This window comes from Lytechinus variegatus, chromosome 17 (assembly GCF_018143015.1).
Source record: "Lytechinus variegatus isolate NC3 chromosome 17, Lvar_3.0, whole genome shotgun sequence".
NCBI lineage: Eukaryota > Metazoa > Echinodermata > Echinoidea > Temnopleuroida > Toxopneustidae > Lytechinus > Lytechinus variegatus.
Genome location: NC_054756.1, coordinates 19,106,168 through 19,178,256, shown reverse-complemented (window position 1 = coordinate 19,178,256; position 72,089 = coordinate 19,106,168). Strand labels below are relative to the sequence as shown.

Below are 72,089 nucleotides of genomic sequence, written 5' to 3'. Positions count from 1 at the left end.
AACTGTGATTTAGCGCTCATGATTCTATTCATTGGCTTGGTTTCACACGTGCTAAATATTCGTCATTAGCCTTATTTTTTTCACTGAAATCATCATTCAGATTACGATTTCTTTTAAAGGAATGAAAGGGCGGTTTGAACAGTATACTGACTTTTAGCAAAGGGCTATGTTTAAATCATGACTTCCATTCGACGTTGTCCGCAAATGACAATCATGACAATAGGATCATTGAAGGATTAAAGGAAAGCCTGCACGCACTTTCGAATATAGCGAGGAACGTTTCACTGACCCATTTGCTGTGTTACTTATATCCAGATGGGGAGTTTAAAACAGTCGGTGAATCTATCATGGCCGGTAACCTTTGTAAAATCGTAACTTCTCAGAGTTTTCCTATTGTGTTAATAACGTTTATCAGGGCATGTGGTCATGTAGGGATTATTAAGACAATGGGTATCTACTTGGAAGATATCAACCTGAGTCTCAGAACGACACCAACTGACATAGGAATCGCTCTTGGTCTTCTTAGTGCCTTCAGCAATTTTCCAGGTGAGAACAATCAATTGATCTTTAACGGGAAAGTTCAGCATGACAGAAAGTTTGTTGTTATAAAAATGATTCGCCTACAAATATTGGTAGGGTTTGAGGAAAAAACATCAAAGATTAACAGGCACTGGCGTAAATCCGTATTGATGGGTGGGGGGGGGATGACTGAAATATTTTGGCAATTTTTTTGCAATCATGTTTTTAGATATGCAAGGAATTGTCATTGATATGTCCACACTGGCGTTCCGTGGGTCACGGCATTGTGGTGGCACCAGCAAATTTTTTGAATCACTGAGTGAGCGCGCGAAGTGCGAGCTGAGTTATATTCACACCTAAAAAAGGACATTATAATCAAATTTATATGTAATCATGATAGGTACATGTCTTGCTAAACAATGCGAGCGCTAAGCGCGAGCTGAAATTTTCGTATATTTTTACCACAAACAGCGAGATTTTAAGGAATATATTTTAGGAATCCATTAAGAGTATGCATATCTCACCATAGTCATCTAATGCGAGTGCCAAGCGCTTGCTGATTTTATTATAATTACATCTGAACACATGTAACACTCTTTGTAGTCATTGCAACATAATGATTATCATACGCATCTCACCAATCAAATATGGCGAGCGCGAAGCGCGAGCTGAAAATTTAGATAATTCAGACCTGAAGTGGGCCATTCTAAGGTTTCTTTGTAGGAATTAACTAGGACCATATAGGTATTTCATTACCAATTGATGCGAGCGCGAAGCGTGAGCTGAAAATTTTTCATATTCAGATCAGAAGAAGGGACATTTTAAGGACTGATTTTAGGAATTCACGAAGAGCAGACATATCTCACCAATGCACTAATGCGAACGTAATCACGGACAGGAAATGTTTATATACGGAGACCTTAACATGGGGCAATCACTTTTTGAGTCATGTAAAGGTAAAAGAAGCATAATATTATGTCAATATATGATAACTCAAGTGCTAGAAAATATATTTGGTTTATATTGACTTGAAAACATGTTTTAGTACAACAGGATTATATATCTTGTTAAACAGACAATGCGAGCACTAGGAACAATGAAGACGTAGGCCCTGGGCAAATTATGTTTCATATAAAAGTTATGCTAGAAATGTTTCTTATGTAATGTACTAGTAACATAAATAATTATAACATTATGATGAATTATATTTTCTTCTTTCCCCACTGCGTTTCTCTTCCTTTCTCCCTCATTTCTCCTTTTCCCCGTTTTTTTTTTTTTTTTTTTTTTTTTTTGGGGGGGGGGGGGTGGTCAGCCGATGGGGGAATGTGCCCCCATGCCCCCCGGTAGTTACGCCACTGTATGTCCATATGGCAAATACCTCTCCGATATCTTTTTTACCCCATGATGGTTTAATGGTTTTATTGGAGATTACTTTCAAAATGTTTTGACATTCCATCTTAATCCCTCCCCCCAAAACCACAACATTGATGAATTGGAAGAAACGGGGGTTTCTCTTAAATGTTATAATAAGGACAAAAGTATTTCGTTTGCAAATGGTGAACTGGCTCTTTATTTGCCTTTTATGATCCAATGATATTGTTTTATTATTTTGTTAAGCGGTATTTTAAGAAGAATTTTCACCAACAAAACAATTATCTCTTGTGACTTTTTTTTCATTTCTTCCGTAAAAGTGGGGGGATGTTTGTACAGGCCATCCCCCTTCCTCGAAAAGTGTGGGGGATATATCCCCCCTCCCCGGGATTTACGCCAGTGTTAACAGGGGCGGGTGCAGCTTTAGCCAATGGGGCCGGAAGTCGAAAAAATAACCCATATTTTACCCGATCGGCCACTCAAAGTTGATTTTTGTTTCTTTGAAGGGGTAGTCCTATAATAATCACTTCCTAGCTTTATTCTTATAAAACAAAACAATATATATAACAATCTCATGAGCCCGTATTAAATAGAGCGAGCGCGAGATTTTTTTCAATTGTTAATCCTGAACAAGATGCACAAGTTAATTAAATAGCGAGTGCGAAGTGCATGCAGAAAATTCAAATAAATGTTCGGGCATGATAAAAGGACCTGTTAAGGACCGTCTCCAGTCAGCCAAGAATATTTGCAAATTGCCCCTAAGCGGTTAAAGAAGACTACTTCAACAATCACATAATACGAGCACGAAGCAAGCTGAAATTTTTAAAATAAACTATCATGAAAAATATAGGATTCACATTTACTATACGGCGGCCGTACGACTACCTTAGCTGGTACAAAAAATGTTAAAACAGCTGTTTTTGATTCGCCGCATGGCGCGCCGTAGAGCAAATGTGACCGAGGTATTACCAGAAATAGTTGCGAGTGCCAATCGCGAGCAGAAATGTGTATTTACTAATTCCGCTTCTAAGAGTTTTCATTTTTCGCTTCTTCTTTTGTTTTTCTTATTCTCTCCCTTTTTGTGCACGGCCATTTGAGGGGGGGGGGGCAGCTGCTTTGCCCTCTGGATCTGCCTAAGTACTGTATACTTACCTGAAATAATTAATAATTGACATTTTTAAGGATTTATTTACGTTGGATCTACAGTGCGTCTCAAAAAAACTATACACTTTTGAAAGGGCTGCCAAACAAAAAATATGTCACATTTATTGGGGGAAAATATATGTATATATGGAAAGCCAATTGAGTCAACTTTAAGATGACACAAAAAAGTTTGAAAACTATTCATGCTTAAGTGAGCACTACCCATTTTTGTGCACGGCCATTTGAGGGGGGGGGCAGCCGCTTTGCCCTCTGGATCTGCCTAAGTACTGTATACTTACCTGAAATAATTGACATTTCAAGGATTTATTTACGTTGGATCTACAGTGCGTCTCAAAAAAACTATACACTTTTGAAAGGGTTGCCAAACAAAAAATATGTCACATTTATTGGGGGAAAATATATGTATATATGGAAAGCCAATTGAGTCAACTTTAAGATGACACAAAAAAGTTTGAAAACTATTCATGCTTAAGTGAGCACTACCCATTTAAACAAAGGGTATGAAAATGGGTGCCAGGTAAAAATAGCAAAGGTAAAAATGGCAGAGGTAATAATGGCAAAGGTAAAAATGGCAGAGGTAATAATGGCAGAGGTAATAATGGCAGAGGTAAGAATGGCAAAGGTAAAAATGGCAGAGGTATATGGCAGAGGTAAAAATGGCAGAGGTATTATGGCAGCGGTAAAAATGGCAGAGCTAATTGCAGAGGTAAGAATGACAGAGGTATACATGGCCAGTCTTAAACCCCCATGCCATAAAATCCAAAAGCCCTTCCATGTACAGTAGATTAAATACGAAAGGTTTTGAGAAGAAAATAAGAATTGTAATGTTTGACTAAAGGGTAACATTTTCTTATTTGTATATCTGGCTTGAAAAAATAGAAATTGTTAAGGTCTTCGTTTGATAATCACATCTTTATGGAATACACGAAGTAAAAAGGAACTTGGCATCGATAAATTAATATTTTGTATACAAAATGAACCATTTATTTGAATTTGTTTGAAATTTATGCTATTTTTCAATTATGATGTATCTGTGCATGTGATACTTGTGTATGGAATGAGTTGAGAAATAAAAATAATCTTGAAAAAGAGAAAAAAATAGATTACTTCTTATTCAAAAAAGGTTAATAAGAACAGTTTGTAATGCACATTTCAATAGTCACACAAACAAGTTATTTCTTAATAGTAAAATATTGAAAATTTGTGACTTGGCTCTTATGTACAATTACCATTAAAATCTCTTGTCAAATATTTTTAATAATATCTTCAACACAAATCCTTTTACCACTCACACTTTACGCGTCATTCAGATCTTCACCAATATCTTCGAAAAATAAAATTACCCAAATTCTCTACGTTGTAGAGGAATCAAGCTGTGGAATGATTTAAATAATATTAAAAAAAGTAAAACCCTAAATAAAAAACTTTTGAACTTTTCTCTCAGTACAAAAACTCCTGCCAATGGCACACTTTAGTTCACTATGATTTATACTAGTTTGCTTGTTTGTTTATTTCCCCTCTATTATCCCATTGTTTCTTTTTCTCTCTCTTTGTTTTAATTGTATTTCAATGTTATTTGTTGCTCACATCTTTATGTATATATTGTATTTACTTGTATTAAATTGTATCACTGTGGTGCCCCACCCAAAAGTTTACAATTGAACACTTTCATGGGCTCCCAATCCCATGTTTTTATCTAATCTGTATATAGCTGTATTTTTATGATTGACTGATTGAAATTAATTTTGAATTGAATTGAATTAAATGAAAAAAAAAATAATGAAAGCTCGATGTCCGAGCTGAAATATGTTTTGTATAATAGACTTCAAAACTTGATATTTAAGCTCCATATCAGCCTATTGAACAGATATGAATCTCATCGAACAGGCGATTCTGCGCGAATCGCAAGCGGAATTTTTATAAAGTAACATGAAAGATTTTTTTCAAGTCTTCCCCTCACATTCACTCGTCTTCCTCCTCTTATTTTCCTCTTCTTTTTTCCTTCTGTCTTTCTCATTCTTTTCTTTTTTTTGCTTCTTTCTCCTTTTTTTTGGCTCCGCCATCTTCTTAGGGGGCACGGGGGGGGGGGGGGTCCCCCATAGCTATACGCCACTGATGTGCATCGAGCTGCATGCAGGGATCATTAGTTTGTTGAATGTTCGAGTTCAAGAATGATTTGTCAAGGTGTTAGGTATTTTCCTCAATAAGTTGCACGAAATGTTAAAGTTTGTTTATATAAATAAAAATAGAAAAAAACGGTTTTTCTTTATTCAGTACAGGGCAATCCTCGAGAGCGAAAAAGAAAAATGAGAGAGAGAGAGATCGATAGGATAGGAAGTAAAGCCTCGTGCGCGTACGCGCTAGAGGAGCTAGAAGAGCAAGAAAAGGCAACCCCACCTCGAAGAATTCCACAAAAAAGGAAAATGTGGTCGAGGGAATAAATGACCCGAAGGCACGAGTTTGGACAGTATGTCAGTCTATTAACCTGTTCCAAAAGATGGTTAAGCAGTTAACCCCTGAAAATAAATAACAGCAAGAAAAGGAAACTCAAAAAAGAAGAAGAAAAATAAGGCACGGAAAAGGAAAGGATATATGAAAACGAATAATAAAAAAACTCCCCTTCACCCAAAACAGTATGGAACGGACGAAGAAATGTAAGTGAACGAACATAGAAGTGAAAAGAAAGAGACATGGAAAAGAAATGAAAGAACAGATTGATTTCGTGTTTTTAGGGAGGGGGGTGAATGAGGCTACTTTATGGTGTTTCTTCATTTCTCCATTTTTTCTCTCTCTCTTTGGTTTTTTTTCGGGGGGAGGAGAGTTTCGTTGTTTTTGTTTGTTCGTTGTCTTTTAGGCCTATTTTTTCGTTTTTATAATTGCGAGCAGTGTCCAGGAAGCCTATATATATAATATACCGCTGGACCGACACGAGCGCCACTGTCGCTCAGTAGTCCAGAACTGCTTGTTAACTCGTCAGGTCGTGAACTGATCGCGCCATGCGCAAGCTATTCGTGAAGTTCTAAACTAGTCGTGAACTGCTCGAGCGTCAATTGCCACCTTTCGCAAACCTCAGGAACGGTAACGTTAGGGTCCCCTAACGTAAAAGTTAACGATTAATCATACACTTGATTTATAAGATTGATTGTACATTATTGTCAATAGAATCAAACGTAGAAACTGCTCTACAATCATTGCTAAGCTTTGTGTTAAAGGACCTTATAGATTTGCTTTTCGTGTGCAAAATTCTTTCACGCGACACCCTCACTATATATACGTGAATGTAATATTACGACTGATGGTCATCATCGCACGTGCCCCCTGAGCCGGCGGCGAGCCTCTACAATGACAGCTGGCTGGAGATAATCGAAATACAGGGCCCACAATAGATTATGACATTAATAAGAAAGTGGGGTTTTTTTCAAACAAATCGAGTACATATTGAGTGAGGAAAAACTTACTGAATTAAGGCTTAAATATAGATCATTTCAGTACATCGAATCGATGTTGCATCTAATGTGGATTATTGGTGGATCACTGGAAATTGATTCCATGGATTAGCTCACCTCTCCAGCCGATACCATTTTGCATGCGTCGATATGTACGCAGCATGCCGTAGGCCAAATTCGTCTAAACTTCAGTCGATTCTGCGGGTTTTTTTCTTTTGTTTACTCCTGCACAAACGATCTGCCTCTGTCACAAAAGGTAATGGGCATCAGGGCATTATGTTTTACTTCCACCAAAATGGGGGATTAGATTCAAATTCCAGGGGAGCACCATTTCCTTTATGAGTGGATACCAGGCACGACCATGGGGTTCCAAAAAGCACCCTAAAGAAAGGAAGCAAGTCTTTTCCAAATTATGAAAAATGCATCTCTTAACAAGTATTCGGCTTGTGAAACCCAACAAGTATTTGAATTATATCCCTTATTTCCGTATTTTAACATCGTTTTTGACACCCGTATAACGTTACATAGGCCTATACGTAACGTACTTACCCTGTCCCCTTTTACCCTTGGTCGCGCATGGTACGCGCATGGTATCCACTCATCAATGGAAGTGGACCCCCTGGGCGGCCTCTCGAGCTCTGGGAGATACCAAATGTGGCTTTGTTACCACAGTAGCAACCTCAATCTTGCACACGAAACGCATATTGAATGTTTTCGTTGCAGATGCGAAACGAAAAAAAATCTCATGTCACACAATTTGCCTTGTAGGACAGAGTTTTACGACCATGACGACGGGCCCCAAAAGTCTCTTCTAAAATCAACTAACGTCGTTAATAAGCGTTCGCGTTCTCCCACGAAAGGTCCGGAATACGCGTGCCCTCATATATAGGAAGGAACAGTCACGCTGCATCAATTCGTTAACATGCCGTGACCAACTCGTGATCTCGACGTGAGCTGTTCATGAACCATTCTTGGCAGTTCGTGACAGTCGTGGCATGGCGCAAGCTGGCACGCGTCCTCTCTCATCGTCCCGACGAGTTCAAGAATATTTCAAAATTCTTGTCTCGACATGGCAAGCAGTCACGGCGGGATTACGCACACTTCACGCCAGTTCATGACTAGTTTGCGAATTGGCACGGCTCGAGTCATGCCAATGCTTGCCAGTTGCCACGGAATTATCATTCACGTGCCAGCCTATCTTAAGGAATAACAATTGCATCGGTTCGTTGCTTCTCTTCAAAAGGGAGGTTCAACATTAAAAACAGACAAATATTTGCACTGTTGGTCGATAAACGTGTGAATGATAATCACAAATTTTGCATTGAGGTGAGCTAGATTATCGTCCCAACGATCCCATGATTTTTGTAATGTAATGTAATGTAAACACCAATGTGCGCTACCATTAACACACTGAAATAGACGAGTTCGGGATTTCTTTGAACCACTTGCATAACTTGGATAACAGAAAAAGGGGGGAATCACCCTGATAAATGGTTTACTGTTAAAATAGCAGAAAAAATATATTGATGAAGATTTGCGGAAAACCCATCAAAGATTAAGAAAGTTATTAGAAGGTTGAGTTTTTGATCTGTGATATATACTAGTAACTACCACGTATTTTATGCACCTAAATGTCTACTTTTATATTTTTAGTACACCATGTATGGAGAAAACTGCTCGCAAATGACATCCCCATTAACGTAAAATTTTAGTAGATTTTTAAATCTTGCCATTTTTACATCTGCCATATTTACCTCTGCCATTTTTACCTCTGCAATTTTAACCTCTGCCTTTTTTACCTTTGCCAATTTTTATCTTTGTAATTTTTACTTCTGCCATACATTTGCCATTTTATCTCTGCCATTTTCACCTCTGGTATTTTTACCTTTGCCATTTTTACCTCTGCCATTTTTACTTTTGCCATTTTTACCTCTGCCATTTTTACTTTTGCCATTTTTACCTCTGCCATTTTTACACCGAGCCGATAATAAGACATGAAAATTATACATTCCGAGCACTTTTTGCATTCATGAAAACGATGTCTCTAACTAGAGAATTACAACGTGAGCGCAAGCTGACTGCATTAAGTGACTCATGAATAGTATACATATCTCGCCAATTCATAAATAAGAGCGCAAGCTAAAAAAATTGTGATAATCCAAACTGAAAACAATAGAAATTCTAAGCATTTTTTTGTAACCAGGAACAGAATGAGTACCTTCCTAACCATTAGTTGATGCGAGCACGAAACGCGAGCCAATAACATTGTGGTATTCCCAGCTGAAAACTAGACATTCTAAACATGAACACTACATTCAAGTTACTAAACAACAATTGAGGCGAGCGCGAAGCGTGAGCCAAAAATTTGTGATTTTTTAACTTAAAATGTATCATGTCTTACATCGAACATGGTATTTCATTATGAAATTGGGCACATTTCATTTTGACAAAAAGGAATGTTTTTCCTACGAGGATTTTTCTTTTGTGGGGGGCAATTAAGTGCCCCCTGTCCCCCTCTCCTGTTCTGACGCCCCTAGTCAAATAATATTATCAATATCCATGAATACAACATCGTATTTAGTTATTTGTCAATAGCCAATCAATGGGTAGAGGTTGTTGTTTTTTTTTTGGGGGGGGGAAGCTGCACCCATGTGCCCCGGCCGGCCCTCAAAGTTACGAAATTATTATTTAAGACAAAAATAATGGCTTTTTCATAACTGAAAAAATTAGTAATGTCGCCCCTGATGAAGCACTTATGCTTAAAAGTTCAATTAGTGTGTTTAGTTTATCCACACTGTGCTGCACTCGACCCAGGTGAGGTGAATGGGTACCCGGCAGGATTAATTCCTTGAATGCATGAGCGCTGAGAGGCAGCTCAAGCTAAAGCCGGGGTAATAATAATAATAACAACGCGCCTCGGAATAGAATATTTCTAGATAGATGGCGCTATATAAATGCCTATTATTATTATTATTATTATTATTATTAGTTTATTTGCAAGTAGGATCCATGCGACCTCGAAACTAATCTTTTGGTAATTAAACCCTTTCACTTTATTTTTTTAATTTTTTTCTAGCGGTAGTATATTTTTAATTGTTCAAACAGTGCATTAAAGCAGGAGCAGCGATCCAGAGGCAGGGGCAAGGGGACATAGGAACAGGGGCAGTGGAACCGAGGGGGCGGGGGGCAAGTGCCCCCTCAAAAAAAATCTGCGTAAAAAATCCCTTTTTTTCAAAACGAAATGTGCCCTTCTTTTAAAAAAAATTAAGTAAAACGTTATACATATTAGGTGAGAAAATCACAAAATATTTGACTGGCGCTTATCGCTCGCATCATTTTTTGTTCAGTATAAGGTATTCATCCTGTTTATGATGACAAAAGTGTATAAAATGTCCAGTTTTCAGGTTGGAATATCGCACATTTTTGGCCAGTGTTTCGCGCTCGCATCAAAGATTGTTTATATGTACTCATTCTGTTAATATTTTCAAACAGTGCTACTTAGAACATCCAGATTTCATGTCATAAAATCCTATAATTCTCTGGCTCGTGCTTCCTCCTCGCATCAATATTTTTTATATAAGATACTCATCCTGCTCATACAAATATACTTAGAATGTCCAGTTTTCAGGTTGTAATATTACACATTTTTGCCTCGTGTTTCGCCCTCGCATTAATTATTGTTTGCTTAGGCAGTCATTATATGATCCTGGTTAAAGAAAATGCCTTGAATGTCCAGTTTTCTGGTTAGAACATCACACATTTTCAGCAGTAGCACTTCGCGTTCGCGTTATTCGAAAGGTGAGATATGTAGCCCGTATCCTATTCATGAGTCACTAAATGCAGTCTTTAAAAGGGTCCTTTCTGGTATATTAAAAATTTCAGCTCGCACGTACTTTGCGCTTGCGTTAATTCTTTAGTCAGATTCACATCCTTTTTCATGATTGCAAAAACTGCTCGGACGTTTACTTTTAATGCATGTCTTATTACATGAAATTTCTAAAAGTTTGAGCTCGTGATTCGCGCTCGCAACATCTCGCAAGGATGCCATTTTAAGGCAGTTTTTCCACTAGGGTGCGGACAAAATCAGGAAGGGTTGCAGAGGCAATTTCTGTCATTTTGGCATGTTGTGCGCGCCAAATCCTGAAATGATCTTGTCCGAGAACACGACTAGGACTATCTACATCTTGCCCTAGATATCTAAAGAAAGAAAAAAAAGGCGTTTGGCGCGGACAGCATGCAGATCGTAAAAGGAAAGAACAGGGGGGTGTATCACAAATATTTAAGTATGACTTAGAGTCGAGTCGCACTTAAATACTGAGTTGCGTACGATATGAAAGGATTGACTGCACTCTACGTTCGTTGGTCAGATCGTGTCATGGGGACGCGCACTACTGCATATCTATCAAGATCGCGCGTTGCATATCAAGTACGCGTCGACATTTAAGTGCGACTTAAGTCATACTTAAATCTTTGTGAAACACCCCCTGTTGTTTTTATTCTCCCTCCCCTTCCCCTTTTCATTAACCCTCACACTATTGGCCCTTTGCTGTTGTGCTGGTACTTTATAAAAATCTCTCTCTCACTCCTTGATTCTGACCCCACTTGTAATTTCTCCCTACACTCACACATATACCAGGTACTAGTCCATGCACGCACCCTTACACCCAAATTGACTCCTGTACAAAGTTTCGATCTGAATAGGTGGCTGAAGAAAAATGATAATGAATATTTTCACCCTTATCAGCAATATTTATGATACCATTTCTCATGATCAATTCACCTCTAACAAATTGCAAACCAGGGGCCCATTTCATAAAAATTCTTACATCATCTGATTTACAAAAACTGTTTCAAGCTACAATTTATTCGCTTTGCTTGATTGGCTAAAAGTGAATTTGTCATAGAACTTGAGGTTTCATGAAACGGGACCCATAGGACTTTACGCCAGTGATCATGACAATGTCCCAAATTTATGATATCAGTGTTTTGGCCTACCTACCAAAACCTGACGATCCGTACGAGTAGCTTTTCACAAAAGATACAGCCCTGTTTAAGAATATGAACTAGCTAAGCCTTAGGGTATTCGCCCACATACTACATAAACATAACGAAATCTAACTTTCGTCTTCGCTGCTTTATAGAATAGTGTAACGTATTAAATTTGTGTCACGGAAGGATCAAGCAATCGCAAAGGGGGGGGGGGCGATTCCCGTGTTATTATATACAAATACCTCCCATTCGGCCGCCCAAAGTTGAAAGTTGATTTTGTTTATTCCTTGAAGGGGAAAGTTCTCACAGTCACTTCTTATCTATATTCTTATAAATGTATAATAATCTCATAAGCCCCATATGAATAGTGCGAGCGCAAGCTAAAATCGTTGGAAATTTCATGTATTCTATCCTGAAAATTGAAAAATTTGGGCAATATTTGTGATCCTGAAGAAAATGCGGATGTAAGTACATAAATTCTGCGAGTGCGAGCAGAAAATTTTTAATATGCGTTCTGGCCTGGGGTGGTATTCTGAAAGCTCAATTAGCGGTCAATTAGCGCTCAATTAGCATTTTGGTATTCTGAAAAGACTTAAGTGCCCCTTTTCTTATTTGGCAGGTTTGCGTTGCGCGCACTTGCAATAGTATACGCGTTATGACCGCGCGAAGACTTAATTGAGTAGTTACGAGACTTTTGGTATTCTGAAAAGTCTCATAGCGCTCAATTAGCGGACTTTGCAGTGGAGAAAGATAATGGTGATAAGAGGTCCATTAAGTCTCATGATATCTTGCTACATGTGGCTTTCATTTCGTATAAATATCATCAAATCGGTTTAATACTAGAGGAAGGAAGATAATAAAGGAGAGAGCTAAAAAGGGAATAGAATAAAGAGGGAAAAGGTGGTGTATAAACAAGTAAAATAAGGAATAGGGCCTATGGATTATATTTGGTAATAAATAAATTAGAAAAGGGGGAGAAAGGAGACAGAAATATTTGTGTACGTATAGGGAAAACATGACTATTATTTTCTATATTTTCTTTTATTATTAGCATCATAAACTATTTTGTTTTTGCACATTTTTTTTGACAATAATGAAATTGCCAAATCACGGTAGATGCAGCAATGTGCAGGGGTAAATTAAACCTTGTTTCTGACAATGAAAAAAATACGCATAGACCCCTTTAGTATTCCCTTTAGTTTTTAAACGGATATAGAATAAAATACAAAAGAAAAAAATAGTGAGTGATGCCATCGTTTTCCCCACCTATAAAAACCTGTGTCATAACGTTTGTATTATGGTGGGCCCCAAGTCTGCGCACCTAACAATTTGAGTTAAGATTTAACATGAATTTCTTCTTATTTCACAAAATCTTTCAGTTGATAATGTTCCTTACATCATGATAAGTAAGTGTGCCAAATATCTCATAAAAATTTGAAAGAAATATATAATTTTCTTGGAAAAAATCTCGGGCAGTCATTTTCAGATTGAAAAAAAAAATGGTACCCCATGTCTGCGCACTCATTCACTTTGCACACGATTCGAGGATTTTGATGACAAAAGCTGTATTTTGAGGCTGTCACATAAAATGCCCTGAATTCATTATTTTTCCACCATTTTGAGTCGGATTTTTTATGAATACCTGTCTATGTAGTGCATGTGTAAAGTTTGTGCTCGTTGCGTATCTTCTGTAACTAAAATCGCGCAGATACGCGGTTGCGCAGACTTGGGAGACCGCGCAGACATGGGGGAACTGACCATACTTCAAATTTCAATACAATTTCGGCTTTTTTTAATTATGCTTGTTTGATTTTTAAAATATGTTTATTCAAATTTTGTTGGAGAAGATTTCTCATATAAATGAAAAGTATGTAGTTTTTTGTACAATAAGTAAGAATTAAGTTATAGAAGAACCCCCCCATCATGGCCCCGAGACAGAGGCGAATAAAATATTGTAAAAAAAAAGAAAAAGAAAGAAAGCTACAAATTGATTCAATGGATAGGGGGTTGTGAAAATCAGAACGCGTTGGAAAAAAGAGAAAAGCACAAAGGTACAATAAATGAGAGAGAAGGGGAAAAGACAAAAGTTAATTTCAACAACATAAAGAACCTCTAATCTCCGATGCAAATATGCTTAAGCATTATTTTTCAGCAAAAATTCTTTGTATCAAGATCGTGGTGCAGTGCACCTGCAGCAGCCGGGCGCTGCGCTGCAAGGCAGCAAAGTGAAGAAACACTGCGCGCTAGGAGAAAAAAATACGTTGTAAGAGCGCATTTGATTGGCTAATTCGGCTCAGTAGGGGAGTCGCCTAAAGGGACTTAATTGAGCGCTAATAGAGTTTTCAGAATACGAATTTGGAGGTACATTAGCGCTCCATTAAATGGGTAACTTAAAAGGATATTTAAATGGAAACTTACGAGACTTTTCAGAATACCCCCCCCCCCCCCTGATCGAAAAGAGACCTGTTATAAGGACTGTTTGTATTTACCCATAAAAACGAAACCCATTGCCATAATGACATAATGAGAGTGTGAAGCGCGTGCTATTTTTGTTTACATTAAGACCTAAAAATTAACATTCTAAGCACTGTAATAATATACATGATAGGTAAAAAAATGTAAGCGCAAAGTGCGAGCGGAAGAATTATAATCAAACCTAAAAACGGGACACTCTATTCATGTTTTGTAAATCATGATTAGGATGAGTACCTACGTACATTATTGATGCCAGCGCGAACATGTTTTTTGTTGTTGATATTTTGATCTGATACTGGATAATGATTTAAATAAAGAAGAAGCTACATATCTCAATAAACATGTGTGCGAGTGTTTTAGATTTACACCTAGAATTTGGACTTTCTGATTACATTTTTAGCATGAAAATAAATAATGCGAGCGCAAAGCGCGAGTTGAAAATATGTGATATTACGATCTGAATAAGGGTCAATTTAAGCAAAAATGCAAGCACTGAGTGAGAAAGTTATGAAGTGGATATTAATCATATTTGATAAATGATACGAGCGCGAGGTGCGAGCTGATATTTTTATTAATATCATTCTGACCTAGGACCAGGACACTCTAAGGACATTTGTCATCATATGAAAATGATGACTATCTTCCTATTCCTCTTTCTAAGCGGCGTATAAAACTTGTCGATATTTCTTTATGAACATGATGAAAAGAGGTCAATCTAATTTTAGGGAAAATCATGAAAATGTTATCTTATTTAATTTTACGAATGCCGGCCATAAAAATGGCTAGCTGATAGGTTTGGGCAATGTAAAAGGGATATTTTGACAACTTTATGGAATACGTTAAGAGAATAGGTACTTGAATAATCAAATATGCAAGCGTGCAGCTCGAGCTGAAAATGTTGATAATTAGACAATAACACTGATATTTTACAGAGCTGAAAAGTGTTTTGTACAGTATGTTGACTTCAAACCTTGACTTCAAAATTTTTAAGCTCCATATCAACCTATATCGTTGTATATTAAGCTAGATATGTAGGCCTATCTGCGAGCGCGAACGATAAATTATAAGTAATGCCATAAAATATTTTTTCCCAAGTACCCCCCTCATAATATTTTATCCTCTCGTCTTTCTCTTGTTTTCCTCTTCTGTTTTCTCCTCTCCTTTCTCTACCTTTTATTCCTCCTTTCCCTTTTTTGCCAATAGGGGTAGGGTGGCCCCTTGCGCCCAATAGATCCGCCTATGGATCGCTGCCCCGATGTTTTTTTACCAGGACCTCCATTCGGCGTTGTCTGCACAAATAACAATAGGATCATGGAATTATTTTAAAAAAAAACGTTATTGGGTCTACAAAGGTACTACAAATAACGTGAGAGGCGTGTTTCAATCATGCGATCGAACTTTCTGTGTTACTTTATTACCAGATAGTGAGTTTCAGACAGTCGGTAAATCTATCATGGCTGGTAACCTTTTAGAAATCGTAACTTCTCAGAGTTTTCCTATTGTCTTAATAACGTTTATCAGGGCATGTGGTCATGTAGGGATTATTAAGACAATGGGTATCTACCTGGAAGATATCAACCTGAGTCTTAGAACGACACCAACAGATATAGGACTCGCTCTTGGTCTTTTCAATGCCTTCAGCGACTTTCCAGGTGAGAATAATCAGTTGATCTTTAAGGGTAAGAAAATCATTTTAAAAAATATTTCAAAAATAAAGAGATCGAGGCTTGAAGAAAATCATCAATTTAAAGTGTATTATAGGGCCTACATAACATGCGGGGAACCTGCTCGCCATATGCCGTCACAAATCCAAAGCTTCAATCTAAAAACGTTCTTCTAGCATGTCTAGGAATTTATAGAGTTTTTAAAAAACCTTCACATTTTTTTTCTAATTTTATTTTCAAGCCCGAGAAAAAAAATCTAAGCCGATACAATCTTCGTTTTCATTTATAGTCAGAATTGTGCATGTGAGGAGTAGCCTTTCATTTTGGTCTTTTTTTTTGAAAGGACCCTTTTCCTCTTCGCCCGCCTTTTTTTTTTGTATCTTACTCTATTGCATCGATGAACGAAATATGCAGGTGAAAATGCTATAGCTGCTTTTCTTTTCATTTTAGAGAGTAAATCTACTATACTGCATAGCCACTCGAGAAGACGAAGCGGTTGGCCCCCAAAACTTGCCACACCTTATTTTCAAAACATGTATTTTGGATAAGACCTAATTTTGTGCATAATTCCATGCCATTGATGGGCCACCATCGCGGCGCATCCAGCGACCTGTGAGGGAGAGGCTGTTTCTCAATTCACATTTTCGTACATATTTTTATCCATCAACCGGGGTTTTATTTCCGATTGGTCTAATCCAAACTATTCAATTACCAACTCCTTTTCTATCATCTGGTTTACCATCAGTTCTTCCACTGACCATTATTGCAACTTCCTCCATTCACCATTTCGTATTTTAACCAGTACGTAATCGGTCTAATATCGCCATTTAGTCCATATACCATCTAGTCTAATTGGATGAAATGAAGGAAACGAAAATGGATTTTAGACAGTCTGGTTATGAGACGAAATGGTCAACGACGAACTGGTGACTAGACAAAGTGATTATAGGACCAAATGTTTGTTAGACCAAGTGTTGATGGACGGAATTAGTGGCGGACCTTGACCCGGAGTAGACAATGAATGGAGGGGCACTGTTTTGTACGTTTGTGAACAATGCTGTGCCCCTCCAATGCTTAGTCTCGTCCGGTTCACGGTTCGCTCCTGGACGGAATGGCATTAGACTAAATGAAGGTAGATGATGATGGATGGACGAGTTGGCAACCCGGGGGGGGGGGGCACTCAGTATATAATGCATAGTGGGTATGTGCCGCGGAGGGGACCCCCATTTTTACACCCACATTTCCGTTCCAAGGCATAGCATTTAAAAAACCCCAACGAAAGCCGCTCCAAGGCATAGCAATTTGTTCTTATCGAGAAAAAAGAAGAAAGAAATCCGCTCCAAAGCTTCGCATATTTTTCGCTACGCCGTTCCGGTCGCATTGATCTGCTGCAATTTTGGTGAAAAGCGGCCGCCGAGCGCTGTCCGACCATCGTCTCTGCCGAGCGCACCCGGCGGAGGCCGCGCTCGCTGCATCATGCACGCATACCCGTTCCATAGGGGTGCATACGCACGTACTCACACGCTGGCGATCCGTTCCAAGGACCCCCGTTTTCACAAAATTGTAGTTCCGAAGCCCGTTCCGAGGACCCTCCTTTTTACAATAAGCCCGCCCCAAGGCCCCCTTTTTTTGTCTCGCCCGTGGCACACCCCTACCACTTTTTTGGTCGAGTGCCCCCCCCCCGGGGGTTGGCAATAGACGAATCGGAAGTTTACCCAACCGGCGACCTTCATCTCCGGTCAAGATTACCAAGTCAATCAATTCTAGAGATTTCTGTGCCAATTAATATTCATCATCTTCTCCTTTCAAAAATTTTATTGTAGTAAACTCTAGATTTGGAAAAAAGTTCCAGTTCGGTCACTTAAAATCGAAGTATGTGTAGGGCGGTAGGAAGTATCCGCGGTTAGCGATGTCCGAAAACAGGCTACATTGTTTGCTGTGTTCATAAACGATTTTATAGAATTTATCAGTGAACGATATTGATTAGTTCACGACAGTTAAACAAAAATGTCTGGTATGATTTATGAGATAATAATGAAAGATTTATGAGATAGTAAAGAAACTTTTTGATCAAGATATATATCAGACAAGTTGGTTAACGAAGATAAGCAAACTCTTGATAGATTGGGCATGACAAATTTATATGCCATTTTTGATTCCTTTAAAACAAGCTGTAGATCTACGAATAAAGGATTAACAGTTACAAAATTGGTTTACGTTCATAAACTAAAACTCTCAGTGTGCTAACTACAGAATTTCTAAAGAAAATGTTCGTCTAGAAAGTTACCTCAACCATATGAATTAAAAAGATAGAATCACTTTTTGTAGATTCGGTTGTGGAAATCTTCGGCTTCCTATTGTCTCAGGAAGATATGAAAATCGTCAAAGAAATATGTGGCTTTGTACATTATGCAACCAATTGGTGATGAATCCAACTATCTATTCATTTGTCCTTCTTTTGCCAAATAAAAAAAAGTTTCATCTTAAAATATATTACACTGCAAGTCCGAATACACTAAGAATGAATCAGCTATTTAATTGTGAGAAACCAGACATCCGTTCCAACCTTTTTAAAGGTCAAGTCCACCTCAGAAAAATGTTGATTTGAATCAATAGAGGAAAATCAGACAAGCACAATGCTGAAAATTTCATCAAAATCGGATGTAAAATAAGAAAGTTATGACATTTCAAAGTTTCGCTTATTTTCAAAAAAATAGTTATATGAACGAGCCAGTTACATCCAAATGAGACAGTCGATGATGTCACTCACTCACTATTTCTTTTGTTTTTTATTGTTTGAATTATACAATATTTCAATTTTTACGAATTTGACGATTAGAACCTCCTTGTCTGAAGCACAAAATGTTAAAATAATGGAATTCCACGTGTTTAGGGAGGAATGAAACTTCATTTTACATGACAATGACGAGAAAATAAAAATATTTCATATTTCATATAATAAAATACAAAAGAAATAGTGAGTGAGTGATGTCATCAACTCTCTCATTTGGATGTAACTGGCTCGTTCTTATAACTATTTTGCTGAAAATAGGCGAAACTTTAAAATGCCATAACTTTCTTATTTTACATCCGATTTTGATAAAATTTTCAGTGTTGTGCTTGTTGAATTTTTCTCTTTTTATTCAAATCAAGTTTTTGTTGGGGTGGACTTGTCCTTTAAGTCTTGCATGAAAATCTTGTTTCGTTTTGAAATAAGTTATGCTCGAAATACAATATTTTGAGCTTCTAATTGAATAGTGGTATAACAGCCAATGAAATGTTGATGCCAATACATGCCTTCTGTTAGACATAATACATGTATGTATATAATTATGCTAATTACAAGTTTTAAGCAGCGGTTTTTTAAGCTTCAGGGCATTAATCCAATATTTTAACTGTAGGCCTAATTTTCAAATTTTCTAAAACTTTGCTACGCTATGATATTTTAAGCTTTTCAACTGTGGTATAATAACCAACGATATGATGATGTCGTTATTTACATTTTTCTTTTGTAGTTATGTGTAAATTTTGATTACATTTTCGAAATTTCAAGGTATACTATTTCAACCACAATTATCAAATTATTTTAATGCTAGAAATTGTATACATTTTTTGTTTACTTTTATAAAATGTATCTGCTTGTAAATTACTTGATGAAATGCTATTGATGATTTTTGTATGAATATTTTCTCCAAATACCCACTCTTTGGGTGACATAGGAATAAATGTCGTTGTCATTGTCATCGTCTCCGTTATTGGATTTTTTTCAGTGTACGAGGCCCAAATGTTTTTTACCGTGACTTCCATTCGGCGTTGTCTGCACAAATGACAATAGGATCATGGAATTATTCAAGAAAAGGCTGTAGGGTCTAGTAAAGTATTACAAATAACGTGAGAGACATGTTTCAATCACGCGATCGAATTTTCTGTGTCACTTCATTACCACATAGGGCAGAGGTTCTCAAACTTTTTATTTAAAGGGCCAGATTAGACTCCAAGTAAACCTGAAAGGGCCAGGGTGAAGTGGATACTTAGAAAAAGATGTGCGCGAAGTGCAAAGACCTTAATTGCGGTCAGGGTCCTAGATGCTCTCTTGTGCAATCTTGCCCTTAATTTGGGAGCATTTAATCCAACAAATTTATAACAGTTTCATAATTATGTTTTGACTGTCATTACTTTTATTAAGGTTAGGTCTAACATGGATACACAATGTAATCATATTGAGCTATGTTTCATATTGTGACTTAAAAATGATTTTAAAACCCCAGCAGAGTCTCGCGGGCCGGATTGAGAAACTCCAAGGGCCGGATCCGGCCCGCGGGCCGTAGTTTGAGAACCCCTGACATAGGGAGTCTCAGACAGTCGGTAAATCTATCATGGCTGGTTACCTTTACAAAATCGTATAGTTTTTTTTTTGCTTTTATTTTGTTCTTTTATTATATTTTGCTTTTATCTGTACGTTAACTACTTGATGAAATACTATTGATGATTTTTGTATGATTATTTTCTCAAATACCCACTCTCTGGATGACATTGGATTAAATGCCATTTTCATTGTTATTGTCATCGTCTCCGTTAAACAGTAAATCTTTTCAAAATGAATGAATCTTTGTTCATTTTTCTTAAAATATTCATCATGTTCACTCCACAATATTTATTTCACATTTTTGCACGTAACAACCACTTTTATGACTTGTTCTCTCATCTACACATTCTCTCCAATCACTCTATTTAATGACTATTGGCAATTCAATGTATGTTTGCAAGTCTATAACAATAAAAGAAACAAACGGAAACAGCATTTCAATTAATACAACCATTTAATAGGAAAAACAGATCAAATAAATATATCATACAAATCTATTTCAATTGTACGGATTAGTTCATCCTGCTGATACAAGGATTAATTTATCTTCATTTTAAAACTACATTAGGATAAATTTATCTTAATTTCAAGGCCACATGAGGATAAATTTATCTTAATTTCAAGGCTACATGAGGATAAATTTATCTTAATTTCAAGGCTACATGAGGATAAATTTATCCTAATTTCAACCTACATGAGGATAAATTTATCCCAATATCAAGGCTACATGAGGATAAATTTATCCTAATTTCAAGCCTACATGAGGATAAATTTATCTTAATATCAAGGCTACATGAGGATTAATTCATCCTAATTTAAAACCTACATGAGGATAAATTTATCTTAATTTCAAGGCTACACGAGGATAAATTTATCCTAACTTCAAGGCTACACGAGGATAAATTTATCTTAATTTCAAGACTACATGAGGATAAATTTATCTTAATTTCAAACCTACATGAGGATAAATTTATCCTAATTTCAAGGCTGAATGAGGATAAATTTATCCTAATTACAAGGATACACGAGGATAAATTTATCCTAATTACAAGGATACACGAGGATAAATTTATCCTAACTTCAAGGCTACACGAGGATAAATTTATCTTAATTTCAAGACTACATGAGGATAAATTTATCTTAATTTCAAACCTACATGAGGATAAATTTATCCTAATTTCAAACCTACATGAGGATAAATTTATCCTAATTTCAAACCTACATGAGGATAAATTTATCCTAATATCAAGGCTACATGAGGATAAATTTATCCTAATTACAAGGATACACGAGGATAAATTTATCCTAATTGCAAGGATACACGAGGATAAATTTATCCTAATTACAAGGATACACGAGGATAAATTTATCCTAATTTCAAGGCTACATGAGGATAAATTTATCCTAATTACAAGGATACACGAGGATAAATTTATCCTAATTCCAAGGCTACATGAGGATAAATTTATCTTAATATCAAGGCTACATGTGGATAAATTTATCCTCATTTCAAACCTACATGAGGATAAATTTATCTTAATATCAAGGCTACATGAGGATTAATTTATCCTAATTTAAAACCTACATGAAGATAAATTTATCCTAATTTAAGACCTACATGAAGATAAATTTATCTTAATTTCAAGGCTACACGAGGATAAATTTATCCTAACTTCAAGGCTACACGAGGATAAATTTATCTTAATATCAAGGCTGCATGAGGATAAATTTATCCTAATTACAAGGATACACGAGGATAAATTTATCCTAATTGCAAGGATACACGAGGATACATTTATCCTAATTACAAGGATACACGAGGATAAATTTATCCTAATTTCAAGGCTACATGAGGATAAATTTATCCTAATTTAAAACCTACATGAGGATAAATTTATCCTTATTTCAAGGCCACATGAGGATAAATTTATCCTAATTTCAAGGCTACATGAGGATAAATTTATCTTAATTTCAAGGCTTCATGAGGATAAATTTATCCTAATTTCAAGGCTACATGAGGATAAATTTATCTTAATTTCAAACCTACATGAGGATAAATTTATCTTAATTTCAAGGCTTCACGAGGATAAATTTATCTTAATTTCAAGACGACATGAGGATAAATTTATCCTAATTTCAAGGCAACATGAGGATAAATTTATCCTTATTTCAAGACTACATGAGGATAAATACATCTTAAAACCTACATGAGGATAAATTTATCTTAATTTAAAACCTACATGAGGATAAATTTATCTTAATTTCAAGGCTACATGAGGATAAATTTATCCTAATTACAAGGATACACGAGGATAAATTTATCCTAATTACAAGGATACACGAGGATAAATTTATCCTAATTTCAAGGCTACACAAGGATAAATTTATCCTAATTTCAAGGCTAAACGAGGATAAATTTATCCTAATTACAAGGATACACGAGGATTAATTTATCTTAATTTCAAGGCTGCATGAGGATAAATTTATCCTAATTACAAGGATACACGAGGATAAATTTATCCTAATTACAAGGATACACGAGGATAAATTTATCCTAATTACAAGGATACACGAGGATAAATTTATCCTAATTTCAAGGCTACGCAAGGATAAATTTATCCTAATTTCAAGGCTACACGAGGATAAATTTATCCTAATTACAAGGCTACAGGAGGATAAATTTATCCTCTTTTCAAGGCTACAAAGGATAAATTTATCTCAATTTCAAGGCAATATGAGGATAAATTTATCTTAATTCCAAGGCTACACGAGGATTAATTTATCTTAATTTCAAAACTGCAAGAGGATAAATTTATCTTAATTTCAAAGCTATAGGAGGATAAATTAGCTACACGATAAATTTATCTAAATTTCAAAGCTACACAAGGATAAATTGATCTTAATTTCAAAGCGGCAAGAAGATAAATTAATCTCATTAAAATTTCAAGGCTACACAAGGATAAATTATCTTAATTTCAAAGCCACAGCAATTACACAATTCACCTTAAAATATTTGACAATTGGTTATGTTATTGGGTGGCAACTGACATTTATGATTAAATTTGCATTGGATTTGTAGACAAGAGTAAGTTTTTTATTAAAGGTCAAGTCTAACCCACAAAAATGCTGACTTGAATCAATAGAGAAAAATCAAACTAGCATAGTGCTGAAAATTTCATAAAAATCGGAAGGAAAATAAGAAATCTATGACATTTAAAGTTTTGCTTATTTTTTACAAAACAGTGATATGCACGACTAGGTGAGTCAGTCGATGATGTCCATCCATTATTATTATACAATATTTCTTTTTTTTAGATTTGACAATAAGGACCAACTTGACTGAACCATAAACAGTGCTAATTCCACATGTTCAGGGAGGAATTAATCGTTGTATCACTTGACAATGAGAAAATTAGAATATTTCATATAATAAAATACAAAAGAAATAGTGAGTGGATGACATCATGGTCTCCTCATTTGCATACCCGCCAGGATGTGCATATAACTGTTTTTGTGAAATTAAGCTAAACTTTCAAATGTCGTAACTTTTTTTATCTTACATCCAAGTTTGATGAAATTTTCAATGTTATGCTTGTTGGATTTTTCTTGTTTTATACAAACAACTTAATTCCTCCCTGTAGGGATGGACTTGTCGTTTAACTTGTGGCCTGTGGTGCATGTTCAAAATTATGTAAACAACATGAATGCAGCTAGTTCAGTACCTGGGATAACAAATTTGTAAAATAATATGTGACCGCTCTCCTGTCCTGGGCGTTGTGGCTTGCACCTGTAATCCAAGCTGTGGGGAAGTTACAAATTGATGCAGAGTTTCGAGCCCTGGTCACGTCTTTCAGATTGTGATGTAAAAGGTCGGTCCCAGACGTAAATAATCTGATTGATACACATCTGACAAAACTCAAATGCACACACATCTCCTGTCCTCCAGAGACTTCTCACTGTCCTTCCCAATTCAGTTGTGGTACTTCTGGGTTCTGTAATGACATTTAAGAAAAAAAATATTTTAACTCTATACAGCAATTAGTTTTTGTGTCAAATTTTGAAATGCAAAAGTTTTTCATGATCTGTACTGATGGTAATCAATTTTATTTACATCACATTCACTGTTATTAGTGTTAACCTTAAGATGGGCTCTTGTGGCTACTCCATGGCCAGATGTTTGTATACCCCACCCCCCCCCCCAAAAAAAAAAATGCAGTTGAACGAGCACAAAATTTCAACAACGGTAGTGTGAGATGTATTCTGCAAAGCGATTTTCTAAACTAAGACAATGCATAATATTAATATAGGCGATTTTGTGTCTCACATTATCATCACACATTATCATTAAAATGTACAATAACTCACCTCCATGATCTCTTTGTTTCGCCGGACGGAAACGACAGGCCTGTTGTACACTTCCCCAGTCCTCTTCGATTGAGCAAGTTGCCCGTTGACTTGTAGAAACAAAGTGTAGACTCCGAGTTCATTGTCCCATATGGTGTACTCGTCGCTTTCACTCGAACTGCTTGGCTGGCTCTGCAGCTGGGATGGCCGCGCCCGGGTCCCGGGCGGGAGCGAGTAACCACGTACAGTGAACGAGTACGGCACTACGTACCACTACCAACTGAAGAAGATGAAACTCCTAGTTTTAACTCGTAATTAAAAATGTCAATAATAACGCGTAAGAGAACTTCTGAAGAGAGAAACACTCAAACAGTAGCCAAAACGTGATCCAAAACAAAAACAATGTCGAGTAGAGCTATTTTGGCTTAAACAAAGACCTGGTTATCGAGAGCGGTTTGTAATGTCACGATGTGAAAAGGCAAATACCGGTGTACGTGCAGCGCAGCTAGGCGTGATCTTGTGTGACACCCCTATTGTTAGAGCGAGAAGGGCTATTATTCTGCTGGTCTCAATAAACTTTTAATCTCCATTCCCTGACTGTGGCTTTTGTTTTGCAATTGCAATGCTACTGCTAGGGTTGCAGCTATTCTACGAACCGAGACCCTTAAGTAATTACAGTATGTCAAATTATTTCTGATATTGCAAAAAATATATACGGTATATACATGTATAGCGATATTCCTTTGCTAATGACTTGAGTATATCCCGAAATCATAATGTGAAAAATGAATTGATATAATATCAACTAAACTACGAGTTTGGGTAACAGTTATAGGCTATCGGCCTATAGCATACCTTCGATTTCTTTTAGACAATGCCAGAGCGCCCCATGGCATGGACCTAGTCTGCTGGGCAAACCCTTCACTTGAGATAAGGGTCTGAATGTGCAGCCTACTCATGCCTTGTGTACTGAAGGCTGTCTCGCCCTGTATTGGAACAGCAAGTTTTGTATGTGCCAGTCTTTGCGTGGGGACACACTTGTTGATCAAAGTTCCAATCAGGGTCTGTGCCTGCAGACTAGCATGGACCACTCCACGGACATGACGGAGGATTAATGGGGGTGATGTGACAATGCTCAGCACCCCAGTAACAATAGAATACTCCTCCATGGATAGGTCCATGCCCCATGGCAAGCTCATTCACTCCCTCTCTTTCGAGTTTGTTTAAAAAAAATGTGTACGTTTTTATACCCCTCCCCCGGGAAAAAATATTTACGATCACGGTCATACCACGAACCTTGAACAAAAATCGACACCCAAGACATGGCCCGATTGACAAAACAGCAAAAATTGAAAAGTTTAATGATATCCTGACATTTAAAAATCATCATAAAAAACAAAGAAACATAAGAAAGAAAATAATACAACATAAACATTACATAGTAACAACGAGGTATTAAAAAAATGAAATATACAAAGAAAAAAACTGCATGCAGTCCTATATGATCCGCAAGTCCGTATGGCCAGGAGCTCCGGGTTCCATCGACCCCCCCCCCCCTACAAAAATAGGATGAAAAATGTGAAGACAATCGAAGGGAAGGGATTACACTCCCCCTAATGACCCTGCATGGGCCGATCCACAGGTAAGGGAAATTGCCGATCAGCAATTAATAGAAGAGCTATAAAGGTATTTTTTATTAAATTAGCTTCTTTATGCTGTTTTGGCAAGTTTGTTTAGGGAAAGCAGCAATTGAGGGTTGAGCCAGAGTTATCCTGAAACGTTTATCTGATATTCTTTATATTATAACCTTGACGCATTAAATTTTGTAGCGCATTTTATTAATTTTGTATCGCGGATGCTAACTTATTTCATAGGGGGACCTCAGGCTCTTGGTCAGGGGCCGCGGAATGGTTTTCAAAGTGGGAAGGGTGCTGAGCCAAAAGTGGGAGGGCTGACCATGCAAAAAATCACAATCTTATGGTCATTTTTACATTTGTGTACACAGTTTTGGGAAAAAGTGCCCCCCCCCCGCTTCCGCGGCCCCTGTTGGTATAGCTTTTACATAGCAGGCCTACTTTACGTTATTCAGATGAGACGTGGATGAATTATTGCTTGCAAATCATATTAAATCATATTTGATCATTAAATCATATTAAAAAAAATATTAGCCATCGAAAAAAATGTGAAAGGCTTCAACTCTCATCACCAAAATACGGGAAGAGATATACGCTGTGTGCATGGTAGGTCACGAATATATGACTATTCAAATTAAGAATTGCTATTATAGCTTACAAATTGTCATGTTCAGTCAAAATTTACGCCACAAATGGGCTGAGTATATTCTTTCACGCCCCTTCGCAAAGCATTTTTGTTCGTCCTTTTGATCGGTTCTACAAACTTAACTGAGCTTATATCTTGTCATCAGACTGTCTTCACCTAAGAAATGAGTATTTCCCCCTAAGTAAGGCATTCAATTTTTTGACGCCTGTTTTGACACTAAAATGAGTTAATTATCTTTTGGTTGAAAATGATAGACCTTGAGGAAGTTCCTTCAAAATGGCTGTGATATCATGAAGAACTTAAATCAGAGCAGAAAAGATATATTAATACTTTGGTTTAGGGAGCAAAAATTGTGTTTCTCGTGTAAAGGGAGACCTTAAAATGCAAAATTTCCATTTGCAGTACTCTAGAAACTTCAGGGCACGTTATTTTTATTGTGCATTTCAGAAAGAGTGGTCATAATGCAAGTCAGTAATCCATTTAGCAAATCAAATACTTTTTTGAGAACTTAATGCCGAAAAAATACTTTTCAATGTTTTTGATGTAAGTGGACACTTAATGTTTAAATAGAAACCACAAATAATACATAAATTAAGTAGAAATTTTAGCGATAACATAAAATAAGATTTAATTGAAGCAATGCATGTCACAACGTTATATTTGGGGGGGGGGTCACCAAAATCATCTACGAAATACAATAATGGCCATACTTTTCATTATTTTTTTTTTATGTTATTGCTAATCATTCTTTCTAAGCATAATACTATGTAATGGCTACCAGAAAAATTCTTTAGAAAGATAATGTGGATTCTACACCCAAAAGTCGGTGCTTCCCATGTAAGCCATTTGGGGGACACCAAACCTTACATGGTATATAGTAACAATATCTTTTGTTTGTCATTTTCTCTGAAAAACGGGTTATTCTGTACCTTTTTCGTATCAATAGGCAAATAATTTTTTAGATTGCTCGTTGGGCCTGATAGCGCCATCATAAAATGATAAAAAGTGTCCCATGACTGACACATACACACCCGATCACGAAAAGAAAACAAATATAAGTTAGAAATAAAAAATGAAAGTCATGTATTTTATATCAACTGCGTAGACAAGATTTAATTTTGGAGGGGCTGTAAGTGCACGCGAAGCGCACTCTCGAAGGAACTTGAGGGTGTAGGGAGGGGAAAGTTCTTGATATCTCATTAATTTAGTATGAAAAGAAGACGTCTCTTGCATCTCTAGTTTCCTTATCAACTCGCCCCACTTGCTGTGATTAAAACAAATGTATTTGAAAGATACGAGCGTCCCCTAAATGGGAAAAGATTTTTAAAACCGTTGAATGAAATAATACCGCACGAAGCGCTGAACGGCTAAAACGTTTTTAAGAACAGATATAGCATAAAATGCCCACCTTGGTCGCATCATGTTTGATGATAAAAACTTTAGCCACCTTAGATGACTTTAAATCACAGTAGTAGAAGACGGATATGCAAGGCCAGTAAATATTCCTTCCGGCGCGAATGGTTTTGAAGTTCTGAATTGAAACTTTAACCTGCTCTTATTTTGATATTTCTTAGATAATAAATGGATTACGAAGAAAAAGGGAGCTCAAAATGTGAAAGGGCCTGATGCAAGCCAGAAGAGGGACTTTTCATTTCCCTTCCACGAGATACATGGTAACATCTGTGATTTATTTCGGGAGAAAAAAGGTGTAATAAAGTCACTCATTATTAAGCGCTTTATTTTGTATGATTTAGAAAGTTCAGTGATATTCAAAATTTCAAATAAATCGTACCAAACAAGATCATAGAAGGGTGTAAAAGCAATACAGAATAAAGTTTCATCGTATATAGCACGGCACGAATTTATAATGCCTCGAGCCCCTTTTGAGCAGATACTTTGCCACAAATTACTCACTGAAAAGTGGAAGATATCTGGGAACTCTGGGAGTGGCAGGAGTGTTGACCCGCTCCGAACAGAAGAGCCGAAATTTTGCGTCAATTACGCAATTTAAAAAAAGAATCATCATTTTTGTTTTTAAATTCATGTATACTCTACGATTTATGGCACGAATATACAAATCCCATAAATGGGAAGGGGGAAAACCGTATCATAGTTTGGATAGAGCGCGAAAGCAAAATTTTGTATGAATTATAAAAGAACGTCTCATTTAGGTTTTTATTCTTTTGACAAAAAAAAATAATAAAATAGAAAAAATTAGGGCTGTACCCATCTTCCCTCTCTTCGCTTTTCCTTTTTCTTTCTTCCTCCCTTTCCCCTCTTTCATTTTGGTGCGTTTTTTTTTTGTTGCCGAGGGCGATCGACCGCCCCATCGCTTCCCCCTAGCTGGCTACGCGCCTGTTTTATTATGGTGCTCCTCGTTTGAGGTGAATCTTAAACGGAATTCCTCAAACCTTCACCAATTTTTAGTACTACTTTTTATAACAAACTTTTCTTCAGGGTGAACTTTCCCTTCTTTTAAAAAGGTATACACTTTAACACACACCCCACCCCGCTCCCATCTATTACGGACATGTATGCCCATACAATACATGAACGGAACCGTACATCGTATAGCTCCATGATGGGCCCGTTGCAGAAAGAGTTGCAATCAAACGCAACTCTAAAAATCATGCGTAACTTGATTTTCAACCAATCAACATCGCGCATTTTTGACTTGCAAATGATTTTTTGACTCTTTCTGCAACGGACCCCAGACCAGTAACATAACAAAGAAAAAAATACGAGACACGATACACAAACGCACCCTTACACACACACCATGGACCTCTATGTCCAGCACACAAAACACACACAGGACCTGTCCAGCATTTACAGTTTTTTACACCCTATGCCGCCCTCTGGCTATGCCTAGCCTACGGCCAGTGCAAGAAATTTGATTTCGCAATCAATCGCACATGTGTGTTGTTTGTACACAAAGCTGACGCTGAGCACGTGTGTAATTCTACCACACATCTCGAAGTAGGCCTACACATTTACAATGTGAACTTAATTTAAACGAAGAAGAATTTCCGATGGCGACGAAGCGCGACAGCTTTTCAAAGCTCTCTATTTTACAGAAGAGGAAAATGCTGCAACAAATGAAGAGGCCACCAGTCTACTACGAGCCGGAGTACGGCTCCAGGCCAGGCCCAGTCCCAGTCTGATTATTGAGTCGAGTTTTGGCGATTTGACATCAGCTACGGGTTCGAAGATTGCAGCAAGCAACGACGTTGTGTTCGAACAGATCCCGTTGGTGCAGAGAGAGGTAAGGCGCGCCTAAGGCTAAGCCTAGGCTTTATTTTTAGTTTATACTAAAAACTTTGGTCTCTGTTAAATTGGTTGTTCCGCCACCAATTACTGTTTAGTGTTGGGCCTGTGGCGCGTGGCTGTGACAGTGTGAGTGTTGGCTCGATCCACTTACAGAGAAATTAAAAAAATATATTTTTACACTTAGTTTCCATTAATTACACTAGCTATTCATCAAATCAAATTGGCTCTGAACTTCAATTCATTTTGTTTTTGTTTTTTAAATTAGGGGTCATTCTGGCAACAACTTGTTTAGGGCCCAAAATGTGTAAATGATGCCTGTGTAAAACTTGTTTAGGGGATGTCTGGAAATACATGTAATTTGGTCACGCAGATGTACAGCAATACATTTGACTGCCCCCCCCCCCCCCTGATGATATTGTTCATAGACATCAGTTTATTTAGTCTTTAAGGGTTTTTGAGTCTAGATTTGTTGAACTAGTCTATGGGCTCATAATTGCATAAAAATACCTCTCACGCTATCAGCACTTCTCGCTAGCATAGTGGGATGAGTTTTTGACTACATTTGGAACAAGTTGAATTAGAGTCCCAAGCAAGGTAAGCAACACTAGCTTTATATTGGGAGGAGAGAGCTACAGGTCACAGTGATTCAGTTCACTGTTAGACTACCAGCAGTACCAGGCATGGCACAGCTAGGTGATGCCAAGCAAATGATAATAACATTAAAAAATCAATAGATAAATCTGAAGTGAATGAACGAGAAGTCTAAATACTTGTTATTTTTGGTGTAGGGTGCATAGGGAACTCTTTCCAATTTTTATTTCAAAAGTGATATTTTAAGGAATGAAAATAAAAACTGTCATGTGAGTTATCTACACAGGGTTTTTATAAACTGGGAGTTTTATACCGGTGAAACAGTTTTAGGCCTAGAGGGATCTATTCTCTACTCTTTGTTCTAATTCTATGACTATGTGTGTCTTAATGAATGAAATAGATTTGTGCAATGGAAAAGTCAAGCAATCAATGTAAAATCTGATAATGTAAAATTAGCGTATTTATCAAATAACATTCAAACAATTTTTTAAGATTATATCTGACCTTAACACCACAACTATTTTGGGGGGAAGATAATCTTGTAATGATATGAAATGGGGTCTAGAGGCATTCCCTTTGGGGAGATGAACCAAGCTGAAGATAAGCTTTACATGCTTTTCCTTTGTTTATCATATTTAGAAAGTTACACATTACGTACAGGTTTTAATTACCTACCACATGCATGCAAAAGTGAATGCATGGTTAGAATTACATTAACTATATCCCAGGTAAATCAAGTTATCGCCTTATATTAACTGGAATGAACCTATAGCCTGAATATTTGCATACTTTTATACACAGGTAAGCATAGTACCTCTTCCACCTCTTTAAAATTCTGCTAACATTTGTTGGAGGACTATCTCTAAATGAATGATGGGTGAAAGGTTTGATCTAAAAATGATTGAATTTGTTGTTTAATTTTTGTTCTTTAAACATGCTTACAGGTGGCTACTCAACAGAAGTAGATTTCCCTTTCAAAAAGTCGGATTGTTACATTTCTGAAGCCGATATTAACTTTAATTCACCAGGTATGTCTTTGAAAACTTTTTCATGAAGATCGATACAATTACAAAGTACATTTGCATATACATGCAGTGATTGCAGTCTATAGTTTGCATGATATATGTGTATGAATTTGTATCTCATTTTTGGAGCCTGCCAATTTCCTGAAGACTCTTGTAAACATGAGTTTCTACCATTGGTACCCACCGCTAGCTTCAGGGAAAAAATTAGTTCATATTTTATCTTCGCCGGATATTTTTTGAAGAAATTGAAAATTAAAGGAAAGGTTAGAATAATAGAGTTTCCATGTGCACTGTGACCTATATAGCTGCCATCTAGGATTTTTCAAAATGGTCGCCCAAAACAGAGTTTTTTTACTATATCTCAGCTTCTGAGTAACCTAGAATCATGATTTTGACACCAAATCCATCTATTATGAGGTCAAGAAATCTATTCAAATAGAGATAATCAACTTAATTCAAGAAAGAAAATCATTTTCATGATATTTTCTGCCTTTTCTATGTAGCTGCATGATCGAGGTTCACAAACTTCAACAAAGAATTTTGACTAGAAAATTACTTAAAATTGGTAATTTATTCAAAATTTATTCATTATCACCAAGAAATGCTTTATTAGTTGGTCAACTTTTTATTTTTTCCTACATCTGGTGGAGCTACATGAGAGTCACCAAACTTCCACACAGAATTTTAAAATGTTGACTAGAAAATAATGCTAGTTTATGTGATATTTATGCAAAATTTAATAATAAATCACAAAAAAACTTATTTCTCCTTCATTTGTCAATTTCAATTTTGTTTGCTTTATATGATAGCTCTAGGTGGGGGATGCAAAATTAGAAACTCATTAAATATGCTACATGTTTTTCATGCATGTTTTTCAAAACTCAAGAAACCGAATTTGAATTTTTTTTGTTCCATCTGAGAGCTACATGTACATGGGGTTCACCAAGGTTTTACACAGAATTCAAAAATTTTGACTAAAAAATTATTTATGCTTTATTTACAATTTTTTTTCACAAATCACAAAAAAGTTTTTTTTCATTTATTCATCAATTTCAATTCTGTTTCCTCAATTTATGTTGCCAATACAGTGACGTACCTAGGATTTTCCGGTTACAGCCCGATAGACCGCGGGTCCGTTAGACCGCGGGTCCGATAGTCCGCGGTGTATGTAAAATAATGATCAGGACAATATAGTGAAATCCATGTCATCAAGAGGTCAAAAGGTTATTGATACGAGTCACTGGGGTTCTATAACGATGAACCACAGGACAATCGCCCCTGACATCTACTTCAAGAAAAATATCTCCATATTTTTATCGTCGGGGACTGTTCCCCCCCCCCCCCGGAAATATGCCCTCTAGACGCCATACGGAGCCTCTAAAATGCCATAGACTAAGCTTGACGACATGGCGAGGTACTTTATCTTGCCATGTCGCTTATTATGTCCGCACGGCGAGATACGTTATCCTGCCAAGTCAGTCCACTTATAAAAAGTTATATGTCAACATGACAAGATATTGTATCTTGCCAAGTCGACTTTATAAATATATGTCAACATGGCGATATATCGGGATTCTTGCCGGGACTTGTACACTGCACATCTCGCCATGTGGACATATCGACTTGACAAGATAGAATATATCGCTATGTCGAAATAAAAGCTGATTAATTACTTAGGCGGCGGAAGCAGGGAGGGGGTGGGGGGCTTTCCCCCTAAATTTGAGGTGGGAGGACGGTCCGCCTAAATTTTTAGTCGAAACCTTTTTTTGGTCGTCAATTTCTTTTCTACGTCCCCCCCCCTATATTGAGGTAGACCACCCTAAAATGTTTTTGTTGATAACCTTCTGTTTTTTCCTTGTCAAAATATTTTGGTGGTCCCTCCTAAAATTTTGGTTGATTTGCTTGTCAATTTTGTACCTGTGTCCATCCCAAAATTTCAGGTGGATCCCTCTAAATGTTTTGCCTTTGGCCGCCAATGATTAATTTAAGACATGGTAAGATAAAGTACCACGCCATGTCGTCACGTTAAGGCATTTTCACAATTATTATTTTCATAATTATCTGGGGTAATTGTCTGGAGAGTAAATTTCCGGGGGAGGGGGTAACAGTCCCCGGCGGTAAAAAATATGGGGATAATATTTTCCTTGAAGTAGTTGTCAGGGCGATTGCCCTAATTGGGTTATTGTTATAAAACCCGGGCGCGGATCCAGGATTTCAAGGGGAGGGGGAGCAAATTTGATCTGATGTTTGGCGCCCATGTGTACTTTTCGAAAAATGGCGCCCACTCCCTCCCGGCCAGGCTAAATTAAATTATCTTATAATCACATTAAAAAAATAATAAAGACCACTTATTAATGTGTTCTTGAAAAAAAAATCCATGAATACATAAATACAAAAAGGTAGGGGGACATAGGGGCGGTTCCAGCCTTCGCCAATGGTGGGGGGGGGGGCGTAAATTTGTTTCAGCCATATTTTCCCCGATCGGGAGCTCGAAGATAAGTTTTGTTTGTTTCTTTGAAGGGGTAGTCCTCATTAGTCACTTCTTGGCATTATTCTTATAAATTAATACATAATATCATAATCCTCATTTATATGATGCAAGCGCGAAGCGCGAGCTAAGTTTTGGGGAAATTTTATGTATTTTTTCCTAAATTTTGAACTGATTCTGGGCAATGTTTGTTATCCTGAAAAAGACATGTATGCAACTTAATAATTACTACGAACGCAAAGCGCGAGGGGAAATGAACTGATGAAAAAGATGCCTGTCAAAATAGCATTTAGCAATCAAATAATGCGAGCGCGAAGCGCGAGCTGAAACTTTTTGAAATTTTCACCCAAAGAAAGGAAATTCTAAGCACTTTTTTTTAACTCAAGCAGAATAGGTATATGAGTAAACAATTAAAACAAGCGCGAAGCGAGCGGAAAATTTCTAGATTTAGTCCTATAATATTTACTGAACGAGACACTCTATTCATGATTTGTAAATCCTAAAAAATATGAGTATTAATAATGTGAGCGCAAAGTGCGAGCAAAAAAAAATTATACGTTTTAAACTGGTACCTGTTAAGGACTGCTTGCACTTAGCCATGGAGGCGTCACATATTTTAACAATCAAAAGATGCGAGCGCGAGCTGAACATTTTTGAACTTTTTAAAGAAAGAATGGAAAATTTCAATCAGTTCTTGTAATCGTGAACAGGATATCTATGTAATTTAACGATTGATGCGAGTGCGAAGCGCGAGCAGAAAAAAATTGAGATTTAGACCTAAAAGTGGGCCACTCTGTTCATGTTTTGTAAATCATCAAAAGGATGAGTAATATGGGGTCTTCGTACATTAATAATGCGAGCACAAAGCACGAGCAGAAAATTTTTGATACTGTGATCTGAAACTGGAGAATGATTTAAATTAGAGAACAAGTTTGGTATCTGAATAAACATGCGCGAGCATGTTTCATATTTAGACCTAGAATCTAGGCATTCTAAATACAACTTTAATCATGAAAATCATGAAACTTTGATAGTCCGATCTGAAAAAAAGAGTCAATTTCAGTTTTATATTTCTAGCAGTTTGTAGAAAAATTGTAAGGTGGATATGGATCGCACTTAAAAAAGAGCTGATATTATTATTACTTTGAGTTTTGACATAGGACCGGGACATCATATGAAAATGATGACTATCTTCCTATTCATCTTGCTAAGCGCAAGGTGAAACAAAGGGACAATTTAATTATTAAATTGATATCATATTTATTAATGCCTAATGAGGGCACGAAATCTGATGACATTCATGGCGTAAAAACTGGACATTTCACTTTTGTGATTATGAATAGGATGCATCAGTTTATATATAAGCTATAATTTAGCTATAATTTTCGATAATTTTCGAGCTATAATTTTTGATAATCTGTCTTGAAAAGGGGATTTTAAGTAGTTTGTTATAAACAATATTGAAACATTTATATAACTCGCCAATCAAAATGCGAGCGTGCAGCGCTCTAGCTGATGCGCCTTAACAATCAGACCAGAAAAGGGATATTTTGAAAACTTTATGGAATACACCAAAATATAGGTACCTGATAAATCAAAATTTGCGAGCGTGTAGCGCAAGCAGCAAATTTTAACATTCAAACCATAAAATTGACATTTTTATAGAGCACTTTTTAAAAACTAATTTGTAAATTACACAAAGTAATGAAAGTCTGATTTCCGAGGTGAAATATGTGTTGTATATTGACTTCCAAACTTGATATTCAAACTCCATATTGAATAAGATATGTAAATCACCTAATAGGCAATATGATAGTTGCACTAAATATTCTTTGATTTTCCAATTCTTCCCCTCATCTTATTTTATGCCTTCGTCGTCCTTCTCTTCCTTTTCTCCTCTCTTTTTTTCCTTCTTTCTTTCCTTTTTTTAATCATTTTTTGCTCCGCCAAGAGGGGGGGGGGGGAGCTCGGCCCCCTGGATCCGCCTATGGGGACAAGGGGCGGGAAAACATGACAAGCAAAAAAGGTTATCATCGCCAAAGTAAGGTAATCTCGTCCCAAATTATGTTTTATTTCGATTAAGAATGATGTATTTCTATTTTTATCAAAGACCAACTAATAGTAGGGGGACTTTTGATATTGTGTCGCCCCTACTATTTTGAGTAGGTGGGACACGTCCCCCCCCCCGTCCCCCTGGGATTTCCGCCTATGATGTAATATCAATGGGAGCGCGAAGCACGAGTGATTTTGGGGGGTTTCAATTTGGTTTAACTTCTCACCAGAGTATAGGCCCTACTAGAATATTGTGAACGGGAGCTGTAGTTTCTGTACTGTTGTTTTAGTATACCCTACAATATTATTAATGATAACCTCTAGGAAATATGCAATCTAGACTAATTATCCTTATCAGTGGCGTATTTATTCAGCATGGGTGCAGGGGGGCCGGGGGCACAAAAGTAAAGAAATAAATGAAAGGGGGGAGGGGGTAGACGTTTAAGAAAATCTGAGATTTTATTCTTGAAAAACACATTGAGGTACATGTATCTCACAAGGCCTAAATAAATAATGAGAACGCGAAGCGCGATCTGATTTTTTTTTTTAGAATTTTCCTGTATTTTATCCTGAAAGCCTAAGTCAGGGGCGGACCCAGCTTCCACCAATAGGGGGAGGGGCCATTTTTTCACCCATATTTTCCCCGATCGGCCGCTCAAAGTTGATTTGTCCAAGTGCCGTAATAAGCCAACAATTTCGAGGGGGCTCGATATGGCATATCGCATAAAATTGATAAGAAGTAGGCAGTGAGCGAAGCGAGCAAGCAAATATGTTGACACTTTTATTGCAAAAATACACGGTTGTGATAGATTTTGACATAATATTTGGAAAATAATAGTATATTTCCTCCTAATCCCTTTCCTTTTCTCTCTATTTTTTCTTAGCCTTGATTCTCTCTTTTTTTGTTGGGGGAGGGGGGCAAACGCCCATGTCCTAACAGTCATTTCCTAGATTTACTTTATAAGCAACATAAATGTGTTATAATCTCATAAGCCATATGCAAGCTAAAAATTAAATTTCATTCTGGGCAATGTTTGTGAATCTGAACATGACGCGTATGTAACTAGATAATTACCACGAGTGCGAAGCGCGAGCAGAAATGTTAAATATTATGGACTGGTCGAAAAGTCATTAAGACGATACATATTTCAATGATTAAACTGAATTTGTTTATATTCCAACCTAAAAAGATGAGATTTCAAATCCCCAATGGGACATTCGACATTCATTTCCATCTCTCTTTTCGTTATCTTTCTTCCCATCTTTCTCTCTTTTTAATATTATTCTCTTCCTATTTTTTCTTCTTCTTTTCCTTTCTTTTCTTTTCTTTCTTTTCACTATTCCTCTTTGTTTCTCTTTTCCCCATTACTTATCCCTCTTTCTTATTCTTTCCTTTCCCTTTTTTCTCTTTTTTTTTCTTTTCTCCCTCCCCCTTCCACTCTCTCTCTTTATTCTCTTCTTTTCCCCTCTTCCTCTATCTCTCTTTTTTTCTTATCTTTCTCCCCATCTTCCTCTCTATCTAAATATTCTTCTCTTCCTTCCTCTTTTTTTCTTTTTCCTCCTTTTCCTTTCTCCAAGCTTTCTTTTCTTCCCTTCCTTTTCCCTCTCCTTTTTCTCTTCTTTTCCCGTGTTCTTCTCCCTTTTTCTTTGTCTTTCCTTTCCCCTCTTACTCTCTTTTCTATTATCTTATTTCCCATCTTCCTCTCTTTTTATTCTCTCCTTTTCCCCTCTCCCCCTCTTTTTTGAGGGGAAAGGGTGAGGCAGTTCCCCCTTGCCCCCCATGGATTTACACGCACTGCGGACAATCGGACCCGCGGTCTATCGGACCCGCGGACTATCGGACCCGCGGTCTATCGGACCCGCGGTCTATCGGGATGTCCCCGATTTTCCACAGGGGGGGCAAAACCGTCCGCCAAAAAATTTGACAAGCAAAAAAAAAAGGTCTTCAATTACAAATAAAGGATTTCGTACCAGAAAAAAATTGACAGGCAAAAAAAAGAGATCTTCAAGCTCATCAGGGGGGCAAGGATACGTCCTTTGCATGGGTTGTGGCTTGTAGGTACATGTATGCTAGTGCACCAATATAATTCACTACATTGTCAACTGGGCTGAAGTTAAAAATTGCGTTAAATTTCTTTGCGAGTTGGCGGATGAGCTCCACATCATTGATGTGCGAGTATTGTATTAATTTACCTTTTTAAAGTCAATGATTAAGCCCACCAGTTGATGAAGTAACCTTATTTTATGATTTGGCCTGATAACTTGTAATACAACTACTACTACTACTAGCATCATTAGTGTATGAAAAGTAGGAATGGAAATATTTCCAAAAAAAATAAGGGAATAGTCTTGTGTATCATTTGACAGAAACCCAGATTCATTAAGTTGTGAATGTGGTATTAATGACCATGTGCCATCCATTGAACACCCATTAACAAAATAGATGTATCAAATAAACCCATATTGATGTTCTGAAAGTATTATTTAGACAGATATTTGTCTCTAAATTATTTTGGAATTTGTTCTTCCTGAAATGCAAAACAAGAGTATTTTCCTAATTTTGTATTCAAGGAAATTTAAAACTTGATAAAACCTTTCATTGATACTTCTCTGCAATCAAGACAGGAAGTGCCTAATTACTGCGTCAAAGTTGCTCTAAGCTGATTTGAATGAGTTCTAATCCTCTTTTTGTCACCTTGTACAATAGTGTGAGGGTAAGTGTGCCTCAATAGACTCCCAAATTTAATCCCTCTTTTGTCAAAAGTAAACATCAGTGGGAGTCAAAGTTCTTCTCTTGGTAATGAGGTTGAAAACATCCAATACTCATGAATCATATATTCAGATTCAGATTCATTTATTATTGATCCATGATAATTGGCTCCACTTTATATGTTTGTCATTTTGCCTCCGAAGAAGATTCTGCTAGGATCGAAAGTTTAGGCCCCTTTTGACTCTCCATGATAAAATACATAGAAATTTGGCCTCCACTGGCTGTACATACAAATGATATAAATTATACAAACACAAATGATAAAGTGGGCGAATATATTTTAAAAAAAAATACACAAACAATTCAAACATATATTGCAATACGACATAGAAGGGAGATGTCAAATATATATATATATATATATAATTATGAAGCTAAGTTCATAATAAATGAAGTTAATAATAAATAATAATAAAGGAATTGAATTGAATTGAAAAAATAATAAATGAATTGAATTGAATTGAAAAAATTGAATTAAGTTTCCCCTATTTCTGTTGGCATATTCAACTGAAAATTTATTTCTGGTGATTTTTGTGGGGTTTGTACTTTGTAGCAATGTCAAAATTGATATTTCCCCAAATATTACCATTTCACTAAGCTACATAAATTTAAATTGAGTTTAAGGATATTACTTGATTTCATACAATTATTTGTATGATTAATTCTTAGAAAATATTTGGTTATATTTCTCCATTTTATAGCACCTTCCAGAATTCCAGGGGTGCTGCCTGTGGAGAATAATAAATGAATCACTCCAAGGCAAATCTAGCACCTCTGCTTCCCAGGGCCATGGCATCATAATGCTTTTTTTGTTCAGTAGAAAAATGCTCTTTGAGAGGTTTGAAGGCAAGGGGGTTAAGATCAGTGCAAATACAAATGATATCCTTAAATTGTTTAAGGCAGGTTTTTAGAATGCTTAGTTAATACATGTAGGTTACCAAAACCTAGTTGATATCATAGGGATCTCTGAATGAATGATTAAGCCTACTAAACCATACAGTAGATCTGAAGCTTTAGGCAATAATTTTGTTAGACTTCTTTCAACAGTTCTGAGATCTACTGAAGTATTAATAAGTGATTTTAATTTGTATTTTATCTATTCAAGGTCAACCCTGAGGAAGAAAACGTCAGATGGTATGTTTTGCTGACATAGAGACAGAGTCTGACTCCTCTCATTGCTCTGAAGCTGTATCATGTACGTGTAGAAGGAACTTGAGCAAAAGTAAGCTATTTTTACCGGTAAGTTAAAATTTCACATAATGATCATTTTTTTGTTACATTTTGCCCTTTTTTTTTACCTGTACAAATCACAATGTAACTTGTAAGGTAGTGACGATAATAGCAGGGCCCGCAGGGAGATCAGGTTTTGGAACTGCATGAGAGGCTACCCTACATGTAGTTATTAAATGAGCTACTATGGGCTAAGGAACGAATGAGAGCATTTGTCGTTTGATAAATCAATTGGAATCTTAATTTGTAACTGTCAATCTAGATTTAACCGAATGTTAGACTGACAAGAGTAATCTTGATTTGGTAGTCATTGCATTTTCATATTTCTGTTGTCACAACACTTGGGAAATTAATTTTAAACTATGTCCATGTCACAATATCACAATTTAAGGTCATTTCAGGTTAACTCGCATTTAATGGGGGGGGGGGGACTTGGAGGGTGTCCCCAACAAATTTTTATCACTATGCAGAGCTTTGCGCAATTTTTTACTGCGCTGCTCCCTGACTTTTTCTTTTAAATATTGCACATCTTTTGTGATGCCTGGGGATGCGGTTGAGAAATAACACATTTTGAAAGCACATACATGTAAGACCTTCAATTGCTTCAAAATATTCTGTATACAATGCAATCTCTGTTTCTCAACCAAAAATCATAAATGTATGCACATTTTTCTTTTGTTAATGTTTTCTGCTATTATTGATTGTGAAAGGGTCAGGGTTGGCTAATTTAAATCACTTTGATTTAAATCATGATTTAAATCACTTCCATTGAAACGTGTACAAATGATTGACAGTTTTTTTATTTGTGGCTATTTTCTTTTTACCGGTAATCAAAATTGAAAGATTTTATCAACTTCATATCATCAAGACATGAATAAATCCTTCATATCTACTCTCCAAACAATTGAAATCATGTCATTAAAATCAGGATAATATTGCATTATAGCCTATAAAGTGATGAACACTCGCCCCCTACTCCACTTGCACTATGATTTTTAAAAAATCATTGATTTTAAATAACTTACATTGAAACATGTACAGATGATTGACATGTGGCAGTAATATATTTTTACTCAAATTAGAAAGATTTTATCAACGTTATATCATCAAAACAAAATCCTTCATATCTACTCAAAACAATTGAAATCATTTGTTTAAGACTGGTTGATCATGCAATATAGCCTATATTGGTTAAAGGACAAGTCCACCCCAACAAAAACTTGATTTGAATAAAAAGAGAAAAATTGAACAAGCATAACACTGAAAATTTCATCAAAATTGGATGTAAAATAAGAAAGTTACGGCATTTTAAACTTTCGCTTTATTTCACAAAAACTTGCACATCTCGGTCGGTATGAAAATGAGGAACTGATGACGTCACTCACTATTTCTTTTGTATTTTATTATATGAATATGAAATATTTTAATTTTCTTGTCATTGTCATGTGAAATGAAGTTTCATTCCTCCCTGAACACGTGGAATTCCGTTATTTTAACATTTTGTGCTTCAGGCAAGGAGGTCCTTATCGTTAAATTTGTACAAATCGAAATATTGTATAATTCAAACAATAAAAAACAAAAGAAATAGTGAGTGAGTGACATCATCGACTCTCTCATTTTGATGTAACTGGCTCGTTCATATAACTATTTTGTTAAAAATAAGCAAAACTTTGAAATGTCATAACTTTCTTATTTTACAACCGATTGTGATGAAATTTTCAGCATAGTGCTTGTCTGATATTTCTCTATTGATTCAAATCAACATTTTTCTGAGGTGGACTTGACCTTTAACACTTTATACGCAGCTGTACACCCGCAGCAATAATGGTACTCCAGAACAAAAAAAAATATAAAAAAAAGGAATTCAAAATAGTAAAAACTTAATGTATACTATCCTGCCTGAATAGCCAAGGCCTGTTCAGACTTTCTGTACAATTGTGCTCATTCAGCAGGTACACTGAGAAAGGTTCAATAATGCACAGAAAATGCTCCTGCCAATCTTCAAAATCATGGCAACAACCATATAGATCTAGTGCCCTTTGCCACAAATGAGCATTTACTTTTATACATTTCTCATTGAATGTGTTGAATTGAGTGCAATTATACACAAAATCTGCATTGTCCTTGGTTTTTGTCTCACCTGCATAGCAGAGTGAGACTATAGGCGCCGCTTTTCCGACTGCGGCGGCGTCAACATCAAATCTTAACCTGAGGTTAAGTTTTTGAAATGACATCATAACTTAGAAAGTATATGGACCTAGTTCATGAAACTTGGCCATAAGGTCAATCAAGTATTACTGAACATCCTGGTACATTCATGCCCTGATGTTTTTGATGATTTTACAGAGCGAAATGCAGCCTGTCTGGAATTAGCGGCAATACTGAGAATGAAATGCTGCAGAAGTTATTGTCTTCATAAGATATAAAGAATACATGTAGATGCAAGGCCCGCAGAGGATTTCAGAACAAGACTCTAGCAGATCAGAAGCTATGGATTTTGCAGTACCTTATTGAACATCACAACTTTGTAAATATGGATGGAGACTCATCCTTGGGATTAATATGACCTGCTTATGGAAGATGGAGTCAGGGTTAGCAGGTAAATGTTTCAAGAGGTATCCTTAAAAGGTCAAGTCCATATCAGAAAAATGTTGATTTGAATCAATAGAGAAAAATCAGACAAACACAATGCTGAAAATTTCATCAAAATCGGATGTAAAAGAAGAAAGTTATGACATTTTAAAGTTTCGCTTTTTTTCAACAAAATAGTTATATGAACGAGCCAGTTACATCCAAATGAGAGAGTCGATGATGTCACTCACTATTTTTTTGTTTTTTATTGTTTGAATTATACAATATTTAAATTTTTACGAATTTGACAATTAGGACCTCCTTGCCTGAAGCACAAAATGTTAAAATAATGGAATTCCACGTGTTCAGGGAGGAATGAAACTTCATTTCACATGACAATGATGAGAAAATCAAAATATTTCATTTTTCATATAATAAAATACAAAAGAAATAGTGAGTGATGTCATCAGTTCCCTCATTTGCATACTGTCCGAGATGTGCATATAACTGTTTTGTGAAATGAAGCGAAACTTTAAAGTGTCATTGCTTTCTTATTTTACATCCGATTTTGATGAAATTTTCAATGTTTGCTTGTGGATTTTCTCTTTTTATTCAAATCAAGTTTTTATTGGGGTGGACTTGTCCTTTAACATGACTAGTACCATTCTTGTAAAATTAAATCATCGTACTTTAAACTTTCTTTTTTTTTTCACTTAATTTATTTATAAGGGATTATAGTTTTACATGTTGTCTCTTAGGATCTGGTTCTGCTATTATCATTGGTGCAGGAGCTAAACCCAGCAAGCTTATAGAAGACAATTTTTTGGTTCACTTGATAGTCACAGATGTCTTTTCCCAATCATTACAATTATTCAAGCACAAATTCAATGTGAAAAATGGGTCTCTGTGCTCATTTAGGAGATGGGGAAGGGGAGTCTGCTTGTTTTAATCTCAAACAAGTCCTTAACTTATTGTTATATGTGCATGCTGGAAAGAAAGATACATGTACATGTAATGAAGAGGAGTGCTGATATGATAAGACAACTGCAGGAGGCTTGATTGTGGGGATACAGAAAGTCAAAATCCTCCTTACAATGAAAGGTGCATTAATATCAAATTTTTCGACAAATACTGGTCTAAAAAATGGACTTTAAAGCATTAAAATTGGACATATATAAGACCTTGGATATCAAAATTTAGTACACCCAACATTTCACCACCAGAAATGTGGTCACCTATTTCTTAACTCAGTCTTTCCATTGCTTGGCTTGGAATTTAGAACGTAGATAATCCACCCAAATAGAATTTCAAAGGGTAAAAATGACCAAGTACATGTACAAGTATAATCAAGTTCAGATACGTGGAGGCAGGATATGATTGAAGGATCAAAGGTTATCAGAATTAATTGATTACATTTTAAAGTGATCACAATTTTAAAGCGATAGTGATTGTTGTACATGTGACCAGTGTAAATTTAGCTCAGGAAATAATATGATTATGTTTCTATTGATAATAATATTGTAGAAGATACATATTTATAGTTTCCTTTGATTTAAATGTACCACCTCGGTATTCATTTAACCTTCAGGATTGGTGACATCTCGTCCATCAAATCACCATCGTAAAGGACTTTGTTCTTTGTCTGTGATGATGTCAATGGTGTGGCTTAGTGAATTTGTCGATAAGTTTGGAGAGAAACTGCCAACCAACAACAAAATCCATCTTCTTCATGCCTTATACATGGAAATGTGTATCGGATTATGAAGGAGGAAGTAGAAGAGCAAGGAGGTTCTGTTTGTAGTCAGCAATACTTCTTCCGCAAATGGAGAATGGAAATGTCTCATGTTACCATTCCAAAGGTAGGTGATTCTCGTGAGTATTTGCACTGTATATTTACTAATATTAACTATTATACCTTTAACCATAAATAACTGGGCTATTTCGATACCTAAGAAGACTGGGGTGGGGCTGATTCAGCCACTCCCCCCATATGATCTTGGCCATTGATCACAATGAAAATCTGCACTCACATTACACATGGCACAATCTCAAAAATGGTAAAATCTAATTTTCAAAAATATTACATTGCTAACAAATAACTACTGCCAATTTATTATGCTAATTTATGCATAAAATAAAAAACCTTTCTTCTAACTATCTAAATAAGGCCCTTAAATTTTGCTGAAAATTATTGAATATCGCAATTATTATTTTTGTATATATCATTTCCAGAATTCTGATTGATTTCTTTGTTTTTTATTGATTTTTTTGATGGAAATCTTTATTACACTGACCATAGACAACATGATATTTATTATGTTTAATCAGTGAAAGGAAAGTTGGTAATACATTTTTATAAATTTGGGCTAAAAACGCTATTTGCATTGGATTTGAACAAAAATTCATGTTTTGGGGTTTGTATGCACTTACAAAATATTGGGTAATTTTGGAACCATGTATTCAGGGGTTGCAAGTTTATTCTCAAAAGTTGTGTGAGACTTTAAAATAAAAATTTCGTCAATGGCGCAGTCAGAAAATTTCGCATGGCAGATATATCACAAAAAAATGTTGAGGGGAAATCTGAATCATAAGGTTAATCATAAAACCAGAGATTTTGCATTTTATTGAAAAATTTGAAATAACTTCCTATTTCTATCACATTTCATGAAGCTATTTTGAGACCAAGTAGATTTGATATACTTGACTATGTATTCCCCAACATAAACACAGGTCTTTAGGTGATCTACAATAATAGAGCATACTGTACTTTGCTGGCTTTAGCAGTGCAGCTGCTACAATGGTATAGCACCCAACTATGATGATGTTAACTACTGTTCCTCGAAAAACTAAGAAAATATACATTGTGTAATTTTTCTCTTTATTCATTCCAGGTGAACCGGTTTTTGAAATGCGACATATGCACCAAACTGAAATCTTGCCTAGAGAAGACAACTGGCAGAGAAGAGAGACAAACTTTACTGCAAGAAAGAGAGTCACACCTTTTCCAGCAAAAGTAAGTTTCAATGAAATATTTAATAGTGTATATGTACATGTATTTAGATTTAATCATCACAGTCTTCCAGGATAAGTATCATTTATATGTCATGGATGTCAGCCCGGAAGACTAGCCTCCACAATTATCAATCTTTATTCACTTGCCATCTTTCTTCCCTCTTCTTTTGTGTAAATGTGGTATTTTCAAAGTATATGCAGAGATACGATGTTGAGGCAATTTAAATTCACATTTCAGTGGTACGCAAAAGTTGCAGGGATGAGAACATTCAACACCATATGTAATCCTGGATGTCCATCATGTAATCTAACAGAATGTATTCTAGAATTTGCAATTCCTATTTCTATCAGAAATTTCATGAAGCTTTTTTGTTTTAATAAGTAGAGAATGATTATCTTTTCTAATTTTGAAAACAAATACAGTTTGGAAGCAACATTGCATAGAGAACCATGTGATCTATGTATCAGTATTGTGCAGGTTAAACGGAAAAAAGTCATACAGTCACAGCGAAAGCAACTTTCCTTTCTTTCCAGTCATTGTTGTAGCTAGAAAATTGGTACTGTAAACAGCAAAGGATATATTAACAGGCAAAGAGTAATGAGCTAAAAATTGATATTAAATTTTTTTCTGATGTCTTTTTTTAAGTTATTATGTAAAGTCTTTGTTTTTTTTTCAACTTTTTGTTTTGCATCTTCGATGGACATCATCTGCAATTTATTCAGAATATAAAGAAAATATTATCACTTACTTTTACTGGTAATCAGAAAATGTAGAAATGGTCATATATTTATTAATTTGGCATTACATCACAATTTGCATTGGATCTGTAGAGGAAATCTTGTTTTGGAGCAGTTTTGGGCCTGATGCACACTTTACAAATGTTGTGCGCTGACTAAGGGGTTGCAAATTTGGTTTCAAAAGTTTAGCGAGACTTGAAAAAAACTTTCTTAGAATGAGTCAGCACCAGCTTTTCATGTTACAGATATAATGTAAAATTGTCTGGGAAAGCCCCCCCCCCTCTTTAGGATTAAGTTTTTGCATTTTCAATACAAAAAAAGTGTACATTCTTATTCCATGAATTATAGAAAAACAAATAGTTATCAAGTATCACTGAAAATATGACATATGAATTTCAGGACAATATTTTTCTCAATATTGGGCTGCTATTCTTTGACAATGTTCCATTTAATTATGTTTATTATCTTAACCTTATTTTGCCTGGGCTAATTTAGAATGGCATAGCCCGGGGAGAAAGACCTGTTTTTGCTTTCCCCCTTCAAACCTCGGATGTTCATTCCGCTTGATCGCGACAAAAATTTGCATGCACACACCCAAGAAGTAATTTCCACAATTCGATTGTCATTTGTACTAAACTTAATTCAAATTTATGTTTAATCAATTAAATATGTTACCGTAATTAATACATTTAATCATAAGTTGGCTGTGAATCTTTAAAAAATACTCACGAAACTGCTAAATTTTGATCTGGGCAGTCTAGACAGGATTATTACGAAATGTTTTAAAAATGGAAATTTTTAAAACTACTGTTTTTCATTGTTTTTCATTGGAAATCATCTGCAATTTTTTTCAGTCATAACTAACATGAATTCTATTGCTTTTAATCAGTAAAAATAAAAATCGTGATGCATTTATTAATGTTAGCTGCATGCAGAATTTGCATTTGATTTGTACATGAAATCACATTTTTAAGCAAATTTTGTTTTTACATACACTTAATGTTTACGTAACATCGTAATTTGGTCTTAAAAGTTGCATGAGGCTTATTAAAGGAAATAAGTCATGAAACATCGCAGCACAATATTTTCTAGTAACAGATTTATCATGAAAGATGTTGAGAGGGCAAAAACAGCCCTCCTCCACCCCCCCCCCCCCCGGCTGGATAGGGTTAAGCTCTGAACAGATATTTAATTTATCATTTCGCAGAACAATGTGTATCCCAAGAAAGTGTTTTAAAATAATCTGCCTTAATTTTACTTATTACATTCTTGTTCTTATCATTTTCAATGCAGGTAAAGGTAGGATTTTTAATGAAGGGCCACACACACGAGGACATTGACCAGCTATTCACCCGGGTTTCAACATGCATAACACGGCAAAACATACCAACGCTTTCATCTCTGCTTTGATCCAACTTCGGAGTTCTCAAATTATGAACAACAACCTATTCAAGCGGTAAGTAAATGTGTAAAAGTAGCCAAATTAATCCTGCCAGTACCCACTTTCCTTAATTTGGGTTGATTGCAGCATAATGTGGTTCAATTTCTTGCTGAAGAAAGTTAACCCATAGCTGGGATTCCAAACACTCAGAATTAATCACTTGTATCCCATAATATGTTCATGTGCACTATACCACTGTTAACTTGTATTGCCTTTGTAATAAATATTTAGACTTTTCTCATTGTAATATTTCAGGTCCATCTAGGTACTAAGCAGAAAAGGCCTCAACATCCATTATTAAAACTGGGAGATATGGTTGCAGTCTACTTAGCAGAGTTCAGTAATAAGTGGCCGCGAGTGAGCAAAGTGTTAGAAATGACTGGAGACAGTGTGAAGCTGCATTAGTACTCAGGATCAGAAACGTCCACGTGGATATTGCCTACCACATCAGTTCGAGGACAGAAGGGTCAGCCGTACACGGGAGAAGTCTCTCTTCAAGAAGTAATATCTTTCCCCTACAGTCTCACTAAAACAAACAAATTACCATAGGATATCCAGCGTCACGTGAAGAATACTTTGCATGTTAGGTCTGTATGAACATACACTGTATTCATACCAATTTGGAATGAGTTTGTTTGTCCAGGACTCAAAAGCTGTATGTCTATATGGAAGCCACTTGAATTATGTATTTTTGTGATATTACAATGTACCTATATTTTTCCACATTGGATATGGTGATCATTTCTAGGGTTTATCTTCACATGAGTTTGATCACCTACATGTATCTACATTAAGAAGAGATAAATGCACAATGATTGATAGAGAGTTGGTACCTGAAGTAGGTAATGATTTAACCCTAAATAGACTGGGCTATTTCTATGCCTAAGAAGACTGGGGGGGAGGGCTGATTCAGCCCCCCTTATGATCTCGGCGGTCAATCGCGCGATCGCGACGAAAATTGGCACACGCATTACCCATGGCATTATCTACAAAACTATAACATCAAATTCTGCCAAAAAACCTCATGTCTCATTAATTATGCTAATTTATGCGTAAAAGCATAAGTTTGCTCTAATTAATAAAATAATGCCCCTGAAATCCAAATTTTGGTTTCACATACTCGAGATAGGCATCTGATCAAATTTATTTAAAAAAAATGTCAACATCACATTTATTTTCTTATGTATTTCTTTGTTTTTCGACTTTTTGTTTTTTATTGTTTTTTCAATGGAAATTTTCGGGGACGTTATTTTGACCATAAAAAAGATGAAATTGATTCATTTTAAACAGTAAAAGGAAAAATAATGATATATTTATGAATTTGGCTTAAAACACTATTTGCATTGGATTTGTACAAAAAATTCATGTTTTTTGAGTAATTTTGGGTCTGCATGCACTTACGAAATGTTGCGTAATTTCGAAACCGTACACGCGGGGGTCACAATTTTGGTCTCAAAAGTTGCGCGAAACTTGAAAGTAAAAAGTCAGTGAGCCACGCAGTCAAAAAATTTTGTGCGGCGGATTTATCGTGAAAAATGTCGAGGGAGGGGGGCGGAATCAGCCCCCCCCCCCCCCGTCTTTTTAAGGTTAAGTTCCACTGCCAATGGAAAGTTTACCCTCCCAGTGCTCATGAGGTAAGCTCCTTACCATGGAACTCATTATGCAGCATTTACGTATACTGAACAGGCACAAAGAACAATTTTCTGTTATGGCACATGCCAGTTATCTCTCAAACAAAAATTTAAAGTCAGACTATGTGAGAAAGAAATTATACATCAACTGGAACCATCTGAAATAGCAGAGCAAGACTATAGGCACCACTTTTCCGACAGCGGCGGCGGCGTCACCATTGAAATCTTAACCAAGGTTAAGTTTTTGAAATGTCATCATAACTTAAAAAGTATATGGGCCTAGTTTATGAAACTTGGACATAAGGGTGATCAAATATGACTGAACATCCTGCTTGAGTTTCAGGTCACATGACCAAAGTCAAAGGTCATTAAAGGTCAAGTCCACCTCAGAAAAATGTTGACTTGAATCAATTGAGAAAAATCAGACAAGCACAATGCTGAAAATTTCATCAAAATCGGATGTAAAATAAGAAAGTTATGACATTTCAAAATTTCGCTTATTTTTAACAAAATATGAACGAGCCAGTTCTCTCCAAATGAGAGAGTCGATTATGTCACTCACTATTTCTTTTGTTTTTATTGTTTGAATTATACAATATTTCAATTTTTACAAATTTGACGATTAGGACCTCCTCCTTTCCTGAAGCACAAAATGTTGAAATAATGGAATTCCACGTGTTCAGGGATTAATGAAACCTTATTTCACATGACGATGACGAGAAAATAAAAATATTTCATATACCCGGTAATAAAATACAAAAGAAATAGTGAGTGAGTGATGTCATCAGTTCCTCATTTGCATACCGACCGAGATGTGCATATAACTGTTTTGTGAAATGAAGCGAAACCTTAAAATGCCATAATTTTCTTATTTTACATCCGATTTTGATGAAGTTTTCAGTATTTTGCTTGTTGAATTTTTCTCTTTTTATTCAAATCAAGTTTTTATTGGGGTGGACTTGTCCTTTAACCCTATCTAGGACGGGGGGGGGGCCCTCGGAGGCCCCCCCTCGACGAGTCGCGCGATATTTTCACTGCACAAAAGTTTTTGACAGTGCTGCTCGCTGACTTTTTACTTTTAAGTCTTGCGCAACTTTTTAGACCAATTTTGCGTCATCCGGGTTCACGGTTCTGAAATTACGCAACGTTATGTAAGTGCATGTCAGACCAAAAATTGCTCAAAAACATGATTTCGTGTACAAAGTTAATGTATATTGTGTTTTCAACCAAAAATCATAAATGTAGGATTAATTTTAGTTTTGCTGGCCTAAATGTATGTATTTTATGCTGTTTATGATCTTAGAAGAGTCCCCAATGAATTTCATTGAAAAAACAATGAAAAACAAAGGGTCCAAAAAACAAAGAAATACATAAATTGCAAAAAACATAATACATAAGAAATTGATCTGATATCAAATTCTTTTCATGTACATTTGCTAAGAACATCACAAAGAGTTTCTATGCCAAAAATTAGAACATTTTGAGCTTTATTTATGGAGTTCGAGGAAAAAGTATGATTTCGCATACTAATTACGCATAAATTAGCATGATTACGTAATAACAATTCACATGAAATAAATTGCTATACAATTTTGTAGATTATATCCTAGACAACCTGCGTGCGGTCGACGGCCGAGATCTCAAGGGGGGGCCTGGGAGGCCCCCCCCCCCCCCGGCCATATGAACTCCCAAAATACCCCAGCCTAGATAGGGTTAAAGAGAAATTCCAGTAGTTGCAGTAAACACTGATTTCATGAGAATTCTGTAAAACAAGGCTTAATTGTCAGTATATCATCGAGGATCTAGATCTGGTACAGTTACATTAACTGAACTTTGTGAAATCTTGAAATCTATGCTGAAAAATGTTCACACCGAAGATCCCCAACACAGATAAGCCCACGTGGGACAATGTATAATTATTGCTTAGGGCGTCGGGCCCGACGCCCTACCCAATTCCTGTGATTATTTGCTGATTTCTCAGCAATTACACAATTTCTTCCAGAATTCTTTGGCACATGCGTTTTATTTATACAAACAGACACTTTGGTGGTCATTTCATTGGATTCTGTACGAACTCATTTTGATATCGTTACCAAAACTAGCATTTACCTTTAACCCTAAAAAGACTGGGGGGGCTGATTCAGCCCCCCCCCTAGACATTTTTCGCGATAAATCCGCCGCGCGAAATTTTTTGACCGCGTCCCTTGCTGACTTTTTAATTTCAAGTCTCGCGCAACTTTTGAGACCAAAATTGTGACCCCCGGGTATGCGGTTCTAAAATTACGCAACATTTCGTAAGTGCATGCAGACCCAAAATTACTCAAAAACGTGAATTTGTGTACAAATCCAATGCAAATAGAGTTCTTAGCCAAAATTCATAAATGTATCATTATTTTTCCTTTTACTGCTTAAAATCAATTAATTTTATCTTGTTTATGGTCAAAATAAAGTCTCCGACAATTTACATTGAAAAACCAATAAAAAACAAAAAGTGGAAAAACAGAGAAATACATAAGAAATTTAGAAAACAATAGAATACATAAGAAAATAAATGTGATTTTGAAATTTTTTTAAAATCAAGTCGATCAGATGCCTATTTAGAGTACGGTATGTGAAACAAAAATTAGCAGGGGCATTATTTATTTAATTAGAGCAAACTTATGATTTTACGCATAAATTAGCATAATTAATGAGCAATGAGATTTTTGCAGAATTTGATGTTATAGTTTTGTAGATAATGCCATGGGTAACGCGTGTGCCAATTTTCGTCGCAATCGCGCGATCGACGGCCGAGATCATAAGGGGGGCTGAATCAGCCCCCCCCAGTCTTCTTAGGCGTTGAAATAGCCCAGTCTATTTAGGGTTAAGGGTCAATGAAATTAGACCATGTTTGGGGAATCAATATCGAAATTTTAACCAAGGTCCAGTTTTTGAAATGTTGTCATAACTTGACCTAGGTCATAAAACTTAGACATAAGGGTAATAGTGTATCACTGAAGATCTTCCTTGAGTTTCAGGTCACATGATTAAGGTCAAAGGTCACTTAGGGTCAAACTATGGCCATGTTGGGGTTATTTGAGGAATTATCATCATAACTTTAAAACTTTATAGATCTAGTTAATGAAACTTGGACATAAGAGCAACCGTGTATCCCTGAATATTATGTGTGAGTTTCAGGTCACATGACCAAGGTCAAAGGTCACTTAGGGTCAACAAACTGGCCATATTGGGGGTATAGGAGGAATTGCCATCATCCTAAGCAGACGGGGGGGGGGGGGCTGATTCACCCCCTCGACATTTTTCGCGATAAATCCCTCACTCGAAATTTTTTGACCACGTCGTTCACTGACTTTTTACTTTTAAGTCTCGTGCAACTTTTGAGACCAAAATTGTGACCCCCGGGAACGCGGTTCTGAAATTACGCAAGATTTCGTAAGTGCATGCAGGCCCAAAATTACCTAAAACGTGAATTTGTGTACAAGTCCAATGCAAATAATGTTTTTAGCCCAAAATTCATAAAATGTATCATTATTTTTCCTTTTACTGCTTAAAATCAATTTTATCTTGTTTATGGTCAAAATAAAGTCCCCGATAATTTCCATTGACAAAACAATAAAAAATAAAAAGTCGAAAAAACAAAAAATACATAAGAAATTTAGAAAACAATAGAATATATATATATATGTGTATATATATAAGACATATATAAAAAAATACATAAGAAAATAAATGTGATGTTGAAATTTTTGAAAAATAAATTTGATCAGATGCCTATCTAGAGTCTATGAAACAAAAATTAGAATTTTAGGGGAATTATTTTATTAATTAGAGCAAACTTATGATTTTGAATTAGCATAATTAATGAGCAGTGAGATTTTTGCCAGAATTTGATATTATAGTTTTGTAGATAATGCCATGGGTAATGCGCGTGCTAATTTGCATTCCGATCGCGCGTTCGGCGGCTGAGATCATAAGGGGGGCTGGATGAGCCTCCCCCGTCTTCTTAGGCGTCGAAATAGCCAAGTCTATTTAGGGTTAAAAGTCTATGGATCTAATTCATGAAACTTTGTGTGTGTTCCAGGAACATGGCCAAGATCAAAGGTCATTCAAAGGTTAATGAACTCTGGCCGTGTTGGGAGTATGTGTTGAATTGGCATCATAACTTAGGAAATTTATGTATCTAGCTCATGAAACATCGACAGAAGGGTAATCAAGTATGAATGATTGTTTTGCACATGTCTTATGTCACATGATCATGGTCAAATGTCATTTTGGGTCAATGGACATAGTGTTTTTATATAATTTTGGTGTTTTCTTCTGTGAATAACTATTCATTAGCTGTTTTCAAAGGAAGAACTGCTGCTATATCGAATTGCGATGCAGGCGAGACTGCCAGAGGCGTTCCACTCGTTGAAATGTCATCATAACTTACAAAGTGTGTAGACCCAGTTCATGAAACTTGGATATAAGGGCAATCAAGTATAACTGAGCATCCTGACTGAGTTTCAGGTCACATGACCAGGTTCAAAGGTCATTTAGTGTCAATGAATTTAGACCATGTTGGGGTGATGTGATGGTGTAGCTTTGAAATTAAGATGAATTTATCCTTGAGTAGCCTTGAAATTAGGATAAATTTATCCTCGTGTATCCTTGTAATTAGGATAAATTTATCCTCGTGTATCCTTGTAATTAGGATAAATTTATCCTCATACAGCCTTGAAATTAAGATAAATTTATCCTCATGTAGTCTTGAAATTAAGATAAATTTATCCTCATGTAACCTTGAAATTAGGATAAATTTATCCTCATCCAGCCTTGAAATTAAGATAAATTTATCCTCATGTAGCCTTGAAATTAAGATGAATTTATCCTCATGTAACCTTGAAATTAGGATAAATTTATCCTCATGCAGCCTTGAAATTAAGATAAATTTATCCTCGTGTAGGTTTGAAATTAAGATAAATTTATCCTCATGTAGCCTTGAAATTAAGATAAATTTATCCTCATGTAGCCTTGAAATTAGGATAAATTTATCCTCATGTGGCCTTGAAATAAGGATAAATTTATCCTCATGTAGGTTTTAGATTAGGATAAATTTATCCTCATGTAGCCTTGAAATTAGGATAAATTTATCCTCGTGTATCCTTGTAATTAGGATAAATTTATCCTCGTGTATCCTTGTAATTAGGATAAATTTATCCTCGTGTATCCTTGTAATTAGGATAAATTTATCCTCATACAGCCTTGAAATTAAGATAAATTTATCCTCATGTAGTCTTGAAATTAAGATAAATTTATCCTCGTGTATCCTTGTAATTAGGATAAATTTATCCTCATACAGCCTTGAAATTAAGATAAATTTATCCTCATGTAGTCTTGAAATTAAGATAAATTTATCCTCATGTAACCTTGAAATTAGGATAAATTTATCCTCATGTAGCCTTGAAATTAAGATGAATTTATCCTCATGTAACCTTGAAATTAGGATAAATTTATCCTCATGCAGCCTTGAAATTAAGATAAATTTATCCTCGTGTAGGTTTGAAATTAAGATAAATTTATCCTCATGTAGCCTTGAAATTAAGATAAATTTATCCTCATGTAGCCTTGAAATTAGGATAAATTTATCCTCATGTGGCCTTGAAATTAGGATAAATTTATCCTCATGTAGCCTTGAAATTAGGATAAATTTATCCTCGTGTATCCTTGTAATTAGGATAAATTTATCCTCGTGTATCCTTGTAATTAGGATAAATTTATCCTCGTGTATCCTTGTAATTAGGATAAATTTATCCTCATGCAGCCTTGATATTAAGATAAATTTATCCTCGTGTAGCCTTGAAGTTAGGATAAATTTATCCTCGTGTAGCCTTGAAATTAAGATAAATTTATCCTCATGTAGGTTTTAAATTAGGATAAATTTATCCTCATGTAGCCTTGATATTAGGATAAATTTATCCTCATGTAGCCTTGATATTAAGATAAATTTATCCTCATGTAGGTTTGAAATTAGGATAAATTTATCCTCATGTAGCCTTGAAATTAAGATAAATTTATCCTCATGTAGCCTTGAAATTAAGATAAATTTATCCTCATGTAGGTTTTAAGATGAATTTATCCTCATGTAGCCTTGAAATTAAGATAAATTTATCCTCATGTAGGTTTGAAATTAAGATAAATTTATCCTCATGTAGCCTTGAAGTTAGGATAAATTTATCCTCATGTAGCCTTGAAATTAGGATAAATTTATCCTCATGTAGGTTTTAAGATAAATTTATCCTCATGTAGTCTTGAAATTAGGATAAATTTATCCTCATGTAGCCTTGAAATTAGGATAAATTTATCCTCATGTAGTCTTGAAATTAAGATAAATTTATCCTCGTGTAGCCTTGAAGTTAGGATAAATTTATCCTCGTGTAGCCTTGAAATTAAGATAAATTTATCCTCATGTAGCCTTGAAATTAAGATAAATTTATCCTCATGTAGCCTTGAAATTAGGATAAATTTATCCTCATGTAGCCTTGAAGTTAGGATAAATTTATCCTCGTGTAGCCTTGAAGTTAGGATAAATTTATCCTCGTGTAGCCTTGAAATTAAGATAAATTTATCCTCATGTAGGTTTTAAGATAAATTTATCCTCATGTAGTCTTGAAATTAGGATAAATTTATCCTCATGTAGCCTTGAAATTAGGATAAATTTATCCTCATGTAGTCTTGAAATTAAGATAAATTTATCCTCGTGTAGCCTTGAAGTTAGGATAAATTTATCCTCGTGTAGCCTTGAAATTAAGATAAATTTATCCTCATGTAGGTTTTAAGATGAATTTATCCTCATGTAGTCGTGAAATTAGGATAAATTTATCCTCATGTAGTCTTGAAATTAGGATAAATTTATCCTCATGTAGTCTTGAAATTAAGATAAATTTATCCTCGTGTAGCCTTGAAGTTAGGATAAATTTATCCTCGTGTAGCCTTGAAATTAAGATAAATTTATCCTCATGTGGCCTTGAAATTAAGATAAATTTATCCTCATGTAGCCTTGAAATTAGGATAAATTTATCCTCATGTGGCCTTGAAGTTAGGATAAATTTATCCTCGTGTAGCCTTGAAATTAAGATAAATTTATCCTCATGTAGGTTTGAAATTAAGATAAATTTATCCTCATGTAGCCTTGTAATTAGGATAAATTTATCCTCGTGTATCCTTGTAATTAGGATAAATTTATCCTCCTGTATCCTTGTAATTAGGATAAATTTATCCTCAATCAGCCTTGATATTAAGATAAATTTATCCTCGTGTAGCCTTGAAGTTAGGATAAATTTATCTTAATTTCAAGGCTACACGAGGATAAATTTATGTAGGTTTTAAATTAGGATAAATTTATCCTCATGTAGGTTTTAAATTAGGATAAATTTATCCTCATGTAGGTTTGAAATTAGGATAAATTTATCCTCGTGTAGGTTTGAAATTAAGATAAATTTATCCTCATGTAGCCTTGAAGTTAGGATAAATTTATCCTCGTGTAGCCTTGAAATTAAGATAAATTTATCCTCATGTAGGTTTTAAATTAGGATAAATTTATCCTCATGTAGGTTTTAAATTAGGATAAATTAATCCTAATGTAGCCTTGATATTAAGATAAATTTATCCTCATGTAGGTTTGAAATTAGGATAAATTTATCCTCATGTAGCCTTGATATTAGGATAAATTTATCCTCATGTAGGTTTGAAATTAGGATAAATTTATCCTCATGTAGGTTTGAAATTAAGATAAATTTATCCTCATGTAGCCTTGAAATTAGGATAAATTTATCCTCATGTAGCCTTGAAATTAAGATAAATTTATCCTCATGTGGCCTTGAAATTAAGATAAATTTATCCTAATGTAGTTTTAAAATGAAGATAAATTAATCCTTGTATCAGCAGGATGAACTTATCCGTACAATTGAAATAGATTTGTATGATATATTTATTTGATCTGTTTTTCCTATTAAATGGTTGTATTAATTGAAATGCTGTTTCCGTTTGTTTCTTTTATTGTTATAGACTTGCAAACATACATTGAATTGCCAATAGTCATTAAATAGAGTGATTGGAGAGAATGTGTAGATGAGAGAACAAGTCATAAAAGTGGTTGTTACGTGCAAAAATGTGAAATAAATATTGTGGAGTGAACATGATGAATATTTGAAGAAAAATGAACAAAGATTCATTCATTTTGAAAAGATTTACTGTTGTTATTAGATTTTTTTCAGTGTACGAGGCCCAAACACACGCCCCAACTTTTTTAAGTAAGTCTACAATTGTCATACCACGGAACTGTGTTTTGATAACTGTGTGTGGTTGCGCGCGAGTGCGTGTGAGTGTTTGGGGTCTATTGGGGGTTTGTGGGCGTGTGTGTGGATGTGCGAGAGAGGATGTGAATGTGTGCAAGGAAGATTGCGTGAGAAGCATGGGTGCGGGTGTGTGTTTGTGTATAAGACATGACTGTGTGAGCGGGGGAGACATAAACCAGAAAGGTCAGAAGACAAAAATTGGCCTATGGATACAAAACAAAATTTTAAATAATAACATTAAATTTTTATTTCTATTTTCCAAGTAATCCCCCTCACCTTATTTTATTCATTTGTCTTCTTCCTCTGGATTTCCTCTTCTTTTTTTCTCCTCTCTTTTCTCTACTTTTATTTTTTCCCTTTCCCTTGTTTTTTGCTCCGCCAACAGGGGGGGGGGGGCGGCCCCTTGCCCCCCCCCCGATCCGCCTATGGATCGTCGCCCCGATGTTTATTTACCATGACTTCCATTCGGCGTTGTCTGCACAAATGACAATAGGATCATGGAATTATTCAAGAAAAGGCTCTAGGGTCTATTAAAGTATTACAAATAACGTGAGAGACATGTTTCAATCACGCGATCGAATTTTCTGTGTTTCTTCATTACCAGATAGTGAGTTTCAGACAGTCGGTAAATCTATCATGGCTGGTTACCTTTACAAAATCGTATGTTTTTTTTTGCTTTTATTTTGTTCTTTTATGTTATTTTGCTTTTATCTGTACGTAAATTACTTGATGAAATACTATTGATGATTTTTGTATGATTATTTTCTCAAATACCCACTCTTTGGATGACATTGGAATAAATGCCATTGTCATTGTTATTGTCATCGTCTCCGTTATTGGATTTTTTTCAGTGTACGAGGCCTAAACACACGCCCCAACTTTTTTTAAGTAAGTCTACAATTGTCATACCACTGAACTGTGTTACGATAACTGTGTGTAGTTGCGCGCGAGTGCGTGTGAGAGTTTGGGGTCTATTGGGGGTTTGTGGGCGTGTGTGTGGATGTGCGAGAGAGGATGTGAATGTGTGCAAGGAAGATTGCGTGAGAAGCATGGGTGCGGGTGTGTGTTTGTGTATAAGGCATGACTGTGTGAGCGGGAGAGACATAAACCATAAACATGATAAAGGTCAAAAAACAAAAACCTGTACATCCAAGTTAGGTCCTCGTCCAATTGGCCGACGGATACAAAACATATTCATAAAGGACACAGCGGACGAGCAAAACTTCGGGGATGGCTCCATGCGTTTTCATCCGCTCCACAAATGGACAAAATTTGCGAAAACATAAATATTATAACGGAAAAGAACGGACGTGGGTTTAACGGAAGTTCATCGGAAATCTAGCAGATGGAAGTGGATGACAGCTCCGAAGTGGTTACCGGGGGCATTGAATACTTTATTTACGAGATGCATACGCTTACATCCGTTCTATTTCCGTGCTACCAACAATGGATAGACCTTACGTGTCCCTGTCTTTCCTTCCTCTTTCCGTTGTTCGGCTTCTGTGGATTTGAGTTGAGAGGATGAAGAGAAGAGACAACAGACGTTTAGCGGATGATAACGGACATGGAACGTTTGTTGCTCGTATATGTTGCGGTTTTACATCGTCATGATCGTACCGGCGTAAAGTTCATCCGTTCTTTAAGTTTCGTGAGGCTCAAAACTTTTTGCGCGGATGAAATCACAGTGGACTGATGCTCGATGGATAGAGCGTAAGAAGCACGTATGCAATGAATACAAAACGGATGCATAGCGTTTTCGAACGGGTGGCAAGATTTTTTTTTTTCACTTTTACATCGTCTCTGCATCCGTAAGTGCCATGGGACCGGGCCTGTACCAGGACATAAGGCATATTTCACAATTAATGATGCATGCATATGAGTTCTTTATGCGATCTATCCTCTATAGTGTTGAGGCCGTGTTCAATCCATTGAAAGGACAAGTTCACTAAAAAAAAGTTGATTTGAACAAAAAATTAAAAAAAAATCCAATAAGCATAACACTGAAAATTTCATCAAACTTGCATACGAAATAATTTTTAGTTTTCGCTTATTTATCAAAACAGTTGCATGCACGTCCTGGTCTGTATGCAAACGAGGGGACTGATGATGTCACTATTTTTTTTTTTTTACCAAAGAGTAAAAACATCATTGCTTGCCTTATATACAAACCACCTAATGTTGACTTTGATGTATTTTGTCCAAATTTTGAGCAATGTATAGCTAAGCTCTTTACAGAGAATAAACTCATTATTTCATGGGTGATTTTAATACTAATTTTCTAAATATAAATAATTCTAGTACCGAAAGATTTCTACTCTTGATACATTCTTATGTTTTCTCTCCATATATAAACAAACCTACAAGAATCACTTCAGCCTCTGCGACTTGATAGATAATTTTTTTGTTGCAATATTTATAATGAAACAATTACCGGCGGCTTACTTTACTCAGAAGTATCGGATCATTTACAAATATTCACCATTTCCGAAGCTAACACTTAATAATACATTAATAATAACATTAAATAAATCTCTCAGCTATAGATTGGAAACACTTGGAAAAATTGAATTATCTAAACAGGACCTTATTTGAAGAAAGTTGGAATGATGTTTACAGTGAAAATAACGTGCATATTGCTTATGAGAAATTTAACCTTAAATTGCAACATTTTTGCGATTAAAATTTTCCACTTGTAAGAAAGCGCCAAAAGTCCAGAGAGGCTCAAAACTCATGGATCACTAAAGGGATTCTAAAATCAATTCATACTGGAAACAGTCTTTCCAAACTACATTTAAAGAAACCTACAACTTCAAACACACCAAACTATAAGAAATATCTTAACAAACTTACAAACTTAATACGAATATCTCGAAAGATGTGTTATGTTATTCAGACAAGTTATCTGAAGTTAGTTCTAAATCTACGACCACGTGGCTGGCTATAATGATATTATTGAGAAAAAAATATTCCAGTACCTCAAGATGAACTCACTTTAAACGGTAATAAAATACCAGATCAATTCATTTATGCTTCATCCTTTAACTCTCTTTTTTGTAACATCGGCCCCAACTAGCAAATCAAATACTGTAGGTAATTTCAACAACGCCCATTTTACTGATTTTATTTCAACGCCATTCGAAAATTATCTTTTTCTCAATCCCACCAACCCTACTGAAATAGTTGATACCACGAAATCGTCACTAGGACATGATTATAGATGTCTATCAATGCTTTATTAAAGAAATTATTCATACTATTGTTGATCCATTAGGTCATATTTTTAATTAGGAGGGGGCTATAAATAGGCGATTTTTTGGTTACTGTGGCAACATATTTTTTGTGTGGTCATTTTACCTTATCTCAACATGAAATTGCAATATTTTTTGTCTTGGGTCAGATAAAAAAAGTGTGCCGGGCCAAAATACAAAATTGCTTCCTGCCCCTCCCCTCCACTCCCCCTTCACAATTTTTGGCAACAACTTCATTATTGATGGTCTTTTTCACTTGTTTTGGTGTCTGTTCATATGTTTGTTTGTTTTTTTGGGGGGGGGCAATTTGTTTTTCCTAAAATAAGTACTTTTACCATTATTTGTATAGTTAAAAGGTGATTTAACTTAAATTTACCAGTTTTAGAGCTATTTTTAAGCCAAAAAATAGGTTTCATCGCCTTGTGGTTCTTGGATACTAGACGATACCAGTTGAACAGTAGCAAGCAGCTTCATATATAGTTATATTGCTTTTATTCCTGTTAATTGGGTTTAGCGGATATTTGCGAAATACATCTAATCGAATGAAAGAAAATAGGCCTATCATATTTAGGGTGTGTACGGTATACAATGTCCTGTAATACTACACTGCATACATGTATATCCATGCATTGATAACCATGACATTAAAGCCTGTATATAAACTAAAGTATCAGATGAGCTCCTGAGGTTTAGAATTAGATTGTGAATTGTGAATTTGATTGTTTGTTACTTGATGTACATGATGAAACCATAAACATCACATGTATACGTACTGTACATCACATTTATAGACATATCTTCTTCTTAATTATGGAGGAGATTTTTTTTTACCTAGTTGTGGTGTATAACCCTATGTTTATAGGGTCAGGTAACTACCACGGTAATGCTGATCAACGGCCAATCAGAATCAAGGGTTCCATGCAAGTTACCAGTGGACGGCAAAGTTACCATAATAGCAACATTAAATTTTATTCAATAGGGCCCAAAATAGCTATCTGCCCCCTGAAATAGCATAATTGACAATACTTGTCTTGAATTTCTTAAACAAAACATATCTCGAAGTTCTGAGGCATCTAATTCTAAACCTAAGAGTTTTATAGTTTATATATAGACCTTGTTATGTGTCATGGTGGTCAATGCATGGATATACATTGTATATAGTGCAGTTAATAACCCCTACACAGCAAAAACTGCAGTGTTAACCGATATACATAGAGGATCACACCAGTTATTTTATACCGGTGTTAAGTTGGTGGTGTTAGTTTTACACCTATAGGTGTTATTACAACACCTTTTGTTATTACAATTACACTCTTTGGTGTTATGTTTAATCTCTAGGATGTAATTTTAACACCTCAGGGTGTTGTCCTCTATTAACACCAATTGGTGTCAGTTTTAACACCGCAGATTTTACAGTGTAGTGAAAATAAATTGTCAGAATTGTTTCGTTTAGATAGACAACAAAAGATCACTGACAAGTGTAGAAACCTATTTCTATCCTGTCCGCCCGTGACATTGAACATTTAATGGATTAGTAGGTAACCATGGCAACAGAATTCTATGAACATTTGATAATTTTTTATTTCTATTGCTCGGTGACACCGAGCAATATGAAATAAGATTTGCATGCACGCATCAAATATTAAATGGCTTTCAACCAATCAAATTGCAAAAAATCTACGTATGAGTTGTACACAAGGCTGTAAGGAATAAGTCATCATGAATCTTAGACCAGGGCTCCGTAACACAAAGATTACCAATTAATCGCTAAATGAACTGACCAATCAATATGAATGTTACACGCGCATTTGGTTTAAAATACTGACCAGGGACCAATCAGTGCTGTTATTTCATATTTGAAATTCATCGCAAACCTCTGTGTTAAGCCCCTTTCACAATTGACGTACGACCTGTTTACGACCGCCTGCAACAGTTTTTGCTTGTTGTTGCACGATCGATCTCTTGGTGTCTTGCGAGCTCTCGCAGTCGTTGTAGACGAATGCACGAATTTGAGGTGGTCGGAGGTGGTCGTGACTGGTTGCATCTGAATTTGAACATGTTCAAAATCCAAACGCGATCAAATACGATTGATTTACTCGCATCAGGTCGTACCATCGGTCGGACGATCATCGTGTGAGTGTTGTTCAACGTTGTATGACTTGGTGCGATAGGTTGCACAACTACGTATAGTCGCATTTAGTCGACTGGAGGTCGTACAACACTGCCACATGTGCTAGAGACCTACAGAGACCAGTCTTGCGACTGGGTGCGATAATATAAGACTGTTACAAGACCGATCGAAATTACGGCTTACAACATTTCACTACCGTTGCATTCGTATTTATGCGACCGTTCAGCCCCTTTCACAATTGACGTCCGACCAGTTTACGACCGGCTGCAACAGTTTTTTCTTGCTGTTGCACGATCGATCTCTAGGTGTCTTGCGAGCACTCGCAGTCGTTGTAGACGGTCGCACGAACTCGAGGTGGTCGTGACTGGTCACATCTGAACTTTGAACATGTTCAAAATCCGAACGCGATCAAATACGATCGATTCACTCGCATCAGGTTGTATCCGGGGTCTTACCATCGGTCGTGCGATCATCGTGCGAGTGTTTTGCAACGTTGCACGACTTGGTGTGAGAGGTTGCAAAACTAAGTTTACTCGACTGGAGGTCGTACATCACTTGCACATGTGCTAGCGACCTACATGTACAGAGCATGTCTTGCGAATGGGTGCGACAATATATGGGCCATAAGACTGTTGCAAGATCGATCGCAACGGCTTACAACATTGCACTACCGTTTCATTCGCATGTATGCGACCGTTCCCCTCGCAATCCCTCGTGCAACACTCGCATGTGATCGCACGAGCACAATAGGATCATAAGCGACTTACTCGTGCAACGGGTTTTACTGGTTGTTTTGTTGTACGACAGCTGTTGCAACTGTGAAAGCCTCTGTGCGATCTTATGAGATCAGGGGCGGATCCAGCCTTCGCCAATAGGGGGGCCCGGAATTTTTTTTTCAGCCATATTTTCCCGATCGGCCACTCGAATATGATATTTGCCGGGATTTTTGGTTTCTTTAAAGGGGTATAGTCCTATAAGTCACTACTTGGCTTTATTCTCATGAATAAACATAAATATATAATACCATAATCATTATTAATGCGAGGGCGAAGCGCGAGCTATTTTTAGGGGGGGGGGAATCTTATGTACTTTTTTCTAAAAGTTTTGAACATTCTGGGCAATCCTGAAAAAAGATGTGTATGCAAGTGAATAATTATTACGAACGTGAAGCGCGAGCAGAAATGAACTGATGGAAAATGTACTGTTAAGGACTTGCTCGCAGTTAGCCATGAAGACGTTACATATTTCAAAAAATCAAATAATGCGAGCGCGAAGCGCGAGCTGAAATTTTTTGACATTTTTACTTAAGGAATGGAAATTCTAAGCTCTTTTTGTTACTTAACAGAGTAGGTATATAACTAAACGATTGGTGCGAGCGCGAAGCGTGAGCAAAAAAATTTCGTGATTTAGACCTACTAAACGAGACACTTTATTCAAGTTTTGTAAATCATGAAAAGGATGAGGAAGTGGGGATCTTCCTTACATTAATAATGCGAGCGCAGAGCGCGAGCGGAAAATTTTTGTATACGTTTTGAGCTGATAGAAAATGTATTTGTTATGGACTGCTTGAACTTAGCCATGAAGACGTTACATATTTCAACATTCAAATATTGCGAGCGCGAAGCGCGAGCTGAAAATTTTTGACATTTCTACCTGAATAATGGAAATTTTAAGCACTTTTTGTAATCGTGGAAAGGATAAGACAAAAACTGAACATTATTGATGCGAGCGCGAAGCGCGAGCGGAAAAATTCTGGACACTCTATTCATGTTTTGTAAATCATGAAAAGGTTAAGCTATTGGAAATTTTCATACATTAATAATGCGAGCACAAAGCGCGAGCAGACAAATTTTTTATATTGTTATCTGAAACTGGATAATTATTTAAATGGAGAACAAGCTGCGTATCTGAATAAACGTGTGTTTGAGATATCGACCTAGAATTTGGGTATTCTAAATACCTTTTTTTACCATGAAAATCAATAAAGCGAGCGCAAAGAGCGAGCTAAAAATATGTGATATTCAGATCTGAAAAGGGGTCACTTTAAGCTCTGTATTGCAAGCACTTTGTGGAAAAATTGTGAGGTGAAAAAGGATCACAATTAAAACAGAGCTGATATTTTCAATTATTGTTACTTTGAGTTTTGACGTAGGACCGGGAAGGACATTATGTCATCATAAGAAAATGATTACTATCTTCCTATTTCTCTTCCTAAGCATGAGAGCGCAAAATCTATTAATATTGTGGCCTGAAAACTGGACATTTAAAGCACTTTTGTAATTATGCATAAGATGCATGACTTTAAAATCTATCAATGCGAGCGCAAATCGCGAGCAGAAATTTATGATTAATTGTCATCAAATGGTGATTTTAAGTAGTTTGTTTTAGAATTAATATTGAGATATACATAACTCACTAATCAAAATGCAAGCGTGCAGCGCTAGCTGATACGTTTTGACAATCTGACCTAAATAGGGATATTTTGAGAACTTCATGGAATACAAGAAAATAATAGGTACCTGACAAATCAAATTTTGCGAGCGCGCAGCGCAAGCAGAAATTGTTAATATTCAGACCATAAAACAGAAATTTTTACACTTTTCAAAAATCAATTTGTAAATAAAACAAAATAATGAAAGTTCAATTTCCCAGCTGAAATATGTTTTGTATATTGACTTCAGAATTTGATGTTTTAAAGCTTGTGTATAGTTTTGGTAAATCCACAAAAATGCATCTATCACTATTCCAATTCATTGCTAGCTAATACAAATGGATATGCCCTATAACAGTTATGATGTGGAGGATATGAAATGAAAATGTGTTTTACAGGATAAATTTTGCGATTTTACATGGAAATTTAACTTGATCGGGTCACCCGATCAAATTAAAATATCTGTGTGTTTTTGTCTTTCAATTAAATCCTATTCCAAATCATGGAATGGGCTGAAACTTTCAAGATATGTTCTTTGTCTGTAACTTTTGGATATCTAATCACTAAATTTATAAAATAAGTGCTTGAATGCCCATTTTTTCAATTTAAAACAAGCATCGCCGAGAGAGGGCGCTATATATCCAAGATTTGAATATTTGAAATTTTCTCAGAGAAGTGCAGTTGGAAAAATATCTAACGGTCTCTACGCTTCAGTAAGACTGTCATATTAGATGATATTCGATTATCAATCACATTATTGACCCTTTACCAAAGCTATACACAGGCTTTAAGGTCCATATTGAGCAAGATATCACCTAAAAGGCAATGCGAGCGCAAAGCGCGAGCGAAAATTTTATATCCCGACATGAAAGATTAAAAAAAAAATTAATTTCAAAGTCTTTCCCTTATCTTATTTTATTCACTCATCTTCCTCCTCTTATGCTTGCCTTCCTTCTTTTCTCCTCTCTTTTCCCTTTTTCTTTTTTCCCCCTTTCTTTCTTTTTTTTTGCTCCGCCAATAGGGGGGGCCCGGGCCCCCCCCTGGATCCGCCTATGGAGATGACTGGCGATTGATGCCTGTTGCAGCCTGTCGCACGACCAAAACGTCGCAAATGGTCGTACGTCAATTGTGAAAGGGGCTTTACGGAGCCCAGGTCTGGTTTTTAATTGAAGGACTGGTGATTATATCATGCTATTTTTACCATGCAAATGCTATAAAACATATATCAGTCGTTGGACTGTTTGGTGAAATCATTATGTTCATCAACATGATCAATGTACTCGGCATTCTACTGATGGAATCAAACATTAAACGATATTATCCAAAGAAAGGGGGATTCAAAGCTGATTTCCCCCATTTTTTTTATTTCCTCCAATAGGGCATGTATTTGCCTAAACATTTGAACAATGATGAAATTGACATAATACAACGCCTATCATACACACATAGTATAATTTTGAACAAAGTAGGTCTATACAGGGTGTTTCAAGCAAAAGGCAACCCATCCTAGAGTGACCATGCCCCACGCCCACCAGCTCCTGCCGCTCACATGCAACAGCAAAACAAATGTGCGCGGAACACGGCCCCTCTAACAATAATTGATCACCTCTCACCCGATTATTTTGGACTTGCCAAAGACACATGAAAGAGGATAGAGAAAATGTTTACCACACACGCATCCCTCAAAAATAAAATAACGACCCCGGAAAACGGCTCAAAATTGTGCCCACACATTGCACAAGCGCCTGCTAAATGTAGTAAAAGTCTTAACTTAAATGTGTAACATACCGACTTATGCGAAAAACAAAATTGCATGTCAGCATAAAGGTTTATAATACTGTACATGTACTTTTCTTGGTACAGCTCCAGTAATTGCCGCCCTCTTTCGTCGTCGTTCAATCCGCCGTTTCCTGCTGATATCTGGGGCGTGTCTATCTCCATTGGGAGTGGCGTTGACTTCCGTAGCAACTACCAACGCTCAAGTGGCAACATTTCTTTCAATTACAGGTGATCTTCTACATCCATTAGAAAAATACATTTTTTTCGGTTTTACTGTTGCCTCGTTTTGTCACGTGACCCCAAAATAATCGCTTGTCACGTTGTCGTTTTCAAGGAAACGATGAGTAAGGCCGATTTACGTCCGAAGCAAATTCAACGACCGGTCCGAAAGTATAACCCACTGGCAAGTCATTACACATTTCATAAAAAGTGAATCCTCATCGGAGATGGTGAAAACTTTTGCACTTTTTCTTCAATTTTTCTTTGATCATTTATAATTAGAAAACTTTCTGTAGTCAGGGTTGAAGCCGTCCCTAAAATATTGAGTTGTGTGAGAGCGAAGTCTTTTGAAGCGGGCCGGGTCCATGGTCCACCTAATGGCTGTGGAAGTTCACGAACTCTAGACGAGTTATAGTGCAATATAGGCTTTATTTTTAATAATTTTCATTATAAACCTTGTTCTACATAATAACGAATAAAGTAGCTTTGACCTAATTATATAGGAGAGACACATCCTTGTTCATCCAAATCGATAACCTCATTTTCTATTACGAATTGGAGGGTAGTCTATGTCCATTCTGGTGGTTCTAAAGTTGATTTCTATTACAGATAAAGGGCATCACGTGTTTCAACCTTATCTTTTTTTTTTACAACGTATAGGTTTTGGAAACTGCGTCGTAATGGTTTGTACTATTATGACATTACATCGTGTTGCTTCGAGCAACTATAATCTACTCTTTAGCCTTGGTATGACAGGATATGGGACCGGTATGGTCATGATACCACTTTTTGCTGAATTGCTCCGTAATATCTATGGCTGGAGAGGTGGTCTCCTTATCATTAGTGGCCTAATGGCGCACCTGATTCCATGTGCTGTTGGTATTATGCTGGACTCAGATGAGAATACGGAACGTGGCTATCAGGGACTTCCAAACAGCTCAACTGGTACAGAAGAAGACCTTGTAGAAGAGGGAATAGTAGAAGAAGTAGTAGAGGAGGAAGAAGAAAGTACAAAGCTGGCAAGTCGTACGGGTTCCTGTCGGAATACAGAAGGTAAGAAGTTACATTTAGTTGAAATGGGGAGGAACGGACGCAAAAACTACAAATAGGATAATGGTAAACCAACCGATAGTGGAACTTGTATCCCTGTGCAAAGGGAGGTGTGATTAGATTGATTATGTTTTGTTCTTCCTTGTCTGAAACATGTGAGTTTGTCAGAGAGTGTGTGAATAAAGTCGGAACCTTAAGTGGGGGCTTCTTTTTAAAAATCCTAGATCCACCACTGTGGATATCCTTTCACGACTGTATCATCAGGTTCCAACACTTTTCTGAAACTGCCAGGAGACTATAACACATACTTGAAATTATTAAATACATTCCTATTTCATGTATTTTATGAACAGATGAATTGATTTGAACGCTTGCAACTACCCATCTTTCGTATATAGCAATTCGATCATTACCATGGTTACGTTGAGACGATGTTTCATTAGAGATTCTCTTGAAACTTGATTTTTGTTTTGATCTGACTTGAAAATTAATTAACACTTACACATGTCATATTTCCGTAAGTTCATATATTTCGGGCATCGGGCATAAAACAGGACATTTCAACGACAGGTCTTGTAGAAAACACAAATAAATGGGAAATATCCGACCCTTTTTCACAGTGTATATCTATACACTGATGCACGTATCTGAGAACCTATACATCTGATGTTCTACTTGTAAACTAACGACTTTTCCACCCCCCCCCCCCCCCTCTCACTGCCATACAACTTAATTCCCCTCTAGGAAACAACTGCGAGCCTCGATATCTTGAAACTTTCACTAGGATCGTCAGCAGTATTCAACAGTCAGATTTTTACGTGGACCCTCTGTTGAATGTGATAATAGTTCTCGATATGACTTTCTATGTGCTCCATAGCGGCTGGCATTCCTTTCTCGTACCACATGCTCTGCAGAGAGGAATCTCTATCCGTGACACCCTGATCATGACATTTACAGCAGCGATAGGGAATACCTTCAGCAGGGTCGCTGTAGGTGTCCTCACCAACAACCGTTTCCATCCGGTCACTATATTTCTCTTCGCTACATTGCTGGACATAGCTGCTCTCCTCTGCGATGTTTATATTATCAACTACTACCTTATCTTAGTGACGTCATGTGTCTCCGCAATGTCGATCGGTGGAAGGGCAGTCTTGGGGGCGCTGATTCTGAGGGACAGAGCGTCTCCAGAGAAATTCCACATCGCCTACTCAGTCGACAAATTCTTTCAAGGTTGTGGGATGTTTCTTGGTGGTTACTTTGGAGGTAAGATATATATATATATATATATATATATATATATATATATATATATATATATATATATATATATATATATATATATATACATATATACATATATATATATATACATATATATCTCAACGAATTTTGTCATGTAAGGGTGTACATTATTTTGGCTAAACAAAGTACGAATTCAATGATTATGGTAGAAATTAAGGCAGCTATTAAGCACTGCACAATAAAACAAAGATTAGCATAAATGCACAAGTGTTTTTCGACTAAAGTTAATTTCAAGTCAATAATTGTAAGTAGTTGTAGTAGTTAAAAAAACATCTCATGCCATGAATGTGCTTAGTTAAAAGCTTACGATGCAAAGAATTTCACCAAGGAAATTAGTCACCTTGTACAAAGACAATAAACACAGTTTCCTTTGATCTCGAACCTTTCGTTTTAGCCGAGGTAACTTAAACCCTCGCTATCCTTATCCAGCTCTTCTTCACATTGCCTTTTATTTCACTTTGTATTTCCTCTGTTCAGGTTGGACTGCCGATTACTTTTCATCCTTTGATGCTACGTTCAAGCTCTTAACCCTCATCGATATCTTCATTCTCGTCCTCATCACAGTAATCAAATGCAAGCCAAAACCCAACACCACCTAATCATTCAAAATATTTTTTTTTTTTTGGGGGGGGGATGTTGTTGCAAGGAATTAGACCTCATGCCCACTCCATTTAAACCACGTAGGCTACAGTCTTTTCAAACAACCCCTATTTTGTTTCGCCTGGACTTAATAATTGGCGAATTTCTCTTTTCATCTCGTTGGTTGTCTGTATGAGAGATGTTATCAAAACCTACTCACAAGTGGTTATGCATCTTCGAAATAAGGTCTTGCAGAGACTCCAATTCCATAGGCGGATCCAGGAGGGGGCGGGGCCGAGGGTCCTGCCCCCCCCCTCCACTATTGGCGGAGAAAAAAAAGAAAAAAGGAAAGAGCGGAGAAAAAAAAGAGGAGGAAGAAGATTGAATAAAAAGATTAAAAGGAGGGGAAGGCTTGGAAAATAAAAAGAATCTTTCATTGGGTCTATTAAATGTTCGCTCTCGCTTCGCGTTCGCGTTGCCTATAACATAACTTGTTCAATATGGAACTTAAATATCAAGTTTGGAAGTCAATATACTAAATATATTTCACCTCGGAAATCGAACTTTCATTAATTTTTTTATTTACAAATTGAATTTTGTAAAGGGCTCTGTAAAAATGTCAGTTCTATATAATATTAACATTTTCTGCTCGCGCGGCGCGCTCGCCAATTTTGATTTATCAGGTACTTATCATTTTCGTGTATTCCATAAAGTTGTCAAAATATCCCTTTTCAGGTCTAATTGTAAAAACGTATCAGCTTGCGCTGCATGCTCGCATTTTGATTGGCGAGTTATGTACTATGTGTCAATACTGATTATAAAATACACTATTTAAAATCCCCTTTTCATGACAAAGATGAGAAAGATGTCCTAAGGATGTCCCAGTCCTATATGTCAAAACTCAAAGTAATAATAAAGAAAAATATCAGCTCTTTATTAAGTGCGAGCCATCCACCTCCCAATTTTCCTATAAAGTGCATGAAATATACAGTGCGTATAAAAAAAAGTTTACACTTTGAAAAAGCCATGGGAATTAACAAATATACAACATGTGGGTAATTTTTTCACATATAATTATGGGTTTGGGTCTCATCTATCCAATGAAAGTAAAAATTTTGACAGAATGTTACACTTGAATGAGCACTGTCCATTTTTGTAAAGCTCGCAGAAATCTGTTTGCGCAGAAATGCCTGCTTTCACGCTGTTTCAAGGGGAAAGGGCGAAATCAAACTTACCCTGCGAAGCATTTCTCATAAATTTCCCTAGCACTTTAAGCCAATTGTCATAAAACGGATACATTCAAGCATTTTGTAACAATTTTCCCGCCCAAATTTGAAATTTCAACACTTAGTAAGCACAACCTTTACCCTTTTTGTGTCAGCTGCATCTGAGGACATAACTGAATTTGAACAAAAGTTTATATTAGACATCTCCGGCATTTTTCACTAAGTTTTTTTTTATCATTTAAAGTTGGTTTATATTTCATTTTTCATTTAATACTTGTTTCTCCACACTTTTCCCAAGGTTGGCAATGATAAGCAAAATGAAATCAAGCCTATAAGCCATTTCATGTAAAT

The 72,089-nt window shown here is 36.2% G+C and overlaps 2 protein-coding genes and 1 long non-coding RNA gene across 5 annotated transcripts; all 3 read left to right on the top strand.

Annotated features, from left to right (window-relative positions):
- Nucleotides 1-29,462: 29,462 nt before the first annotated feature.
- LOC121431354 lies at nt 29,463-42,521 on the top strand. The gene is made up of 4 exons (XR_005972115.1): nt 29,463-29,883; nt 31,424-31,507; nt 39,920-40,036; nt 42,391-42,521. It is a non-coding gene; the product is annotated as an uncharacterized LOC121431354 (long non-coding RNA).
- Nucleotides 42,522-42,542: 21 nt separating this feature from the next.
- On the top strand, nt 42,543-48,726 carry LOC121431353. Of its 3 annotated transcripts, XM_041628891.1 has the most exons (4): nt 42,543-42,643; nt 44,204-44,487; nt 45,507-45,628; nt 48,062-48,726. In XM_041628891.1, exons 2-4 carry the CDS (start codon nt 44,376-44,378, stop codon nt 48,209-48,211), a joined length of 384 nt encoding a protein of 127 aa, XP_041484825.1. In that variant the 5' UTR covers nt 42,543-42,643; nt 44,204-44,375; the 3' UTR covers nt 48,212-48,726. The 3 variants fall into 3 exon arrangements, with proteins under 3 accessions (XP_041484825.1, XP_041484827.1, XP_041484828.1); XM_041628893.1 differs by lacking the exon at nt 42,543-42,643 and having other exon boundaries at nt 44,204-44,474; nt 48,062-48,724; XM_041628894.1 differs by lacking the exons at nt 42,543-42,643; nt 48,062-48,726 and adding an exon at nt 47,659-47,737 and having other exon boundaries at nt 44,204-44,474.
- Nucleotides 48,727-59,294: 10,568 nt separating this feature from the next.
- On the top strand, nt 59,295-70,533 carry LOC121431292 (monocarboxylate transporter 3-like). The gene is made up of 5 exons (XM_041628802.1): nt 59,295-59,355; nt 67,447-67,590; nt 68,242-68,634; nt 69,376-69,894; nt 70,411-70,533. Exons 1-5 carry the CDS (start codon nt 59,295-59,297, stop codon nt 70,530-70,532), a joined length of 1,239 nt encoding a protein of 412 aa, XP_041484736.1. The 3' UTR covers nt 70,533.
- Nucleotides 70,534-72,089: the final 1,556 nt, after the last annotated feature.

Bases quoted from the DNA above. Each gene is read 5' to 3' on its own strand.
- LOC121431353 (XM_041628891.1), top strand. From the start codon at position 44,376: ATGAAGGAGGAAGTAGAAGAGCAAGGAGGTTCTGTTTGTAGTCAGCAA. The intron at 44,488-45,506 runs GTGAGTATTTGC...TATTCATTCCAG, and splicing joins TCCAAAGGTAGGTGATTCTC to GTGAACCGGTTTTTGAAATG. The intron at 45,629-48,061 runs GTAAGTTTCAAT...GTAATATTTCAG, and splicing joins TCACACCTTTTCCAGCAAAA to GTCCATCTAGGTACTAAGCA.
- LOC121431292 (XM_041628802.1), top strand. From the start codon at position 59,295: ATGAAGAGAAGAGACAACAGACGTTTAGCGGATGATAACGGACATGGA. The intron at 59,356-67,446 runs GTATATGTTGCG...TTCTTGGTACAG, and splicing joins ACATGGAACGTTTGTTGCTC to CTCCAGTAATTGCCGCCCTC. The intron at 69,895-70,410 runs GTAAGATATATA...TCCTCTGTTCAG, and splicing joins TCTTGGTGGTTACTTTGGAG to GTTGGACTGCCGATTACTTT.